The sequence below is a fragment of the Oncorhynchus mykiss genome, chromosome 7 (genome assembly GCF_013265735.2).
Source record: "Oncorhynchus mykiss isolate Arlee chromosome 7, USDA_OmykA_1.1, whole genome shotgun sequence".
Classification (NCBI taxonomy): domain Eukaryota; kingdom Metazoa; phylum Chordata; class Actinopteri; order Salmoniformes; family Salmonidae; genus Oncorhynchus; species Oncorhynchus mykiss.
Window position 1 is genome coordinate 18,201,334 of NC_048571.1, and position 72,022 is coordinate 18,273,355.

A 72,022-nucleotide genomic window follows, 5' to 3' on the forward strand; every position below is an offset into this window, starting at 1 on the left:
TCATTAATACAGCTATACATTATGGGACAAGGCCACTGGTTGACATCAAGTCCCTGTATAATGTATAAGCAAAGGTCAATCCACCATTCAGTTTGAATTATTTTCTCCACTGAAGACTCTCATCGATCATCTTCAAGGTGTCCTCCACCACAAAGTGGCGCCACTCCAGATAACCGTCAACCAAAACATCATCCTTCCCATAACCTGTCCACATCCCCGGAGTCATACTTGTCTGATGAGTCTGTGGGAAAATGGATGACACTCAGTATTATTACTCTGTGCGTTTGTGTGGTACATTGAATTCAGTTGAGCTGCAGTGCACTGCTTCTGTCTTTAAAAAAAAAATGTGTGATAGATTCAGGTTAAAATACTCGATTTATGATTGGTATGGACAACTATGCAGCATCAAAACAGTGGCATGTACTGAACACACACACACACACACACACACACACACACCTGGGTTGATATACACTTGGAAATGTGTAAATGCACATGGATTTCAGTGTTCTCTGGAGAAATGTTTGCTGGTGTTGCGCAATCCTACTTTATCCTACTCTATACACAAACAGCTGTCCCGGGACTACATATTCGATACGAGATCGTTTTCTTGTTTCCTGTTTTCTTTTGAATGTCCTGTTTGAGAAGAAATGTTTCAAAATATCGCAAATTCTACAACTTTTACAAATAGCTTGTCAACTTTGACTATTTTTATTATTAGGCTTACCTGCTCTGATAAAGCCGATCTTGCATCTCTCGTGCTCAGAAGACAAGAAACCAAAACCAGTTGGCTGACGCGCTGTCTGGGAGGAAGTAAATCATGATGTTTCAATGTCAGCTGTTACAGACAACTAACAGACAAACTGACACAAAATGCTTAAAAGCCACAATTCCATTTCGACAGTCTGACCCTGCCACTTTGATTGGTAAAGGCAAAATGGATGCAATGATTGTACAGTATGAGGTTGGATAGTTTTCAACATATTATGTAGTCAACACTGAACGCTCAAACATTATAATGACAACAAAAACAAACAATTTAATTTTGACTACAGCTGTAGCAGAGCACATGCATGACGCACAAATTACATATAGAAAATATTCGGCACCTGTGTGTGTGTGCCACTGCCAATTGACAGGTGAACTTCTCTAGACCAGAGTTTTACCAAACTTGGTCTTGGGGCCCCCCATTACTGCACGTTTTGGGTATTGCCATAGCGATACACTCAAATAACAAACTTGCTATATATGTATTCGTTTTAACTACTATCCACTAGGTGGCACCATGTAGTCGTGAACTAAATATATATATATATATATATATTTTTTAATTCAAAGGCTTCTGGGAGATTTTTTCTCCTGGTTCTTGGTTGCTGTATGCAGCGCGTGCGTTTGTCATCGCTTGGGTGTACTGCACTAAATGAAGGTAACTAACTATATACGTTATGTATCGTGCATTTATTCACAATGAGATCCCGTCTATAATAATGTTATAGCTATTGATGTTTGAGGATGTATCTGTTTTATTTCTGGCGTGTGTCTAACTGCCAGCTGCCTCCATCTTTGGATTGATATCGTTGTTCGCTGCTGATAACTTGCTTGCTATGGCTTCCCTGGAGCTCCTATGCTAGCCAGCTAACGTTAGCTTGTACTTGTTTTGAAATGAGGTGTATTATGACCACAATGCATTTCCCTTTACAGACACTAGCTGCGATCTAAACCACGCTGCAGGAGAAGCACCACCATGGTAAGGTACCACATTGGACCTTTTTGGTTAGCCTAGTTCTGCACATTTCGGTTAGTTTTGCACGTGAACGTTGATGAAACAATGTATGTTGGTTGGATGTTATCAATGAATCATGGTGATAACAATGTCATCCATCCTCTGTTGTCCTGGACAGGAGGACCATGGTAGCATCTACTCCTGGTTTGCCCACCCTGTGTATGGCCACTACTGGCAGCATTACCAGCAGGCTATGAACTGGCACCAGAGACACAGGCAGGCCTACAGAAAAGCCTGGGAGGCTGCCTACAGGCCAGGTTACCCCCAACAGTACCCCACTGCCCCCCAACGCTATGCAGACTGGCATGGGGGAGAGAGTGGGGGGAGGAGGGCAGAGAAGACGGTCGCTGCTAAGGACCATGTGGAAGAGGATTTGGAGGGGGGCACAGATGACGAGGAGGGGGGCGGAGAAAGTGGCTCGGACAGCGAGATCGAATGTGATGTCAGCAACATGGAGATCACAGAGGAGCTGCGCCAGTATTTTGCCCAGACTGAGCGGCACAAGGAGGAGCTCAGTGAGTGTGTGTGTGTCAGTCAGCCAGCCAGTCTCTACTTTTAAAAGTTCCACAATGAGTGTTAATAACTCTATCGTCATATTGCTGTATAAGCAGACAACTTAATGCACCAATACAACTACATTTAATGAATGAATTACATGTCATGAATTATGAAGTATTCTGAGGCTGACTTTAAAAGCCTTGTGTCTTGTGTTCCGCCCCACAGAGAAGCAGCAGCAGCTGGAGGCGGAGCAGCAGGATAATTACGTGTTGGCCGACCAAGACCTGCACAGAATATCCTGGCACAGCAGGTCGCTGCCCCCCTCTGAGCGGCCGGGCGAGCGCCGAGGCGCTGAGATGAAGAAGCTGTACGGGGAAGACGCGGCAAAGATCCAGGGTATGGAGACGGCCATGCAGCTCACCTTCGACAGAAACTGTGACAAGAAACAGCCCAAATACTGGCCCGTCATCCCTCTAAAACTGTAGCTCCACTACGGACGTCCATCTTCTTCCAATGGAGCCCACCGACACAGTTCCAGTCGAGACAACCCCCTGAAACATAGAGCTGAGAAACTGGGTCATGTTCAGTAGGGAGGAAACTGATTGAAACGGAGAGGTACTCCCTGCAACCTGATCACAAGTGCCTAAACATTCCCCTCTCACCATAACATCTTATGTCAACCAACATTTTTTGGGGGAATTTTGTTTCTGTCGTTCTTAGCCAGTTATTTCCGTTCTTCTGGTTTCACAATGAAAAGAAGAAGAGGACAGGTATACACTATTTGCATAAATGTTAAAGCTCCCCAGCAAATTGAGTTTACAGACTCAAAAGTGAATCTCTTTTTCAGGCCACCTGTTCGGTCAACAAGCATGGTTTCATGTCCAGGTAGCCTTCAATCTATGATCCTCTTATTGTTGAGGTAGTTTTTATTTTTTGGGGGGGGGATTTCATTCCTAGTTAATTCAACCCTAAATGAAGAAAGATTGCTGCTAATTTGGTTTCACTAGATTGTTTTGATATCATCTTCAGACGCTGCTTAATAGCCTCCGACTCAATGTTTGTCTGCTTCTTTCTCAACATTCGGATGGGTTGCATCTGCCTCAGCGTGCTCAGGTAGAACAATGTGTTGGTTCCTTCCTGTGTGTCTGTTTCATATCAAAATCGTAAGCTTGTTAATCTAGTTTTGAATAAAGAATGTTTGTGATGAATTGAAACTCTAAATACGTTATCAGATTTGAAATGTCAAATTCTGTGTCAGTGAGGCTAATGATCATTTATGGCCCTGTAAATTGAATCTTGGTACATTGATTTAATGGGGTCTGTGTTCTGTTATATATGAGAATCCAGCCACTGAGTGGATTCTGGCATAGTTGTAGTGATGGTTTTGGCCTGATTTTTTTTAAAATGTAACTTCACCTAACCTTAGTCTTACTGTCACAGGAAACCAGGTGGTCCAACTGCTAGAAAATAGGCCAGCACACAGAACCAGAGTTAGGTCTACACACGCTTGACATTTACATTGGGGTCATGGTGCAACAAACCATTGGTGGCGTTCTGTGTCAGGGTAGGAGTTGCAGAGGTCTTCCGTCACCTGCCATTTCACTCTTAGCCCACTGGCCATGGTTGCCAAGCCAAGAGGTCAAATGTGATATTTTATAGATAATTTCCTCCCGTACCATAAACACTGAATTTACTTCTCTTGTCCCCTTCAAGTTTATTACATTTCACAAAAATACCCCCCCCAAATAAAAATAAATAACATTACTATCCAGGTGAGATCACATCTGGCAGTGATTGGGAGTCCCATTGGGCTGCGCACAATTGGCCCAGCATTGTCCGGTTTTGGCGGGGTAGGTCGTCATTGAAAAAATACTTTGTTCTTAACTGACTTGCCTAGTTAAATAAAGGTTAAGTAAATTAATAAAAATACATCAAGAATGTCATAGTAGAGATCAAAATATGTTGAATGCAATTTTGTTGCAGACATTAGTAAGCTTTTCTATTGACTAAAAAAGGCCCAAGGCCCAGCATCGACGTCACTCACCCTTCCCCAGTCCCTACGGGATGGGGTGCATTGAATTCGGGGAGAGCGTTCGTGCACTGGTGCTCCAGCGCGCGACCTGCTACCCTGCACGAAACAGCTCCCTGCTTGCATAACTTTTTGATACATCGCATCCGCCAAGCACTGAAGTTCTACGAAAGTAACACAATGGGTAGGTGCAATTATTCATACCCAAATACTTTCCTTTTCGTTTCTTCAACTGGAAAAGACATGCCTACACATGTTGTCTTTTTTTTTTTACTTCTTCATGCTTGGGTACGTTTTTAATGTCATAGCAATAGTGTTCAACAGGTTAGAGTGCTCGATTTAGTAGGCGGGGCCTACAAGCACGATCAATTGACTAAGGCGATGTTAAATGGATTTCATTCATGGTGTCAAGTATAAATTCTATCATCTGAACTGCGCTCTCATAGTTCATTTGCCTAATCTAGTCTACAGGCTAATGCTGAGCACGTTCTGTGATTTGACTGATTTTACGCAACAACAATAAAAAATAATAATCCAATAAACTAATAGGTTTACAGAATGTAGTGGCCTACAGTTACTAAATCGTTTTTTATTGTTTTGTATTCTGTATTATATTTGATATTATATCAGCTTTTTCTGTTTACACTAACACATTAAGTGCATGCGGTGACAGATCGTGTCTGTGTGAATCTGGGTGCACGTCCTCGTGTGTCCTGGCCCCTGTTGTAGCCCAAATGGATGGGAAAGAATTCAAGTGATCTGTCTCAGCTGTGGCCTTGGAATAATTCATTGAATACTGTACATTCTCCGCCGTGTATCCATGGAGTCTGATGGCAGACTACTCTCTGCCCCAACAGAGCCTGGGGATATTCTCGTTGCTGTGTGAGCGCTGAGTTATAAATGCAATGAATGAGTTTGACTTGTGACACGGACTGAATAATCAAAAGGGAACTATCGCGCTCTACACTGACTGACTACCCATGAGGATCTCACTTATTTGTCACTGCCCTCTCTGTTGAATGGAACCCAGATAGCTTTGTTTCTAGCCATGTCGTGTCATTGTTTCAGCCTTGGTCTGTTATGGCTGATCGTGACAGATTTGCATGACACTGGCTGTGCTCTCTAGCAACAGCAGCCTTTAACACTCTGACCCAGGGAGGCAGTGACGTTAGCCAACCTCTCCAACAAGACACCATCTCTCTCTCTCCTCTCTCTTTTGCTCTCCTCTCTGGTTGGTTAGGAAGCTGTTGAGTTACTGCTTCATACCCTGAAACTATTCCACAGGTACTGTGGAAATGAGAATGTGTTCTCAGTCAACTTACCTGGTAAAAAAATGGCCATTGTCTATTTAACTAGGCAAGTCATTTAAGAACAAATTCTTATTTACAATGACAGTGGGTTAACTGCCTTGTTCAGGGGCAGAATGACAGATATGTACCTTGTCAGCTCGGGGATTTGATCTAGCAACCTTTCAGTTACTGGCCCAACGCTCTAACCACTAGGCTGCCTGCTGTTGATTGTGAGTTGAGCAGCGAAGAGCCTCTTAAACACACACTTGACGAACACAAGCACATACACACACACACACCCTAGGTGAACTAACGTAGGATATTTGGGTAAACAGAGGACTGGAGCGGAGGTCTTTACTCCTCTCTCTTTCCTCTTTTACTCCACTTCTCACTGTAAAGAAATCTCCATGACTGCCATAGGCTGTCTGGCTACTGTAGCCATGCCTGTGGTAGGAGTCATTTCTGAGACTTTCATGCAACCATTGGTTTCTCTGGTCTCTGAGATGGAAGATGGAGGGATCGTTGAGATGACTTGTTGCCATAGCGACACCTATGTATGCTGGGAGTTTAAAGGCACCATCTCAATCCTGTTACGTGTGATCTGGGGACACTCATGTGCGCGAACATACACACACACATACACAGGCCGAGCATGCCCATTTGTAGCCCTGTCAATCTTTATTTCCATCTACATGGGAACCATAATGATGACGATACTAACCTCCGAGGCCTGTACGTTCTCTCTCCTGCAACAATACTTATTATTGGCCTCTGAGTGATCGCTGTAAAGGATTCCATTGGAGCGACAGGCTAGGTGCAGGTGCAACATTTTAACATTTTCCTGGGTGGTGGGGGTGCGGGTTGTTTTGAAGCAGAGGCCCTGGTCATGTGACCCTGGCTTCCTGGCGAATATATGAAATGGGGAAGGGGGGGGGGGGGGGGGGTACCTGCTGTGGGGATGTGATGTGACATCATGTTGAGCTGCCTGCAGTATCTGGGCCAGAGGGATTATGGGGCTAGTCAGATAAAACAGTGGGGGGCGGGGTAGGAGGGCTGGGTTAAGCATGTCAGCAAAGACAGTGGTGAGATATTGTGAGTTGTTAAGGGAGACCCCACAGTCCCGCCTCAATTTCCATCCTCAGCTCCTTGGCTTTTGAGCTCTCTGACTAGAAGATGTTGTACGAGATAGACGGGAAAGCAAAATGCATTAATGATCTGTTTTATCAAACAGTGGTTGCTTCTCGAGAGGAGAGTTGTGACCTGTCCCCTGAGTTATTCAGACACTTTTATCCCAATGTGTCTCCATTCCTGGGATCTCAGTGTTTGTCTTGAAGTCTCTTGAACCTGCAAACTCCCCTCCCCTCCTTTTATGACTCCCCTACGTATGTAACTCCCCTCACCTCCCTATATGACTCCCCTACGTATGTAACTCCTCTCCCTATATGACTCCCCTACGTATGTAACTCCCCTCCCTATATGACTCCCCTACGTATGTAACTCCCCTCCCTATATGACTCCCCTACGTATGTAACTCCCCTCCCCATATGACTCCCCTACGTATGTAACTCCCCTCCCCCCTATATGACTCCCCTACGTATGTAACTCCCCTCCCTATATGACTCCCCTACGTATGTAACTCCCCTCCCTATATGACTCCCCTACGTATGTAACTCCCCTCCCCCCTATATGACTCCCCTACGTATGTAACTCCCCTCCCCTCCCTATATGACTCCCCTACGTATGTAACTCCCCTCCCCTCCCTATATGACTCCCCTACGTATGTAACTCCCCTCCCCTCCCCATATGACTCCCCTACGTATGTAACTCCCCTCCCTTTCCTATATGACTCCCCTACGTATGTAACTCCTCTCCCTATATGACTCCCCTACGTATGTAACTCCTCTCCCTATATGACTCCCCTACGTATGTAACTCCCCTCCCTATATGACTCCCCTACGTATGTAACTCCCCTCCCCTCCCTATATGACTCCCCTACGTATGTAACTCCCCTCCCCTCCCTATATGACTCCCCTACGTATGTAACTCCCCTCCCCTCCCCATATGACTCCCCTACGTATGTAACTCCCCTCCCTTTCCTATATGACTCCCCTACGTATGTAACTCCTCTCCCTATATGACTCCCCTACGTATGTAACTCCCCTCCCTATATGACTCCCCTACGTATGTAACTCCCCTCCCCTCCCTATATGACTCCCCTACGTATGTAACTCCCCTCCCCTCCCCATATGACTCCCCTACGTATGTAACTCCCCTCCCTTTCCTATATGACTCCCCTACGTATGTAACTCCCCTCCCCCCTATATGACTCCCCTACGTATGTAACTCCCCTCCCCTCCCTATATGACTCCCCTACGTATGTAACTCCCCTCCCCTCCCTATATGACTCCCCTACGTATGTAACTCCCCTCCCCTCCCCTCCCCATATGACTCCCCTACGTATGTAACTCCCCTCCCTTTCCTATATGACTCCCCTACGTATGTAACTCCTCTCCCTATATGACTCCCCTACGTATGTAACTCCCCTCCCTATATGACTCCCCTACGTATGTAACTCCCCTCCCCTCCCTATATGACTCCCCTACGTATGTAACTCCCCTCCCCTCCCCATATGACTCCCCTACGTATGTAACTCCCCTCCCTTTCCTATATGACTCCCCTACGTATGTAACTCCCCTCCCTATATGACTCCCCTACGTATGTAACTCCCCTCCCTTTCCTATATGACTCCCCTACGTATGTAACTCCTCTCCCTATATGACTCCCCTACGTATGTAACTCCCCTCCCTTTCCTATATGACTCCCCTACGTATGTAACTCCTCTCCCTATATGACTCCCCTACGTATGTAACTCCCCTCCCCTCCCTATATGACTCCCCTTCCCTATGTAACTCCCCTCACCCCTATATGACTCCCCTACGTATGTAACTCCCCTCCCTATATGACTCCCCTACGTATGTAACTCCCCTCCCCTCCCTATATGACTCCCCTACGTATGTAACTCCCCTCCCTATATGACTCCCCTACGTATGTAACTCCCCTCCCCTCCCTATATGACTCCCCTACGTATGTAACTCCCCTCCCCTCCCTATATGACTCCCCTACGTATGTAACTCCCCTCCCCCCTATATGACTCCCCTACGTATGTAACTCCCCTCCCCTCCCTATATGACTCCCCTACGTATGTAACTCCTCTCCCTATATGACTCCCCTACGTATGTAACTCCCCTCCCTATATGACTCCCCTACATATGTAACTCCCCTCCCTATATGACTCCCCTTCCCTATGTAACTCCCCTCACATCCCTATATGACTCCCCTACGTATGTAACTCCCCTCCCTATATGACTCCCCTACGTATGTAACTCCCCTCCCCCCTATATGACTCCCCTACATATGTAACTCCCCTCCCTATATGACTCCCCTACGTATGTAACTCCCCTCCCTTTCCTATATGACTCCCCTACGTATGTAACTCCTCTCCCTATATGACTCCCCTACGTATGTAACTCCCCTCCCCATATGACTCCCCTTCCCTATGTAACTCCCCTCCCCTCCCTATGACTCCCCTACGTATGTAACTCCCCTCCCCTCCCTATATGACTCCCCTTCCCCCTATATGACTCCCCTACGTATGTAACTCCCCTCCCTATATGACTCCCCTACGTATGTAACTCCCCTCCCCTCCCTATATGACTCCCCTACGTATGTAACTCCCCTCCCCTCCCTATATGACTCCCCTTCCCTATGTAACTCCCCTCCCCTCCCTATATGACTCCCCTACGTATGTAACTCCCCTCCCTATATGACTCCCCTACATATGTAACTCCCCTCCCCTCCCTATATGACTCCCCTACATATGTAACTCCCCTCCCTATATGACTCCCCTTCCCTATGTAACTCCCCTCACATCCCTATATGACTCCCCTACGTATGTAACTCCCCTCCCTATATGACTCCCCTTCCCTATGTAACTCCCCTCACATCCCTATATGACTCCCCTACGTATGTAACTCCCCTCCCTATATGACTCCCCTTCCCTATGTAACTCCCCTCCCCTCCCTATATGACTCCCCTACATATGTAACTCCCCTCCCCTCCCTATATGACTCCCCTTCCCTATGTAACTCCCCTCCCCCCTATATGACTCCCCTACGTATGTAACTCCCCTCCCTATATGACTCCCCTACGTATGTAACTCCCCTCCCCTCCCTATATGACTCCCCTACGTATGTAACTCCCCTCCCCTCCCTATATGACTCCCCTTCCCTATGTAACTCCCCTCCCCTCCCTATATGACTCCCCTACGTATGTAACTCCCCTCCCTATATGACTCCCCTACGTATGTAACTCCCCTCCCCTCCCTATATGACTCCCCTACGTATGTAACTCCCCTCCCCTCCCTATATGACTCCCCTTCCCTATGTAACTCCCCTCCCCTCCCTATATGACTCCCCTACGTATGTAACTCCCCTCCCTATATGACTCCCCTACATATGTAACTCCCCTCCCCTCCCTATATGACTCCCCTACATATGTAACTCCCCTCCCTATATGACTCCCCTTCCCTATGTAACTCCCCTCACATCCCTATATGACTCCCCTACGTATGTAACTCCCCTCCCTATATGACTCCCCTACGTATGTAACTCCCCTCCCCCCTATATGACTCCCCTACATATGTAACTCCCCTCCCTATATGACTCCCCTTCCCTATGTAACTCCCCTCCCCTCCCTATATGACTCCCCTTCCCTATGTAACTCCCCTCACATCCCTATATGACTCCCCTACGTATGTAACTCCCCTCCCTATATGACTCCCCTACGTATGTAACTCCCCTCCCCTCCCTATATGACTCCCCTACGTATGTAACTCCCCTCCCCTCCCTATATGACTCCCCTTCCCTATGTAACTCCCCTCCCCTCCCTATATGACTCCCCTACGTATGTAACTCCCCTCCCTATATGACTCCCCTACATATGTAACTCCCCTCCCCTCCCTATATGACTCCCCTACATATGTAACTCCCCTCCCTATATGACTCCCCTTCCCTATGTAACTCCCCTCACATCCCTATATGACTCCCCTACGTATGTAACTCCCCTCCCTATATGACTCCCCTACGTATGTAACTCCCCTCCCCCCTATATGACTCCCCTACATATGTAACTCCCCTCCCTATATGACTCCCCTTCCCTATGTAACTCCCCTCCCCTCCCTATATGACTCCCCTTCCCTATGTAACTCCCCTCACATCCCTATATGACTCCCCTACGTATGTAACTCCCCTCCCTATATGACTCCCCTTCCCTATGTAACTCCCCTCCCTATATGACTCCCCTTCCCTATGTAACTCCCCTCCCTATATGACTCCCCTTCCCTATGTAACTCCCCTCCCTATATGACTCCCCTTCCCTATGTAACTCCCCTCACATCCCTATATGACTCCCCTTCCCTATGTAACTCCCCTCACATCCCTATATGACTCCCCTTCCCTATGTAACTCCCCTCACATCCCTATATGTCTAGGGATGGATGCTGGCTCAGCAAATTGTCGGCCCACACCGTATAGTTTAGCCAGAGTTAAGGTGAGGAAACTAGAGTTGCAGGAGTTTTCAGTTAGGCAGCGTCTGAGAGCCAAGTCAGACGCGACCGGCAGAGTTTGCATGGATGTACATGTGTGAGTGGATCTGTATGTGTGTGCTCTAGTTAATCTGTGTGGGGAGTGAGTATGAGCAGATAAGGTTGTCAGCAGGATTGGGAAAGGTGCCGCCAGAACCTACAACTAACTAAATATCAACGGGGGGTTGATATTTAGTTACTAAGGATGAACTCTCTCCAGCATCCACGTTCAGAGTCCCTGATGAGAGGGAGCTAGGCGTCTCCTTAGTGACCGCCAGCGTAGGGGCGGGGCGAGAGCGTGCAGAGAATGGCCTGGTGGGAAAGTGGGTCATCCTGACAGATTACGTCCCGTGTGCCCTGTCCTCTCTGCCCCGTCTAACCAGGGGAGCAGAATTAGGAGTCGCTGCTGTGTTACAGCCCTCCATGTCCCCCTAGTCCCAGCTGTGGTTGACTTAATCAGAACACCCATAGGCACTCTCCCAGCCAACGTTTCCCTTTTACAGGGAGCAAAGTCAATTAAAACAGCCAGGATTAGATGAAGCTTCAGCAGGAGGCTCCTAATGCCCACTCCCAGATAATGTGTATGTGTTTTTATATGTGTGTGTGTCTGTATTAGTTAGCTTTTTTGGTTGCTGGTGTTTGATCAGTCGTCTGTGTATCGATGAAACTCCATCCCCACCCGATAGGCAGTATATAGACACGCATATCATCACTGGACAGGTTGCTGCTATCCCAGGTGAGTAGGATACGAGACTCAGACGACGGTTCAGAGAGGGTTCAGGGGTCAGACAAGGGCAGCCCATTGGTGGAAACGCAGTAGGCTGGAGTAGGGTGACCGAATGGGGGTCATGAGAATCATGGGAACTTGTTCAAGAACATGGGTGTGTCTCAAATTGCACCCTATTCCCAATATACAGTAGTTCACTACTTTTAGAGAACCATTAAATAGGGAATAGGGTGCCATTTGGGATGATGCAGATGCATGCAGAATGCCTCTAGGGGTGGTGTGCTTGGTGTTCTTGGTGCATTGAGAAAATCCTGTTTTCTCTCCTTCTTTTCTCTAATGGATGGAGAGCCCCGCAAGCGGTGGAGGGGAGCAGGTCCTCGGGGGCTTTATATAACTCTGAGAGGGAAGGAGACAGAGACAGCTTGAGGCGTAAACAAAAAAACATGACCAAACATGACCAAACGTGTTCCAAAGCCTCTGTCAGGGTGGCCATCCACTAACTCTGGGGAGAAGGTCTGTAGATGATGCCATAAGTTGACCTGCTGATGACCAAGACAGAACATCCACCCACAGGGCTGATTATATCTAATGCCGTTTATTTTCCAAACTTGACTAGGCGCTCTTTACAGCCATCCGTATTTAGCTCGGGATTTCAAAGATTTGCACTTCGTTGACTTCAGCTGTCGGAGAGAACACAGAAGACGTGTCCTCGGAACCGATCGCATCATTAGATTCATAGATTTCAATCAGCTATGACTGTCGTCATGTTGACATGTCACCATAGCAACAGCGATTGACATCCACCTTGGGCTGACATAATCTCTCTGTTGAGTCGATATTTGAATTGACTCACATGTTGACTTGTAGAAGATCGGACCGATCCATTTTGCCAAGTCAGACACACATTACATATCCTTTAATGGAATTGGTTAAGTTTTGTAAACCGATTTCCAAAATGGAGGTGCTTTGGGAGTGGGACAGAATTAGAGGACATAACTGCAGTGTTGTTTCCAGGGACATCAAAGGGAGGCCAGGCTGTTCCTTTCTCCCCATTAACTCCACATCGGAGGGCATAATGGAGCCGTAATGGCCTCATTACTGGGAGAGTGACGACCCCATTGTGGCTCCAGCGGCTCTAGTTCCTCTCTGTTCCACAGTAATGAGGAAGGAGAGGCGTCCCGGTCCCGCTCCTTAATTCATATTCAGAGGTTTTTTTTTAACTATTATTTTGTGGTCATAGGAAAGTAAGTAGTGATATCCTCTGAGGAATTAAAGGCACGATTCCATTGTTGAGCTCTTTTATAAAGGGAAGCCATGTGGCTGACATCTTTGGTTCAGTGCATTTTCTGGGACATAAAATGAGTCAGCAAAGATTAGTGATCAGGGTGGCCTGATCTAAAGAGAGAGCGACAGAGAGAGTTAGTTATTGGCCTGTCTAGACCGCATTTGTTAGTCCTTAGTGGATAATTCAGTCAGTATACAGGATGCAGTCATATGGCTACAGAGGATTAATATACAGGGATATTAAATCCCTACATTCCCCAATGACCCTCCCAACCACAGACTAACCATAGAAATATAATAACTAGAACAGCTGTTTTTGGTTTGACACTATGGTCAAGGATTCTATGATTGGGGCTGATATCTACTCTACTTGACCAAAGCCCAATGTCTAACTCTGCAGGAGATTTCCAGAGAGGATATACAGTATTGGCTTGACCTGTTATATCTCTTAAATTGGAACAGATTGGATCCGAACCTCAAAGAGTGCGTGTGTGTGTGTGTGTGTGTGTGTGTGTGTGTGTGTGTGTGTGTGTGTGTGTGTGTGTGTATTATGTTTGCAGAAGGAGAGAGTGCCAGGGCCCACTGTATCTCATCTTCTGGACAAGTGCTTAATCTGTGACCCAGCATAAGGGATTATTGGATGTGGGGGGAAATGGACCCTGAGGTTCACCCAGGAGGTTTGCTGTTTGCTCCCCCTCTATGACCATTGAATGGTGTGTGTGTGTGTGGGGGGGGGGGGTGTCTATGTGTGCATGTGTGTGTGACGATATTCAACCTTCAGGAGCTATAGTGTTTAACTGCACTGCCCAGTGCTCAGCTCAGCCTGAGCCTCCATGTGAAGATTTTTCCACCACATATTGGACCCTCAGAGTCTGACTCCTGATGACATTCTGTAAAACACCTGTTTGTGCTCTGAAAGCCCCTTTCCTGGACAGTTGTGTGGCTCTGCTACAACTGACAGTGCACGAGGCTTTGTCCAGCTAGACAGCAAGCATTTGAGCTGCATTAGGCCACGTGCATCAGAATTAATACCTTATTTAAGAGGATTCGGGGCAGATGGCGTCCCTTTGTTTGAGGATGTGTGTGTATTAGAAAACGAGCTGAACAATAGTACACAGAGCAAATGAATTCAAATTAAATATGAATATGTAGTTTTTTCTTTGTAATTTTATTGTCCAGCATTAATTATCTTATATTTTGTTAGGATGGGGAAGTCTGTAACCATCCCCCAAACTGTAGGCCTATACACCAGAACTACAGATCAAATAAAGCCTAGACTATTCTGTATTATATTCTCTCTCTCTCTCAGTATCTCCTTCTCCCTCTCTCCTCATCTCCCTCTCTTCTCACTCTCTCCTGTTCTCCCGCATCTCCCTCTTCTCACTCTCTTCTCCCGCATCTCCTCATCTCCCTCTTCTCCCTCTCTCCTCTTTTCCCACATCTCCCTCTTCTCACTCTCTCCTCTCCTCTTCTCCCACATCTCCCTTTCTCCTCTTCTCCCACATCTCCCTTTCTCGTCTTCTCCCTCTCTCCTCATCTCCCTCTTCTCCCTCTCTCCTCATCTCCATCTTCTCCCTCTCTCCTCATCTCCCTCTTCTCACTCTCTCCTCTTCTCCCACATCTCCCTCTTCTCCCTCTCTCCTCATCTCCCTCTCTTCTCACTCTCTCCTGTTCTCCCGCATCTCCCTCTTCTCCCTCTTCTCCCTCTTCTCCCTCTCTCCTCATCTCCCTCTTCTCACTCTCTCCTCTTCTCCCACATCTCCCTTTCTCCTCTTCTCCAGCATCTCCCTCTTCACCCTCTCTCCTCTTTTCTTGCATCTCCCTCTCTCCTCACCTCCCTCATCTCCCTCTTCTCCCTCTCTCCTCATCTCCCTCATCTCCCTCTTCTTTTCCCTTTCTCCTCTTCTCCCTCTCTCCTCATCTCCCCCTTCTTTTCCCTCTCTCCTCACCTCCCTCTTCTCCCTCTCTCCTATTCTCTACTCTCTGTAGATCACCCACTCTCTCTTTCTAGCCCTCTAGTCACCAGATGGAGAGTGGGCGGTGTGTGTGCGTGTGTTTTTGTGTGATAGCTTCTGTGCGTTAGTGCAAGTGCATATGTGAGCGTTGACGTGTGTGTATTTTTGTGTGTCAGTACTGTGAGTTTGCACATTGGTGCATGTGTGTGCTAACAGATACAGCCTGTGGTGCAGTAACCTATAACCCTGACTTTAGGGGGGTGACCACCTCACTATCTGTATATCTCTCCTTTTTTCTCTATCTTTCTCTTGTTTTCTTTCTCTCACCTGTGTGATATAGCTGTACACTCTTAGAAACAAATGTGCTATATAGAACCTTATATAGAACCTTGAAGGGTTCTTCGGCTGTCCGGAAAACCCTTTGAATAACCCTTTTTGGTTGCAGGTAGAACCCTTTTGGATTCCATTTACAGAGGGCTCTACATGGAACCCAAAGGTTTATACCTGGAATAAAAAAAACGATTTATCATATGGGGACAGCTAAAGAACCCTGTTGGAACCGTTTTTTCCACAAGTGTAGGGATGCTATGTGCCTGGAGGCAGGGGATGGGTCATGTGGTTGAGTTCATTCTATACTATAAAATAGGGTGGGCGCTCAAAAATCTACCGTGATCAACGTTTTTATCCATCGCCGAATTGGGATTGCAAGTGACATACAGCCAAAGCGTTAGCTGGCATCGTTTAGGGACCACTAATCTGTGCAAAATCGGACAAGACCTTTGAATCTTGAAATGGGATTGTAGCCTAGTATATACAGAGGAGCTAAGCTTGCAAGGGAGAGAGGGTGAGGGAGGGAGGGAGGGAGGGAGAGAGAAAGAGAGAGCAAAGTCAGAATCCAAAAGACAGGGAGAAAAAGTATTCAAAGGAAAAGATTCCAAAATGGATGGGACGAAGCCAGTCATGGAGTCTACCACAGAGGAAAACCAAGAGGAGAGGGAAGAAAGCAAAGGTACGGAATGGTCGTAGTTGTGATACGTAGCATTTTTGCGCGTTTCAACCGCACTGTTTGACTACTGCGCGATTTAACCTACTTGCAATGGCTTCGCTTCACGTGACACAAAAGCGCTGTTTTCTCCTCCGGCACCGTGGGGCATCTGTTTTGTTAATTAAGAGCCTTTTGCAAATGACAAAGAATATTAAATAACATTCATGTTTTTTTTGTGTCCCATCGACGTTGATTTTTATTTGGACATGTTTTGCGCGACCAAGATAGAGGGGAGGGCGGAAGGCGCGCTCTCGGTTTTATGGAGCAGAGTTAATGCCAATTTGCTTGGCTTTGCTGCAGCCATGTAGAATCACCATTACCCTGCTTTTCAATAATGTGAAAATTATAAATTTGTCGGGTGGCCCATCAAAGGCGGGGTTGTCTTCTTTGTATTTTTTTTGTCTCAGGTGAGCGTATTGGTGTGGGCTAATGGGCAGGTGCATGGACCACTGCTGTCATCATTGCGAAATAACCGTTTCACAAAGGGATTTTGCCATAGACGTGGTCCTCAATGTGACTGTCATTGTTATCTTTGGTTTATGGAATAGAGAAATTAGGATTTGGGTCTTTTGTTCGAGTATAAGAGAATGGATGCAGCGCAGGGCGCCCGTGTGTTGACGACCCGTGTGTGATGTTGATAAAAAAAAAAAAAAAAAACACATCCCTCTGTGAATAAGGGATCAGCGACACATAAACTGGGGTCCCGATCCACTTGACACATACCGAGCTCGGTCCTCTCGTTTCACATGATAACACTCGTAAAAACGGCAGCTTTTGCCCACCATTGTTCATGGAATGACAAATTATAAATGGTAGCCTTTAGGCAAGACATAATATTGTTTCCGATATATGATGGGTTGTCGTTGCCTTTGTCCATTTACCAAGCAGGGGGTGGGGCCGACTCAATTTGCCCAATGTATAGGAATGTACATAGGGATTACATTTGTTTTTGATATAGGCTATTGGGGCAAAATAACACCCTTGTCATTACCTCTCGGTAATCAGATAACAGGCTGAATTGTCCATCACCTCAATTAGGCTACACTATTTTACGATCACTATTTCAATCAATGTGTTTTATACAGGCTATCCCTTGGCGCTACAGCCTACTAAATCTAACAGCAGCTGGTTATATTACCTCCCTGTGGCTGAGGTCAGGAGTTGAATGCACAAATCTGATCCTAAATCAGTTCTTAGGGGGCAGTGTTATGTAGCAGCTAAAGCTGTGTCCTCAGGGCTGCTCCTTTACCCTGCCACCCCATCCATCCACCCTTCTGTTTCTAGACATTTAACCCTACACTCTTCAGGGAAAGAAGTGTTCCAAAAGCGTTCTTAGGGTGTCCTCATAGGAGAACCCTTTTAGGTTCCAGGTAAAAACCATTTTTGGTTCCAGGTAGAAATGGACTTATTTGGAACCAATTAACCAAAAGGGTTATACCTGGAACCAACAAGGGTTCTTCAAAGGGTTCTCTTATGGGGACAGCCGAAGAACACTTTTAGGTTCTAGATGGCACCTTTTTTTTTCTTCTAAGAGTGTACAACATACACCAAGGCTTTCTCCCCATCCCCCATCCATTCAATGCGTTGTTCAGATGTGGTTACGTTTGAACATGTTTTACATAGAGATTTACATTCAGTAGGGATAAATGCTACATACTGTATGTCATAGGGCTTTCCATAGCCAACAAAAAGCCTACATTGACCTAACCATAATTACTAACACTAACCAAATCCGTGTTTGGGAGTAAGGAACTATACATGTAGATTTTGCAGCAGCTTGGTGGTAGTTGGAACTCAATTCAGATCTTGACAGTGTTTTCAGTAGTTAATTACTGTTTTGCCATGCATATTGCAGTGTAGCTAACTACTGGAACTACACACTACTGTTTTTGCTAAATTAAAATATGGGTGAAGTAGGCTATAGCATCCTTGCTTTTTCAGCATCAGACCTGCCTAATTCTCACTTAAAAGGGTTTTTGTGTGTAATAGGCCACATCACACGTGATGTTAACATCTGACTCCACAGTGGTCTGTTTTTGCATCTTCTAGTCTATGACATTTCAGATTTAGATATTATAATTGATCAAAAAGTAGTTTGGAGGTAGTGAACTACAATTTCAACGTAACTTTAGATAAGTCAACTATGTTTTCCTTAAAGGGTAGCTTTAGTGTCGTTTAACTTCAGTTTGAAGTAGTTGGTAGCTTAGTAAGTTGTATTTTCAGAGTAGCTTCCCCAATACTGTATAACATCTCCTTATGAAGTTCTCCTGTGGTGAATCATCTTACATGACACTTGCGGAACTAACGTTCTACAGGATATGTAGCTTATCTCTACAAAAGAAATGTAACATGATATCCTATGGTTTGGTTAGGGGTATGGCTGTGGATGGCATTCCCAGTGAGGGAAGGGGCTGTGTGGCTGGCAATGTCTTCACGATCTACAGCTGGAGTATATTCTACAACTGTTGACGTTGCACCATAATCCTCAGCATCTCTAAGATGGAAGAGATTTATAGGGACAAGGGCAAGCAGTTGAAGCTCTGCCATGTCATGTAAGAAGCTTGTGTCTTGCATGTTTCAAGTGCCTCGCCTCCATTGGGGATCCAACAACATCAGTTGCACAGTAACAGCTGTAGATTCAGGCAACCAGACAGCCTCGAGGTATCTAACCAAAGCGTTCTTGTAGGCCTAACACCTCAGCTGAGGCATCCGTCACAATTTCTAATGTAATCTGATCAAAGATGTGACCTGACATCCCAGCCCCTTGCAATGGAGTCTATGAAACATATCTGTTTCAGTTGGGCTTAATTGTACTCCAATATAGTAGAGGCTGTGAGAGAGAGTTTAAATTATTATAGGCTACATCCCTACTATCTGGACCTGTGGTGCCTCAGTACAGGGACTCCTCTCTGACCCTTTTGTATAATACAGGATAGTTAGTTATTCTCTCTCTCTCTCTCTCTCTCTCTCTCTCTCTCTCTCTCTCTCTCTCTCTCTCTCTCTCTCTCTCTCTCTCTCTCTCTCTCTCTCTCTCTCTCTCTCTCTCTCTCTCTCTCTCTCTCTCTCTCTCTCTCTCTCTCTCTCTCTCTCTCTCTCTCTCTCTCTCTCTCTCTCTCTCTCTCTCTCTCTCTCTCTCTCTCTCTCTCTCTCTCTCTCTCTCTCTCTCTCTCTCTCTCTCTCTCTCTCTCTCTCTCTCTCTCTCTCTCTCTCTCTCTCTCTCTCCTTTGGCCTTTCCTATTCCCTCCTCTTCCGCTCACTCTCTGCCACCATTTGCCGCTCGGTCAGTTCACCTCCGTCTCTCCCTCCCCCTCTTCTTCTCTTTCTCTCTATGATGTCACACTGACTTAGCCAGGCATACACCTCCTATTCTCCCTGTATCGCACAGGAAAGTAGGGAGGGGGCAGGGGGGTAGTATGTTCTCTCTTACGTAACGCGTCGCTGCGTTGCCATCCACATCTTCAGATCACAACCGTGAGGGATTACATCATCATCACCACGGCGATAGGGCGCAACAGTGGAGAGCTGATGGGTTCTGTATAATATATGAGTCGTAGAGCATTTTTCTCACTACCGTTCAAGCTTAACGCAGGCAGAACACTCGCAGCGCTATGCTCCCTTGTACTAGTCCCTCTACTGTACTGAACCTCTGTGTAAAGATTCTCAATGCAATGTATCCAACTGCAGGATAAGTGGATGCCATCAAATCAAATTATATTGGTCACATACACATGGTTAGCAGATGTTAATGCGAGTGTACGGAATGCCATTGGAATGTAGCACTGTAGGTGGTGTGTGTGTGTGTGAAATTCCCTGGTTACATTGAATGCTGTTACATGCACACAATAATGCAATTTTTGTGGAAAGTCAGATTAATATAATAGTTTGATTTAAACGTTTACATGCTTTGGAAGAAGAATGATTTCCCTAATAATCCTGTTTACATGGATACATCTGAAACCAGACTACCTGATGGGACTGATGGGATAAATGCAGAACATCGACAATCAAAATAAACGTTCTACCACAACGGCCATTTCTTTTTTTTATTTGGACATAGAAAGTTTGTATGTGAAAACTACACTGAACAAAAATATAAACGCAACATGTAAAGTGTTGGTCCCATGTTTCATAGAATAAAAGAGGGGGGCGGGGGTTGTTGATGCTGAGAAGTATTTCTGTCTGTAATATAAAGCCTTTTTGTGGGGGAAAAACTCATTCTGATTGGCTGGGCCTAGCTCTCCAGTGGGTGAGCCTGGCTCCCAAGTGGGTGGGCCTATGCCCACCCCTGGCTGCACACCTGCCCACGTTCCGATTTATATTTTTGTTCAGTATACTTTGAGACGCATACATTCAGTTGTCCCGAACTCACTTCACTCGAGTTAAAGAGAGAGGCTCGCTCGGCTGATGCTAGCATATGCACAGATCAAATACACAACTGGAACGCCGATTTTTAAGTTGTTTCCTAATAATTAGCTAAATTGCTCAGAAAACCATAGCCGTATGCTTACTTCGATTTTGACCTTACCCCAATTAAGATAAGCAGAGGAAGGTGTTTGAATGACTATTGCCTAATCTGCCTACTGCCATAATCAGTTTAATATACAATTATTACTATGCATGTAAAAGTACTGATTGAGACACATTCAATGGTGATGACAGTGTTGAGAGTGGGCCTATGTGAAATATTGTGACCAATGTTGATTATGAGTCTCATTAAGATTATCAATGGAGAACTTCTTAGGTGTCTTTGTTTTCTTGATGAGACTCTGCCTCTATCGGCGTGAGCGGGGCGCGATGTCACAGAGTGTCTAGGGTGGCGTTCTGCTATCTCCATGACAACATACTGTATGTAGCCAAGGAGGTGCTATAAGGGCATGTTCAAGACAAACACTCACCCACACAGTCATTCAGCTCACAGAAGGGTCCGGAAAGGTCCAGCTGAGGCCCTGTGTATATAAAGGTCCCTAACCCTTCAGGCCTGTTTGATGAATGTGGGGGAGGCGGAGGTGGGAATGAGAAGGGGTGAGGGAGGTGTGAGCAGGCTTCCAAGTTCTTCGTGTGTTGGCTTGGTATCTCTCTCATGTCACGGTTGTCATCGGCAGGTCTCTCAGGAAAAAAAGGTGCTATCTAGAAGGGTTCTATCTGGAACCAAAAAGGGTTCTCCTATGAGTGATGCTTTCACTTGGTAGGATTTTCATGCTGCTGGCTATATGTTTTTTTTTCTCTCTCTCGCTCTCTCGCTCTCGTTCTCTCGCTCTCCCTCTCTCTCTCTCCCCATCTTCCCCTTTCTATATTTTTCTCTGTTCATTTATTCTACCCAGTCTCTTCTAATTTCTCTCCTTGTCGCTCTCTCTTTCGTCTCCTATTGCTCTTTCATTCAGCTTGCTACATCCCTTCGTCACCCCCACACTGTCATCTCTCTCTCATCTCCACTATCTTAATTAATCTCCAAGCCCTTCAGCTGTTTCTCTCTTGCTCTCTCTGACACACACACACGCTGTCAGCCTCCACCTGGGGAGTGCGTGTGTGTGTGTGTGTGTGTTCATGCATGCATAATATGTGTATTTTAGTGGGAGTGTATCCACATGCAACTCCTTAGTCTGTGTGAATTAAATGATGTATGTTTTAGTCCTTTGTATGTGTCTGTGTGGATGTTAGTATGTTTATGCTGTGTGTTCATTTTGTCTACAGTATGCTCTATGTGGGTATATGAATAGCACTGAGTGGCAGGTTGGCGCAGCATGCATTGTTCCTATGCAAGCCAGTCTCCCTGGCCCTCTTCCATCGCCTACTGATGCCCAATCTGCTCGCTCTACTCACATCCCATAAACCTCAGTGTGCCCAATTTAACTCTCGTCATCGTTAACGATGACATCAATACATCCAGGATCATAAAGAGAGACAGCTAATGTGATTTTACCCAGCGACTACAAAGATTTGGGAAATGGAGCGAAAGACAAAGAGGATTTGGCGTATTAATGGGAACATTGAATGGAAATCTATTCTATGGAAATGGGCTGCATGATACTATGTGTTATTCCCAAATTGTTAGTAAAACCATTCTCTTTAGACTCTGGTTCACTTGTATCTGTATAGTAGGGAGATAGGCAGTAAATAGACCATAGAGGCGATGAGCTGTGAGCTGCTCTGACAGCTGATGCTTAAAGTTATTGAGGGAGATATGAGTCTCCAGCTTCAGTGATTTAAAACTTATTTAATTTAAATTTAAAAGAAATAAATTTTTGCAATTCGTTCCAGTCATTGGCAGCAGAGAACTGGAAGGAAAGGCGGCCAAAGGAACAATTGGCTTTGGGGGTGACCAGTGAAATATACCTGCTGGAGCGCGTGCTATGGGTGGGTGCTGCTATGGAGACCAGTGAGCTGAGATAAGGCTGGGCTTTACCTAGAAAATACTTAAAGATGACCTGGAGCCAGTGGGTTTGGTGATGAATATGAAGCGAGGGCCAGCCAACGAGCGCATAGAGGTCGCAGTGGTGGGTAGTATATGGGGATTTGGTCATAAAACGGATGGCACTGTGATAGACTACATCCAGTTTGCTGAGTAGAGTGTTGGGGGCTATTTTGTAAATTACATCGCCGAAGTCGAGGATCGGTAGGATAGTCAGTTTTACAAGGGTATGTCCTTGCAGCATGAGTGAAGGAGGCTTTGTTGCGAAATAGGAAGCCGATTCTAGATTTAATTTTGGTTTGGAGATGCTTAATGTGAGTCTGGAAGGAGAGTTTACAGTCTAACCAGACACCTAGGTATTTGTAGTTGTCCACATATTCTAGATTAGAACCATCCAGAGTAGTGATGCTAGTCGGGCGGGAGGGTGCGGGCAGCAATCGGTTGAAGAGCATGCATTTAGTTTTACTAGCATTTTAAAAGCAGTTGGAGGTTAGCAGTTGGAGGTTGTATGGCATTGATGCTCGTTTGGAGGTTTGTTAGCACAGTGAAAGAAGGCCCAGATGTACAGTGCCTTGCGAAAGTATTCGGCCCCCTTGAACTTTGCGACCTTTTGCCACATTTCAGGCTTCAAACATAAAGATATAAAACTGTATTTTTTTGTGAAGAATCAACAACAAGTGGGACACAATCATGAAGTGGAACGACATTTATTGGATATTTCAAACTTTTTTAACAAGTCAAAAACTGAAAAATTGGGCGTGCAAAATTATTCAGCCCCTTTACTTTCAGTGCAGCAAACTCTCTCCAGAAGTTCAATGAGGATCTCTGAATGATCCAATGTTGACCTAAATGACTAATGATGATAAATACAATCCACCTGTGTTTAATCAAGTCTCCGTATAAATGCACCTGCACTGTGATAGTCTCAGAGGTCCGTTAAAAGCGCAGAGAGCATCATGAAGAACAAGGAACACACCAGGAAGGTACGAGATACTGTTGTGAAGAAGTTTAAAGCCGGATTTGGATACAAAAAGATTTCCCAAGCTTTAAACATCCCAAGGAGCGCTGTGCAAGCGATAATATTGAAATGGAAGGAGTATCAGACCACTGCAAATCTACCAAGACCTGGCCGTCCCTCTAAACTTTCAGCTCATACAAGGAGAAGACTGATCAGAGATGCAGCCAAGAGGCCCATGATCACTCTGGATGAACTGCAAAGATCTACAGCTGAGGTGGGAGACTCTGTCCATAGGACAACAATCAGTCGTATATTGCACAAATCTGGCCTTTATGGAAGAATGGCAAGAAGAAAGGCATTTCTTAAAGATATCCATAAAAAGTGTTGTTTAAAGTTTGCCACAAGCCACCTGGGAGACACACCAAACACGTGGAAGAAGGTGCTCTGGTCAGATGAAACCAAAATTGAACTTTTTGGCAACAATGCAAAACGTTATGTTTGGCGTAAAAGCAACACAGCTCATCACCCTGAACACACCATCCCCACTGTCAAACATGGTGGTGGCAGCATCATGATTTGGGCCTGCTTTTCTTCAGCAGGGACAGGGAAGATGGTTAAAATTGATGGGAAGATGGATGGAGCCAAATACAGGACCATTCTGGAAGAAAACCTGATGGAGTCTGCAAAAGACCTGAGACTGGGACGGAGATTTGTCTTCCAACAAGACAATGATCCAAAACATAAAGCAAAATCTACAATGGAATGGTTCAAAAATAAACATATCCAGGTGTTAGAATGGCCAAGTCAAAGTCCAGACCTGAATCCAATCGAGAATCTGTGGAAAGAACTGAAAACTGCTGTTCACAAATGCTCTCCATCCAACCTCACTGAGCTTGAGCTGTTTTGCAAGGAGGAATGGGAAAAAATGTCAGTCTCTCGATGTGCAAAACTGATAGAGACATACCCCAAGCGACTTACAGCTGTAATCGCAGCAAAGGGTGGCGCTACAAAGTATTAACTTAAGGGGGCTGAATAATTTTGCACGCCCAATTGTTCAGTTTTTGATTTGTTAAAAAAGTTTGAAATATCCAATAAATGTTGTTCCACTTCATGATTGTGTCCCACTTGTTGTTGATTCTTCACAAAAAAATACAGTTTTATATCTTTATGTTTGAAGCCTGAAATGTGGCAAAAGGTCGCAAAGTTCAAGGGGGCCGAATACTTTCGCAAGGCACTGTATACAGAATGGTGTCGTCTGCGTAGAGGTGGATCAGAGAATCACCAGCAGCAAGAGCGACATTGATATATACAGAGAAAATAGTCGGCCCAAGAATTGAACCCTGTGGCACCCCCATAGAGACTGCCAGAGGTCCGGACAACAGGCCCTCCGATTTGACACACTGAACTCTATCTGAGAAGTAGTTGGTGAACCAGGCAAGGCAGTTATTTGAGAAGCCAAGGCTATTGAGTCTGCCGATAAGTATGCGGTGATTGACAGAGTCGAAAGCCTTAGCCAGGTTGATGAAGACGGCTGCACAGTACTGTCTTTTATCGATGGCGTTATGATATCGTTTAGGACCTTGAGCGTGGCTGATGTTCACCCATGACCAGCTCGGAAACCAGATTGCATAGTGGAGAAGGTTCAGTGAGATTCGAAATGGTCGGTGATCTGTTTATTAACTTGCCTTTCGAAAGAGAGGTTGAATAGGCTAGTAATAGGGGTTGCAACAATTTTGCCAGATAATTTTAGAAAGAAAGGGTCCAGATTGTCTAGCCCAGCTGATTTGTAGGGATCCAGAGAAGTTGCTGCAGGGGGTGCTGAGATGTTGGCCAGGGTAGGGGTAGCCAGGTGGAAGTGTGGCCAGCCGTGGAAAGATGCTTATTGGAATTATCGATTATTGTAGATTTATTGGTGGTGACAGTGTTTCCTAGCCTCAGTGCAGTGGGCAGCTAGTAGGAGGTGCTCTTATTCTCCATGGACTTTACAGTGTCCCAAATTTTGGGGGAATTAGTGCTACAGGAAGCAAATTTCTGTTTGAAAAAGCTAGCCTTAGCTTTCCTAACTGACTGTGTACATTGGTTTCTGACTTCTCTGAAAAGTTGCATATCGCTGGGGCTATTCGATGCTAATGCAGAACGCCACAGGATGTTTTTGTGCTGGTCAAGGGCAGTCAAGTCTGGGGTGAAACAAGGGCTATATCTGTTCTTAGTTCTACATTTTTTGATTGGGGCATGCTTATTTAAGATGGAGAGGAAAGCACTTTTGAAGAGCAACCAGGCATCCTCTACTGATGGGATGAGGTCAATATACTTCCAGGATACCCGGGCCAGGTTGATTAGAAAGGTCTGCTCACTGAAGTGTTTTAGGGAACATTTGACAGTGATGAGGGGTGGTCGTTTGACCGCGGACCCATTACGCACGCAGGCAATGAGGCAGTGATCGCTGAGATCCTGGTTGAAGACAGCAGAGGTGTATTTAGAGGGCAAGTTTCGGATTTAGGGTTGTACCTGGTAGGTTCCTTGATAATTTGTGTGAGATTGAGGGCATCTAGCTTAGATTGTAGGATGACGGGGTGTTAAGCATGTCCCAGTTTAGGTCACCTAACACTGAAGATAGATGGGGGGCGATCAATTCACATATGGTGTCCAGGGCACAACTGGGGGCTGAGGGGGGTCTATAACAAGTGGCAACGGTGAGATACTTGTTTCTGGAAAGTGGATTTTTTAAAGTAGAAGCTCGAATTGTTTGGGAACAGCCTGCATAGTTCTGTCATACTATCCAGGTCTATCTCTGCAGTAGATTGCAACTCTGCCCCCTTTGGCAGTTCTATCTTGTCAGAAAATGTTATAGTTAGGAATAGAAATTTCAGGACTTTTTGGTTGCCTTCCTAAGCCAGGAGTCAGACATGGCTAGGACATCCGGGTTGGTGGAGTGTGCTAAAGCAGTGAATAAAATAAACTTAGGGAGGAGGCTTCTAATGTTAACATGCATGAAACCAATGCTTTTACGGTTACAGAAGTCAACAAATGAGAGCGCCTGGGGAATGGGAGTGATGCTGGGTGCTACAGGGCCTGGGTTAACCTCTACATCACCAGAGGAACAGAAGCGGAGTAGGATAAGAGTACGGCTAAAGGCTATAAGAACTGGCCGTCTAGTATGTTCGGAACAGAGAGTAAAAGGAACAGTTTTCTGGGCGCAGAAGAATAGATTCAAGGCATAATATACAGACAAGGGTATGGTAGGATGTGAGTACAGTGGAGGTAAGCCTAGGCATTGAGTGGTTATGAGAGAGGTTTTGTCTCTAGAGACACCATTTATACCAGGTGTGGTCACAGCATGTGTGTGTGTGTGTGTGGGGGGGAGGGGAGGGGGGGGGGCATATTGAGCAGGGCTGGAGGCTCTACAGTGAAATAAGACAAGAATTACTAGGCATATTGACATTAGGGAGAGGCATGTGTAACTTGGCGTTGTTGAGCACCGGGACGATGGTGGTTTGATTGAAACATGTGGGTATAACAGACTGGGACAGGCAAAGTTGGTAATATCAGTGAAGACACTTGCTCCAATACGTCTGGCCCTGCGATCTTGTGAATGTTAACCTGTTTAAAATAGATACTCACATCACCTACGGAGAGTGTGATCACACAGTTGTCCGGAACTGCTTGTGCTCTCATGCATGGTTCAGTGTTGCTTGTGTGTGTGTTTACGTGATTCCCCAGCTATCACATAACATTCTGAGAACCATATGCTTCTTAGAGCTTGGTGAGAGCATGGTTGTCCTATGGTTATTTTGCATACAACCTTCCCATAATGTTCTGGGAATGGTGCAGGATACCCAGCTAGCACATAATGTTCTGAGAACCATGTGTTTCTTAGGTGGGAATTTCAGTCTAACGTTTCCTGCAGGTTTCCTCAGGGTTCTATTTAAAGTAACGTTCTCAAATTGTTCCAAGAACGCTAAGAAACAATGTTTTTTAGTGGGACTTTTTGTACTTTAGCATAACTTTTTCTGCAGGTTTCCTCATGGTTCTACTTAAAGCTATGTTCTCAGAACATTAGGAAAACGTTCCATAAAAATCGCAAGAAAATGCTAGTAACGTTCAAAGAATATTATAAAAAAAATATTAACATTCTATTCTCAGCCTCAACAAAACTCTCTCTATCCTCTGTCTTATTAAGTATTTTCAGGTGTGTTGGCCGCACCCACTAATTGGCCACATCTGATCTTAATGAGTGCATGTTTCCTTTGAAATGGGGTCTGTTTGAATAGAATAAAATGAACAGCTTTGAGTTTAAAAAAAATAACATGGCATGCTAGCTCCATCCTGGTGGCGCAGTGGACTAATTCCATGGATAGAGAACAGAAGATCATAAACTCAAATCTCACTGATGCCATGCCACAATAAACAATGAATGTGTTTTCATGATTAATGCCTAAGCAAATTAATTAATAAAACTTTCAGGTAACAATAGTAAAATGTTCTCAACCTCCCTGTAATATACAAATGCATGTTCCCAGAATAGACTGAATGTTCTCAGCTTTACCGGCCAGGAAACGTATGGCTTTGTTCCCAGAATCAATGGGAAACCAAAAATGTACATTCCCACAACTTCCAAGAAACTTAATGTGCAAGCTAGCTATATTGTACATGATGTACACTGTATGTCATGTATATGTGCCTGACTGAATAGAGCTAGTTCTCTGTGTGCATAAGTGTATGATGGGAGTCCCCTGCACAGCTGGCTAGGTTTATCCCAGATTTCCCATACCAGTACACTGGCTGATGGGGGTGGACAGGCAGGCAGGGAGTCAGGCAGGCAGGGAGACAGACAGCTAAAGAGCGAAGGCTACAGTAAGTCCACACGGTTAGGGATCACTGCTGGGGTGAAGGATTGATCAAATTATAGGAGTGTAGTAGACAAGTGCTGAGGGGGGATTTAAAAGCTGTATACTTCATTACACTTAATTATGCGTGAGCAGATACTGACCTTGTTGCCCAGTGTCCTTCATATTAATGCTGGACCAGGGTAAGGACTTGGCTATAGGATGTAGACCAGATTAGTAGGTTCAGAGGGAAAGGTTCTCTGGATATGGCAGAAGTTTGATGGAGGTCACTTTTCACATGTGATCCTCTAACTGTACCGTCCTTATCCGACAGAAATAGCCCGAAACATGCTGTGTCGTTAAAACCGTTGGATTTCACAATATTTATTTGGTCTATATTATTGTGACTGGCAGTTGTAGAATAAGGATATAACCTACATGAGAAACACAGAGTAGCCTAAAATATCCGAACATGCTGAAAGTATTAGTCATCATTTACCAAAATTCTAATCATCTCAAATCATGAACCTGTTTTCTATCTCAAGCCTGTTCACTTTTTAAACAGATGGGGTTTCTCTTTCATCAACGCCTCATTGAAGCGGCCATTTTTCCCCCTGCTGTAGAGAGGAGATGGAGCTCTGTTAGAAATCTTCCCACAATGCAATGCAAGCGGAAGCTGTCCTGTAATGAATACGGAGCTTCTAAACTGGAATAGTCCCTGAGGCAAGAGAACCGACTTTATTAGACGCTAAAACTAGTCAATGTAGAGTTGAAAAATATGTTGTACATTTGCTGTGTTACTGTAACGTCTCATAATATTTAGTCGTGTCATAATGTGACTCATAATTTGGAGGAAAAGCCTTCGGAAAAGTATCAAGTGCAGTAGCTATTTTAAATAGATATGTCCTTTTGCAGGACTTTAGTTTTTTTACCCATCAACGTATGAACATTAAAGTGGCGTTTCCTCTGGCTGGGGATGGCCCATTTTCCAAATGGGATAAAACCAAAACCAATCCCTTGGCTACTGAATAATGGATGTAGGTGTAGTCACACAGCCACAGTTCTCTCTGTCTGTTGTCGCTCTCTAAACGCGGTCACAACAGCTTTAGTGTACTCTCACAGCTGGTCCCATTACGCTCCTTCACCGTCCTTACCTGTTTGATGTTTGCAGATCTGAAGGGTCTGGATAGGTATAAGCATATATTGCTTCCATCTTACAGATCTGAATTGAAGTGCCAAATGAAAGGGGTAGAGAGTGAATTGGGACCGGCTGACAAGAGTGCTCAGACCACTTTTGGACCACGCACATTCTCCTCTACCTGTTCAGTCTCACTTTGCTTGAACCACGGTCAGACCAGGTTGAGGTTGAGAGTCATGTCCCCATCCCTGAACCCTCTACTCTGAACCCCGAGGGGGAGTTCACGTCCTTTTGCTGTGTACGCGTGGGAAGGAAAGCGAGGAGCCGCGGAGGGATGTAGTCAGCTAGCTTCAGGCCCTGCTCAACTGGGTCGTGGGTAACATGCTGCCATGGCAACCACTATTCACTGGCCCCCGGGCCAAAAAATGCTCTTTGCTTACTCTCTCTCTCGTTCTCACTTCATCTTACATGTTCTCTCTCTCTCTCCCATTTGCTTCCTCTCTCTCTCTGTTTTTCTCTCTCCATCTTGCTTTCTCTCTCTCTGCCCCATTCGCTATCTCTCTGATTTTTTTTCTCTCTCTCTCTGGCAGTCTGTCTCTCTCTCTCTCTGGCATCACAAAGCAGTGGGCTGAACTTCTTGACAGCAAAACCACTGTACTGAAAGAGGTTGGTGAGAGAGCCCTTGGAGGGCCTTGCTATTCTCTCGCTGCTGGCAGAAAAATAGGCAAACGAAAGACAGTTTCCTATTTTGCCACTGTAATTCTCCAACTGAGCCTCATAGGCTCATAGGGAGGGGGGGTGGGGGTATATATATGACCAAGGGCTGTTCTTATTCACAACGCAACATGGAGTGCCTGGATACAGCCCTTAGCCGTGGTATATTGGCCATATATCACAAACCCCTGAGGTGTCTTATTACTATTATAAACTGGTTACCAATGTAATAAGAGCAGTAAAAATAAATGTTTTGTTATACCCGGCAGTCAGCCAATCAGCATTCATGCCTCTAACCATCCAGTTTATAATTGTAAATATACCCATAGTATTTCATACTCTGTCATTCTGAATGGGTTTAAGGTTGGTTTTATTATAGTGTCAGATTCCACCCAAACAACATGGGAATCATTGAAGGTGGAGAACTAGACAGCCTTGTGTCTGGTCTGAGGCCTCTGTCTATATGTCTACTGGGCATACAGACATATAGCCTTGTGTCTATATGTCCATATAGCTTTGTGCCAGCTCTACTGGGGCCCTGTAGTTCTCATATTTCACCCCAGAGAGAGCAGGGCAGAGTGAGGGAGATGGACTCGACCTCGCTCTGTCACCTAAATTCTCCTTTAATGAATAGCCCATCGATTTCCGTTCTGCTCCGCCGCGGCCGTCCGCTCATGCCTTTCTGTTTCCCATTAGTGCACTTTAACTGTGATGATAAACGCTCAGCTCAGCTGGCATCGCCACAAGCAGCCTAGCCCTGGATGAGGCCCCTCGTTTAAAGCAGGAAGTGGAGTAGTAGTGGAACATTCCATTTGACAAGGGGGCACAAGACTCAGGGGGGGCCCGACCTGTTTGTCCAATTTCGACAAACCTGCTTTGAGTTCTGGTCGTTTAGCCAGTTTCTCTGCTGAGATGGTAGGGTAGTTAGTGCCCCATTCGCATCCATCCATGCCTTGCCTTGGTACTTCATTAACATTAATGGGATAGAGATCCATTACGCAACACTTTCTCTGTCTTCGTACTATGCAACCGACTAACGCCTCATCTTTGAGTTTCAGCTTCCCCCTCAGCAGCAGCTGCCTGCTAGGTTTAACCCCTTGTGTTTTCTGGATAAGCCAACCTTAGTGCTGTCTGGAAGTATTACTATTAGGCATAGCATGCAGACAAGATTCTGTAGCACTATTATCTCAATGCCTGTAACAAACTGTTCATATCCAGTTGACGTTGTAGTCCATAGTCCTGTGAATCGTCAGTTGGTAGCAACACTAATGAGGGCGACTAAATGCTTTGCTGGATATTATGGGATTCCATTGATGTTGGCATGTGGATGTCATTAACAGTCAACTCTGTCACCCGTCACTATAGAAACGGTCACCCGTCACTATAGAAATAGCCTATAGGCCCCTTCTTTTCAGTGAGAAGTCTGTCCCGACATTCATTTCAGCCTCATAAATTGAATTTAAAAAATAAACTATGGGTACATCCTCCAAAATTGAAAATATGAAATCACAATGGATTTGTTTATTTGGAGGAATAACTGTAAAAGAAAGAGCCATAACACTCCTGAAGAAATTTGCCGGTCTGTAATTAGTGTGAGAGATGCCAATTGGAGCAGGTTGTCATGGAAACAGTGGCACATGTAAGGGAGTGCAAAATCTTCCCAGAGTAACTTCCAACATTTGCAATGCAGAGCTATTTATAATGCGCAGTTACATAAACCTGAACACTTGTCTTCAGTGCAATGGTTTTTTTCTTCTCATTTTTGGTTCCTTCGTTCTCTCTTTTCCCCTCTAACAACACTGCTGTTGCCTCCTTCTCCGAGGAACCAGCAACCATGGCACTGTCAAACCCGCTCCACTGCCTCCCACAATGGTCCTTCATTACAACCCTGCCCGTAACTCTTTGTGAGCTTATCACTGTGCACTGCCAATGCCACGTCAGATTGAATGGTCTTGAAACAAAACAAAAAAGAATAGAAGTCATGGTTACACTGTAGAGTTTTGGTTTTGTAGCTGCCGTAGGCAAAGCATTGTACCGTTGACTCACCATATGACACAGTATCATTCAATATAGCATAACCCTCATAACTCTCTCATCCTGCCTTGGTTGAACTAGTAGTGTCCATTAGATGGTATGACTGGGTGCTGTGCACAGAGGACTGGTCAGTGATCTAATCTAGCAATATGTGAAGTCAAAGGTTAATGATAGAATCTCGTGTTGCTACCACTGGTTAGCATTGGTTCTGTATACGTTCTATGAACATCCAATAGGAGATCTTGGGGAGGATTTGACCTATCGGCAGTTCCACACATCTGGGTGGTATTCATTAGGGCACACCATAGGAAAACGCGTTGCAACGGAAAACGAAAACAAGCTGAAAATGAAAACAAGTTCAGGTAGTCCCTCCCTGTTTGTCTGTTTTCTTCCGTTTGGTGCCTAATGAACACAGCCCAGGTCTGTTTGCCTGTGGCCCAGAAACCACTGCTCTGACAATAAGTAGCAATCATTTATTTAGAATTAGACTGTGCATTATTTATGCCATTGGTTAAAAGGGATTCATTTAGAATTAGACGGTGCATTATTCATGCCATTGGTCAAAAGTGCTTTGTGAATGTTTCTCTATGAAGACAAAGGAAAGGGATTTTTTGGGGGGAGTAGATTGGAAGATAGGAGCTTGTACTACGGAGCACATGTAATATTTAACACTCCTGGGAGCCAGAGCATGCCAATTCTAACTGGTAAAGTTGCAATGATGAAGTGAAAATGGTTCCGATATGGTAAGATGAATGAAGAGAAGACATCTTGTGGCTCTTGGTTGGAGACAGTGACACTACTGTATCTGTCAACTTTACTGTAAATGTGACTTGGTTGGAGACAGTGACACTACTGTATCTGTCAACTTTACTGTAAATGTGACTTGGTTGTTTCTGTCAAAGTATTGTTTACTCCACACAGAATCCCTTTCTCAGTCAAATATGACATGGGGTGCTAAATCGGATCACATTTAGCATTTATGAATTCACTAATTCATGATTAATTAAGCAGTGACGGTTGCTCTCCAGGACAAAACCTACATAGTATAGTTCCAATGTATGCCTACATTATAATGTAGCAAGTTATAGGCTAATGTAGCTCAACAACAAAAAACATTGACCAACTGTGTAGCTAAGCAAGGTGCTCTCTGTCTCCCCCTGCAGGTTGCTTCGAATGCTGCATCAAGTGTCTGGGCGGCGTGCCCTACGCCTCGCTGGTGGCCACCATCCTCTGTTTCTCGGGCGTGGCTCTGTTCTGCGGGTGTGGTCACGTGGCGCTGACCGGCACACTGACCATGCTGGAGAATCACTTCTCTCAGATCACCACTGACCACGCCACCCTCACCATCGTGTAAGTTGTGTATTGTGTGTGTCGGGGGGGTCGGGTGGTAGAGTGTGTGTGTGTGAGAGAAAGGGAACTAATTTTTTCTGTTGTATCTCCTATATGTCTTTACCTATATGTCAACCTTTACAGATTGTTAAGGTATATGTCTTTGAACAAGTCTTATCCAGGTTATTCAATATGAATGTGCCCGTTTTCACATTGTTTACTGTATCCGTCCGAGCAGGATCCAGACCATGCAGTACGTCATCTACGGCATTGCCTCCTTCTTCTTTGTTTATGGGATCATCCTGCTGGCTGAGGGCTTCTACACCACCAGCGCCGTCAAGAAGGAGCTGCAGAGCCAGTTCAAGACCACCGTGTGTGGCCGCTGCATCACAGCCACGGTGAGACATGAATACACACATTGCACTCATGAATACATACACACACACATACAGTCACGTGCATGCATACATGCGCACACACGTACAACCGCACACATGACGTTCATGACGTGCATGCGTTTACACACATACAGCTGTACACACACACCCTGGAGGGTAACTGGCACAGTTTGTACTCTCTAGCCTGATGAGTGTAATCGCTGCAGATGTTCAGTAACATCAGCCTTTAAGGCTGCTATGAGGACGGTTGTATCCTCCTGAGTGTCGTCAAGCTAACGTCGGATGAAACGTTTTTATCTTCCCACCCTTCTAACCAGAATTGTGTCATGTATCAGGGACATGTGGATGACGATATGGTGATGAAGATGATGACGAGCTTGGTTATAAATATCCTCTGTCATTAGGTCGTACTGATGGATACTTATACATAGTACAGTGTTATGTTAGGCATAGCAGTAGATTTCAATATCAAGGTTGATGATGATCAAGACAACGAGGAGGATGATGAGGATGATGATGATGATAACTGACGATGATGATCAAATTGCATTGGTCACGTACACATTTTTAGCAGATGTTATTGCGGGTGTTGTGAAATGCTTATATGATGATGATGACGACGACAACGATGGGGATTACGACGAGGGTGATTATGTCACTAGCTCCTCTCCCTCTTCATCAGTTTGTGTTCCTTACGTATATCCTGGGCCTGGCCTTCCTGGGGATCTTTGGCTTCTCAGCCATTCCCGTCTTCCTCTTCTACAACATGTGGACTACCTGTGCTGCCATGAAGTCCCCCATGGCCAACATCACCGATCCTGACTCCATCTGTGTGGACGTCAGGCAGTACGGTGAGTGTCACTAAGTAACACACACACTGGTCCGTGTAGTAACATTTCAACCTGGTTGGAGTATGGAGTTCTGCCTATAGCATCCAGCAGAACACGCCCATGTATAGATTTGTCACATCCCGATATAGCCCTGCATAAGGGCCTAATGTGTGACATACATCCACTTGGCAGTGGTAGGATGTATCCTATTAACATTATGCCTTCGCTACGGGTGCTGATAACACTTAGCCTTTACATGTCAATATCTATAGGGTGTTTAAGTCATTTACGGCATCGATATCTATGACATGTTTATAACTATTACCATCACCCTGAAGCAGTGCGCCATCACCATCTGTCCACTTAAATGGCAGATGTTATAAACAGTTAACATTTACTATCACATGAGGTCAACTCAACTGTTTTTTCCAACAAATGTTGTACAAGTGAAGTGATTGACCACTGCGCTGAATAGGGCCTGTCTGTTGGTCCTAACTGATATATCTTGTTCCTGATTGTCTAGGTATTATTCCATGGAATGCGACACCCGGAAAAGCCTGCGGATCTACACTAGGAGACATCTGTAGCACCAGCGAGGTAAGAACGGCAACCCCCTCCTCCTCCTGTAAATCTTTATGCACATCAAATGAACCTTCATGAACCTCATATAATTGGAATATCATATAAACCTTCCTATTCACTACTTTTTTGGGGGAAAAAAACAAACATGTTTTATACATTTGTCAAAAGCGCAAAAATAGAACATTCTTCATCACTGTATTGCAATTATACAGAGGCTGATTGTGGAAAGGACATATTTTATGAGTGTCAATCAAAGTATCATCACTAACCAGAGATTGGTCTCCATGTTTTCCAGTTCTACCTGTCTTTCCACCTGTACATTGTTGCGTGTGCTGGGGCAGGCGCCACCCTCATTGCATTGGTAAGCTTTGGATGCCCTATATCCCAAATTCCCCATGTTTGAATAATTTGCATGCGTTGCCATGGTACACTGATCTGAATCCCTCCTCCACGCTTCATGGTTCTGACTCAGTTTTCATGAGGGTGTAAGTCTGCCCTATAGCTTCTGGCTGGACACACACTGACATAGCCAGGAGCTCTTTCATCTGGCCTAACACACATTTACTTTGTGGCCAATTAAGAGGAATGCCTCACAAGACTCTGACCATACAGTATTTTGTACCAGAGATGATAGAACAAGAACTGCATGTCTTCATAGGTGGAGCTAATGATTTGTACATACATTTTTTTTGCAAATAATTCAGTTGTTTTATCCCATCGGTGTGGTTGTCATTATGTGATGGCTAGTTGAACTCAGTAATGGGGTCATGAGGCCATGCTCTCCACTGAGGCAACAGGGCTTAATAAGGTCTTTCAGCTACTCTACCAAACTTGGATTGCTCATTAGTGCGTGTGAGAAGATTCAGCACATAGACGGCCATCTGAAATTGTGTGCGCTGTGGCAGTCTAACTTTGTTTGTAGATGTAGATCCATGCAATATGAAGGTACAGTACTGCACAATCTAGCCAGATGCCACCCCAAGAACAGCACTGACCACCCAAAGGCCTCCTGGTCATTGACTTTGTTTCTCACCCCAGTCTGTCTTCTCATCTCTCCCTCCCAGCTGATCTACATGATGGCCACCACGTATAACTACGCTGTTCTCAAGTTTATGAGCCACGGCAACCGCCACTCCACAAAGTTCTCCGAGCCGTATTAGAGAGCGCGAGAATGAGAGAAATGATTGAAAGTGAGAGAGCAAAAAAAAAGAAAGATAGTTAAAAAAAAGGAAGGAAGAAAGAAAGAAAGATGAAGAGAAAGAAAGAGCGAGATGGTGGGGAGGAGAGTATGTACTGCAGCATGTAGAGAAAATGTGTGCGACTGTCAACGTAATACAGATAGATCTATGTGCCTTTGCGTCCAAGCCTATTGCCACACACGCCTTTTGAACCACACTGAGGGACTAGTGAGTGCATGATTAGCAAACATGGCTGAGGTCCCTCACATTCTCTCTCCAGACAGGATATGTGCCTAGAAGTACTGATCCAGTACAGTATGAGTACAGCACCATGTGGGACCACCAGTCAAGGCGATGGCTAGGCTGACCCGTTCATTCAAGTAGAGCAGGCACAGAGCATTGAGGACGGATAGATTAGCAATACAAAAGGGACAACGCCAGTGTAAGAAGAAGGGAATATTTGTGTTGCTGTATCTAGCTTCAGATTACTACAATATTCTGTAGTTATTCCAATCGAAGGATATAGTTTTCTTTTCAATGAGACTTCAATATCTTTCCCCCAAATTCCAACTGTCTAGCTTGAAGTTAGTCTTTTTTAGCCTGTTTAGGCTAGTCTCTTTTTGTGATATTTGTTATGAAAGACGTTGTGCCTTTTTAGTTTATGCTAAATAAACATAAAATGTGAAGGAAAACCAAGACCATTGTCTTCTCTTTTTAGGATAGTGACTGTTTGGATAAAATTAATCCCCACTGACTTGTTTTTTTGTCATTTAGTAATACTAACCTAGCCAACCTAACCAAAAAATACTGACATTGTACAGAAGCAATGCTAATATGTCTCATTTGACATCTGGTAGACTGGTCAACATGATATGTGTCTTCTACTTATATAGTTCGCTTTGGCTAACTAACCCTCTCACTGGCCACCACCCTGTGCACTTTCCCTCACTCCCACCCTCCCTCCCTATTTCTGTTCTCCCTTCCTCTCTTCTCTCTGTTTCCCCCCTCCCCACACAGATCCACTATCTGATGATCCTGTCGGCAAACTGGGCCTACCTGAGGAGCTCCTGCAACCAGAACGAGTACCAGGACATCAAGACAAAGGACGACGACGTGGAGGAAGGTGGCTCCAAGGAGGGTCTCAACTCCTCTTACTCATAAGAACCGGCCAACCACCCCTTCACACACTTCCTCAAACCTAACCTCCAACCCCCTTCTGGGTAAAACCAACACCTGGGTCTCCTTCACTATGGGCGGTGTTCTGACTTGAGATATGTTCACTCAACTCAAATTTTCACACTTTGGCTACGTTTACACAGGGAGCACAAATCTGTTATTTTTTCCCACTAATTGGTCCTATGACCAATCATATCTTTTCACATCAACTCTTTTTCAGAGCTTATCTGATTGGTCAAAATACCAATTAGTGAACAAAATAGAATTGGAATTGGATATAATAGATAATAGAATCAGAATTGGACTGAATTGGATCAGAATTGGACTGCCTGTGTAAATGAAATGCAGCCCATGTCTTCCATTAACATCAATGGACAAGTTGAGTCAAGTCTGAGTTGAGCACACTTTTCTCAAATCTGAATCATGTCCTTTGTCCAAACAGGAGCAAACGAACAGGTATATGAGAAGTTCCTATTGGATGAGCTCAGGTTAGGTGGTACCTCTTCCCGTTTGCTCTCGATTGGACCGTTACTGAGCGCAACCCTGCTGCCATAGCCTAACTGCTCTGAGTCAATCACAGCCCAGCACTAACACAGCGAATAACCGCCTCACAACAAGGTCACTGTCTGCACAACTCCTGAGGAAGCGTGCCACAAAATGTCCTGTTTCTTTGGTGTTTTATATATATGAATATATTGTGCGAATGTGTATGTATGAATGTTTTTTTTTTTTTTTATACTACTGGTCTTCTCTTATTTCTGGTATTTTTCTCCTTTGGTTATCTTATCGCAACCCTGTTTTACCTGATTTAGTTTTTTGCTTTTTTTATGGTAATGCTTGTATCAAAAATATAAAGAAGTAAAGTAGACTTCCAAAACCCATGTAAACATTACATACACAGCATCTCAGGGTGCCTCTCATAGAATATAGTCCTACTATTACGTTAACTTTCCCAATCCTTTGTTGACACCCAGCAATTTCTGTTAAGTAATTCTTCATTTTGGCCTGAGGAGAAAAACGTGTGCTGTACCCTAACCGGATTGGACACATTCACTAATGTGACTGTTGGCCTAAAGCAGCAGTTCTGTCAGCAGCTGTCTGCAGTGTTAACACATTACCTTGACCCGCAAGGGAAACATCTAGCCTGGTCCCAGATCTGTTTGTGCTGTCTTGCCAACTCCTATGGTCATTGTCGTGTTATTATGACCATAGGAATTGGCAAGACAGCACAGACTGATCTTGGACCAGGCTAGTGAACCTCCACCTAGCCCTCTGTATGGCAGTTTTTCTCTGGAAACGGCATTGCTTCTAAACCCACAGGACTAACCAACACTCAAGGTCAGATTGCCTTGTTCTGTTTGTAAGTGATACATTATACATACCTCAGGTACTAAACCAAAATAAAAACTCCACTAGCCTGGTCCCAGATCTGTTTGTGCTTTATAGCTCCTATGTTTGGCATGCTAATGACCATAGGAGTTGGCAAGACAGCGCAAATAGCTCTGGGACCAGGCTAACACTTCACTGATTAAGCACACACTTGTTACATGGCAATGCCACAGCTGAAGTGAACATAACAAAAGGCCCAATGTTTGTTCATTGTGTTCATTGTACACAACTGTGAAGGGTGGATTTCTTTCTCCTCCCGGTTTTTGGAATCATACATTCACTTTCCTCAAGACAAGTAAACCCTTAAAGGGGTGAAGTTCACCTGTAAATATACGGACCGCCCCAAAGGGAGTTCCATTGACTGACATCTCCTGAATGTGGAGAGCACGGTCAATGTTTTACCATGCTATTTTACCTTTGATTATCAATATGTAAATGTTTCCTTTTGGAGTATATGTTTAGCATCCAATGACTTGTTCGGCATTAAATATAATAGTAATGTGACATCTTTTAAAACGGTATGTTGTGAGAAGGAAGCAAATACAGTCATGATAGCGGTGGTGCTTGTATTGTATACATTTTGAAATGTGAAGAAAAAAAATGTACAAAATGGTTTTCAATGTTTTTTTTTATCAGTTTTAGGCAGCTGAATCTTTCCCTGGGCTAAAGTAATGAATAACTTGTCTTTGACATTATTTGTAATTATTTTACATTGGCAAGCCAAATGAAAGTGACTCATCTGTCATACTTTTAGGCCTGTTATATGAACAGATGCCGTTTGGATGTTTACAATATAACAAGTCATGAATCTTCTTTTCCCCCGCCCCAGATATCATTTGATTATCATGACCTATTCTATAATAATGATCACTGAGTAGTTCAAGTGCTTCGGACTATAAGTTATCTGCATTTTAGTCTAAATTGAGTTAGTGACACAGCCTTGTTCTGTTCAATGTTCTCTACCTACATTCAGTATACTCTAAATAACATGAATTGGGGTAAGTTCAAACTAATTCAAAAGAATACAAGATAAAAAAAATGGCTGACCCCATTCAAACCAACGAGGGCTCGAAGCTGTAAAGCCAATTATCTCTGAATCATCTTTTTGCAAGTAGAACCTTATAGTCCCAAGTTATCTTCCTCACACCAGTGAAACGATGATTTATTTAACTTTCATATGAAAAGGCATGTCGGTATTGTCCACGTGTGCAAACGTCTAAATACTGAAAAAAGGACTATATTCCCATGTGTGTTATGTTTGATATAATACAGTGTGCTTTGCCACCAGGTTGATGTAGGCAAGGGCATGTGCCGTTTCATATAAGATGCGTGTCAGTCAGGGTGTGTTGTCGTTTCCTCGTTATTGCATGAAGGCGACATGACTGTGTCTTTGCAGTTTTTCAGGTGATGTGTAGTCAATTGTACTGACAACTATGGTAGGCAGCGTTTGCCCCCACTCAACTCTTTTTTTAAAAGATATCCATTGTACCTTGATGACATTGTAGACCCTGTAGTTGTTTCATTGTTTTTCTTTTTAAAGTTTTAAATAGTTATATGACTCCTGTATAGTGATGATTTTTGTAACCTTCTCTAGTAAAACCGATATTTTATCGTGAAAGAGCTGCTTTCTGTCGCTTTCTTACAAGTTTGGACTTCCTGTTAAACACACACAATGGGATGAATGACATATATGCTTTGAACAGTTCAGTTGCCAAACATTGTAGAATGTTGCAGATAGAAATGCCATTTATATAGCTGATGTGATTCCTTATTCTATGTATCAGAGAGGCATGTTTGTTCTACATAGCCTATTTCTATCTGAACATTCCAAAATGTTGTGCCCCAGTGCTCAACCTCAACCACAGTGATGGGACAACCTTGGGGTGTTGTCTTTGTAGAGTTTTGTGAGATGCTGAGTCCACCTGGTGGAAAAATTTAGCATTGTTCCGTTTCTAAAATGGTAGTCCAAAGCTATTGGTTAAAACCAAGGAAAGCACCGCGGTGAAGTTTCCCCTAGGTACAGATCTAGGATCCACTCCCCCTCCCCAAATCATAAATGTAACCATTAGTGGGGGAAATACATACCTGACCCAAGATCTGCATCTAGGGGCAACTTTCCACTACACCCCAAGAAGGGGGTCCGCACAAATTAGGATAGCAGTGTATTTGGCCTACAGTTGACCGACAGTACAGTGGTCAGTGGAAGACCAAACACACTCCACAGATGGAGCACATTACTTCAACATAGGTTAAAAAATGGCCAACTTTTTATTTCAACACACACACAAACATTTTAAGACTATTGATAGTGTTTCAGGGTGGTTCATGTTTTAATGCAAGACACTGGAACAGGACAATTTTTGTTCTTGAGCGGATGGTCAGGGGGCCAGAAAAGAAATTATTTTTAGACTGCAAATTGACCAAAGTCCAAAGATCGAATATTTGACGAAACCCTACATTTCAAACCTTGCTTACATTTGTATACGATTACATGCATCTTTCTATAATGCGTGGGAATACTTTGGAAGACTTACAAAATAAAAATCACTTGGAGCTGATTTGCCAGTGTTTTTACAGTCTTACATGCAACAATAAAACAATAACTATACATATATTATACACAGTATCGGTCAAAAGTTTGGAGACACCTACTCGTTCAAGGTTTTTTCATTATTTTTACTATTTTCTACATCCTAGAATAATAGTGAAGACACCAAACTTTGAAATATCACATGGAATCATGTAAACAAAGTGTTAAACAAATCCAAATATATTTTAGATTGTTCAAAGAAGCCACTCTTTGCCTCTGACAGCTTTGCACACGCTTGGCATTCTCTCAACCAGCTTCATGAGGTAGTCACACGGAATGCAATTCAATTAAGAATTAAGACTTGTGAAAAGTTAATTTGTGGAATTTCTTTCCTTAATACATTTGAGCCAGTCAGTTGTGTTTTGACAAGGTAGGGATGGTATACAGAAGATAACCCTATTTAGTAAAAGACCCAGTCCATATTGTGGAACGAACAGATCAAATAAGCAGAGAAACAACAGTCCATCATTACTTTAAGACATGAAGGTCAGTCAATCTGTAAAATTTAAAGAACTTTGAAAGTTTCTTCAAGTGCAGTCGCAAAAACCATCAAGCACTGGCTCTCATGAGGACCGCCACAGGAAAGGAAGACCCAGAGTTACTTCTGCTGCAGAGGATAAGTTCATTAGAGTTACCAGCCTCAGAAATTACAGCCCAAATGCTTCACAAAGTTCAAATAACAGACATCTCAACATCAACTGTTCAGAGGAGATGGTGTGAATCAGGCCTTCATGGTCAAATTGCTGCAAAGAAACCACTACTAAAGGACAATCAGAAGAGACTTGCATGGGCCAAGAAACATGAGCAATGGACATTAGAACGGTGGAAATATGTCTGATGAGTCCAAATTTTAGATTTTTGGTTCCAACCACTGTGTCTTTGTGAGACGCAGAGTAGGTGAACGGATGATCTAGTTGGACTACAGAGTGAAGGAAAAGCAGCCAACATGTGCTCAGCATATGTGGGAACTCCTTCAAAACTGTTGGAAAGGTGGTTGAGAGAATTCCAAGTGTCCAAAGTTGTCATCGAGGCAAAGGGTGCCTACTTTGAAGAACCTCAAATATATTTTGATTTATTAAACACTTTTTTTGGTTACTGCATGATTCCATATGTGTTATTTCATCGTTTTGATGTCTTCACTATTATTCTACAATGTAGATAATAAAGAGAAACCCTTGAATGAGTAGGTGTCTCCAAACCTTTGACTGGTACTGTATATGCTCAGAAAACTTGGTGTGCCGTGGGCTACCAATTGGGGAACCCTGCTGTAGAAATTACTGGTTCGCATTTGAATACTGGTAACATCACTGTTATTGGGGGTCTTTTGACAAATAACCAACAATATTTTTTTTACATAAAAACAAAAGTATAATAGGCCTACAGTTTTTAGTGTGTCATGGTTGGTCTTGTTTTACAGCAAAACATAGAAACAACTGGTATGCATTTACGACTGGTTTCTTTGGGGCTATAGTACACAGAACTAATGATGGCACAAGTCAGCTTATAGCCTACTATAATAAATTGTGGCGCATTGGCCCGGGATTTGCTGCTCAATTCCTAAATGGTTAGTCCAGGTCCAGGCAACATAACATTAAAAAGCCTAATTTCCAAACTCTCCGAAAACAGTTAGGCTAGCTAATGCACTTACGTCCTGAGGCATCAGGTGCACTAGTTCACGTAGTGAGTGACTGTAAATACATTTAAATAAATTAAAGCTAATGTTTTTGTAGCTAAAAGACCAATCTACATGCTTCATTCAGTGCTCTGACATTCCTAACGAACACACATTAACATGGCTATAAAAAGGCTTTTGACAGTTTATCTGGAAATTGGATGAGATTAAACATGTTAAAGCTATTTTGGTCATTATGAAGGCTGGACATACGTTGGTCTCTATAGAGCACGCAATCCAGCCAATGAACGGCTTCGAATTCACACAGCCAAAATTTGCATGGCTGGGTTGAGTGGGTTTAAAATCTAAAATCAGCCCATCAAGTGAGAATAATCAGAGAAATGGGTTTGACTGAAATTTTCTTTCCATTTGTACAATGATGTAGACTGGACAGAACCCTCTGGTTTTCCCCCCAACACATACTGTAGTTCAGTCAGTCTGTGTACTGACTACCACCACTAACGTTAATACAAAATACGATTATTTTAAACAATCAACAATATTAATATACATTTGGCACATTCAGCCCATTTAATAGATGGGATGACAATGTAGTATTTCCCATGTGGCTCAATTGGTAGAGCAGGGCGCTTGCAACAGCAGTGTTGTGAATTTGATTCCCACGGGGGACCAGTATGAAAAAGTACATAAAATGTAAGCACTCACTACTGTAAGTTGCTCTGGATAAGGGTGTCTGCTATGACTAAAAATGTAAATATTTAGTCATTACTCGATTGCTGGAGGACAAGCGCAGAACAAAGTAATCTCTTGATCATAGTAGTCACTGATAAAACACACTCGCCAGCGCAAAGGAATGTCAAATAGCAGGCCCAACTATGAGCACTCCAGTGTATGATAAAAATTATATAGCCTAAGTGGGTTGGGTGTGTATAATGCCATGAACAGGCTGTGTGTATGCGTGCACATGCAGTCGGGTAAACCAAGGGAGGAGCACAGAGCAGAACAAAAGCATTAACCACAGTTAAAAAGGAGAACTTGAACCAAGTGGCCGTTGGTATCATCAGAACTCACAAGTTACGGCCAGAGTTGGGCAGCAGAAGTTCAAATACAATGATCTCTTTGAAGGCTGTCTCTTTGAAGGCCCAGTGCAGTCAAAATTCTAATTTTCCTGTGTTTCATACCATATTGTATAAACAGCTGATGAAACAAACACTGTAAAATTGTGAAAAAATTTGATCAGTTTATTTCCTGATAGTTGGTGGTTGAAAATACAATCTACACAGGACATTATAATCAGCAGGTTTGCATGGATGGGAGTTTCAGCTTTCAATGGTGACATCACTGTTCGGTAGACTGGTTAATATACCAATAACAAAAACTGTTCCAAACCTCTTCCAATAAACAGCTAGTTTTCCCAGTCTTAGCAAAATTCTTGCTTGAGAAATATTTTTTTTGCATTTCAAATTGAAAAACAGCTGCATTGGGCCTTTAAGAGTCAAATAAAGGTAATCAACCCTACATCTCCTCAGCAGCAGGAGGCGCCAGAGCGCGGCTTCCTGTGCAGGTCCACTGTGTCCGTCGGGATGAGGTGCTCCCCCCGTTCCTCCTGCGCCAGCACCCTCCTCACCGCCTCCTCAAACGCGGCCGCCACGTTGGTCGAGTCCTTGGCGCTCGTCTCAAAGTACGGGTGGCCGCCGTTGTCGCGGCACCACTGGCGGGCGTCCTCGCCCGAAACCTGCCTCTCTGGCACATCCAACTTATTACCCAGGATCACGAATGGGAACTTCTCAGGTTCCTTGACATCAGCGTAGTAGGCAAACTCCTTCTTCCAGTTGTTGAGATTGTGGAAGCTCTGGTTGTCATCCACGCTGAAGGTTAGGAGACAACAGTCGGAGCCACGGTAGAAAGGTGTCCGGAGTGAGCGGAAGCGCTCCTGGCCCGCCGTGTCCCAGATTTGGAGCGTCACGGTGCGCCCGTCCACCTCCAGCTCCTTGTTTAGGAACTCCACGCCAATGGTGTGGAAGAGATGCGTGTCAAACTTGTTGGTGACGTAGCGGTTCATGAGGGAGGACTTGCCCACGCCTCCGTCCCCAAGGAGGATCACCTTGAGCAGGGACGACTTGGCTGTCATGGCTGGGCCTGGGCTGAAGGGTTGGTGGAGTAGCTGGCTTGGGGGGGGGGGGGGGGGGGGGGGGGTCTGGGAAGCGCTGCTGTTACCTGACAAATAGATGACATAGTCATTCAGTTTAATCAATCAACTGATTGATTGCTCTGTTAACAGTCAGAAAATAAAATAACATGTGACACAGATTAACAACCTCATCTGTAGTCAGCTAAAGTCAAATCAGTCACAATGTTATACAGTCTAGTAGTTGATATCTTAACCAATGAAGACGTAACATTTTCCTGCCAACATTAACTGTTGTAGGAGTTGTAATATTCTCAGCATGTGTCACATGGACAATGATCAGGTGACCATCTCTTAGAGAATCACATGAGCAAAGCTGTGGCCACAGGCCACACACCACAAGAACGTTTTGTCTGCATAATGCTTGGCTTCAGAGCAGACATGATGCATTAAACACGTGGGGTGAGTTTGGCCGACTGTACAGTACAGCAGACCTAGGCCTAAAACTTAGCTTAGTCTACTACAATACAGCAGCACAGTAGAGTATAGAAAGCATTGTGTAAGGACACAAGAAGAGACAGTGACAGTAATACATTCTTAACACGTCATTTCTTACCGTTATGTATCAGGGCAAACCATAGCCTAATTCAGCACCTGTTAGAAAAAACAGAAGGTATGATGTCAGACTAATACCATGACGATGATGAACTACATGAACATGTCAAAGGATTCCATGGCGTGCATTTAATGAGGACTTTAAGTTCCTGTACTTTGAGTGAATGTCGTTCATTTCAACTCTATTAGTCTGACGGATGTCTGGTATGGGTATTAAAATTCCAGGTTGTTGTAGGCCTTGGTTGTTAATACAGTAACACACTGAAGGGTTAAGCAATGACTAACATTGCAGGCTGCTGAGAAAGTAAAGACGAATGTTATCCTTTAACAAACAAAGACCCCAATTAGTCCAAGAGACCAAGTGGGTCAACCCACTTGCAATTCTATTAATTATATTTCAAGTTTCTTTTTAAAAAGAGAAGAAATAGAAAATCCGATCATCCAATTCCTAACATCTGTGAGACCTGATGAAGCCCTTTTCCAGAGTGACGATTTTAACGGGGCTCCAACTGTTATCTGGTTGGTGATGAAGGGGTTAGAATGAGTAGAGAAATCTGAGCTTATCACCACCTCAGTGGCTATCCATCACATAATCGATCAATGCCTTGTCTCTGATTGAGGTAGTGTTCAGCAGCCACAAATACTGTGACAAACAATGTGCCGTTAAATTGAAATGACTTGCACCACTGACCTTTAGTCAATGGAGTTAACTACTTAAGAAATCTTCTCTAGCCCTCTATCCATTTCCATAATGATATAATAACATCCAAAAGGGTAGTGAAATGGGCTAATCAGCCCAAATAGGTCAGAGACATAGGTAACAGACGCACATCTTGTTAGTCAAATTGGTTAAAGACTCTTGCCTATTGTTAGCTGCCTCAGCCAACTACAGTGAAATTAATGTGCTGGAATATATCTGGACAAGGGAGGACACTGACTGACTGCACCTTTGTTATGCTGCCTTTCTGCAGCTGTGGTTCACTGAAAAACACAGAGAGAGAGAGAGAGTCATGTGCCCATATCAGCACTGGCTCTCACCAGTCACAAGATTTAAAGGGGAAGTAGGCCTCCTGTTCAGGTTCGAATTAAATAAAAAAAATGTTTGAGCATTATCAGCATTGTAATCAATGGTATTTTTTGTAACCTTTATGTAACTATGGTAATGCTCTATCTATTCAACAAAGAGCCCTATTCAAATATCCTACCATAGATTTGTAGAACAAGACACTCTGGTCCTATCCCCAGCATAACTTCCATCACTAGCCAACAGAGAACTTGGTTGGATAGAACATGCGCAGAAGCTTGGAATGTTTGTGCTTTGTTTGATGACACACTTAGATAAAAGTGAAGACATCCATCCCTAGGATGATCTGAAAAGGGACGTAGGCTATAGCTCTGTGACGGTATAGGCTATTGGAAACAAACTTGCTTTGGTAGTAGGCTGATTAGCAGGTACACAACAAGACTGTCATATGGAGTAAGTATAGCGGACTCCCACGGTCTAAATAACAAACAAACATTAGGAATAAAGACTGCTAATGAATATACGCGTTCAAAAACAACTGGGAACTCGGACATCCTTGACTTCAATGCGTTCAAGACAACTAGGCAAAAACGAGCTCTGACTGGAGAACAAAATCGTTTGAACGGTCATCCAACTCGGAATTACAATTCGGAGACTTGGGCATCTTTCTTAGAGCTCCGACATTCCGACCTGAAGATCACTGACTGATTTGACCTCGTTCTTTTTTCAGTTCCCAGTTGTCTCGAACTGCTCGCTTGCCATGAACCACGTAGTCTGTGAGATCATGCGCGAAGCCTAAACATCAGCTGGCTTCATGTAGCTGGCTAGGCTAACTGGTAAACAAATAGAATTTCCATTAAATGTGAAAGTCTGAAATATCTAGCTACGAAAAGTATCAATTGGTTGCAACTGTACCTTGATGTTTATAATGTACGTCGGCGTCGCCATACCGCTCCATCCCTTTGCAAAATCCTTACGAGCGGCCGAGGTTTCCCGGTGACTTGGCGCTACTGGGCAGGACTGCTCGAGCGCTACTGACGCTCATATGACCGATCGTTTGTCACGCCTACTGTGGGCTAAATGGATAAAGGAAGCTATTAATGTGTGTGTAATGGTGCTTTCACTACTGAAAAAGTATAGCAGAAAATTGACATTCTAAACACTGATGCGTCATGGCATTTGAATGTGGCCATTGCAATTCCCATACAAAACATCTCTGGCAATATTGTAATGACGTCCCTGTAACGTTCTATACAATGGCCGCTTTCCTCTGCCCAGGAGTTGCATACACATGTCAGATCTTACAATGCAATGGATAGTTTTTTAATTACAACATATGTTATAGCAATATTTTAGTCGATGACACAGTCAATCACTCAAACACTGCACTTTGTCAAGGATAGCCAAGCCCCGTTGTGCCAAGAATACGGTTTACAAAGCACAACCACAAAGTCATAATTGGCCACAAAAGTCTAAATATTAATTTAGGTTAAGCATAACGTTAGCGGTGTAGTTAAGGTTAGGGTTTGGTTTAAAATCAGATTTTAAGAGGATAAATTGTAGTATGGGGTAAGTTGAGCCCCGGGAGAAGGTAAGTTAAGCCGCATACAAATGTTTAAAACCATGTCTATATTTATTTCCCAAACACAATTCAACAGAATCACAATAACTTTGTATCCTTTCATAATTTTAAGCATATTTTAACACAGGCTTAACACCTAACAAACAACAATTATTATTATTATTTTACACTTTTACCAGACCAGGCCCTGTTGTTATCTCATATGCCAGCGATAATGCCTTGCATTACGCCTGGGAACAAAACACTTCAATTTACTCAACTTGCCATTGGCTCAACTTACCCCAAGGCAAACATTTGACTATTTTAGCCCACACAGCTACAATAATGCAATTTCATACTAGGTTTAGGACCTCATATTGACCACAACTGATGTATAGAACAATCTTAAAATGATCTACTTTGGTTTAGATACAATAATCATGAAACCTCTAACACAAATTCCTATAACTTGGTGAAAATCTGTTTTTTGCAAATAACTTGCCTGCCACTTTTTCCAAGTTTCTTCCTTAACAGACTCCATGAAAGGATGGCCTCTCCCTAAATATTTGGTAAAAATATAAATTTTGTGTATGGTTTGCCTAGAAACAAGGGTGGCTCAACTTACCCCTTTTCAACCAACTTACCCCACTCTCCCCTACATTTCATTATGCTGTACCTCAATGTACAGTATCAGCAATAGTATGCTCTTTGAAAGATATGAGAATGTGGACTTTCCACTTGATAACGTTTATCTATTGTAATATTATCAGTGTGGGAGTGGGCAGAAAAGCCTGCACACACAATGTATTAAACAGTGTGAATGTGAATGATTGTAAAGGTGTGTCTATGTTTGTAAGTATCACCATGTGCATTACACACATACTGCCTGAGCATGCATGTGTGTGTCTCTCAAAGAAAGTCACCAGACAATGATTGAAAAGTTAAAGGCTATAAACAGGGAGACTATCAATAAGATAGGGAACTGCATGGACTTTGGAAAAGACACTCCTTGAAAATACACATGACATACTGATAGTGAAACACAAACTTAATTCAGTTGATAAAACAGAATGTTATCTCCAATGACTCCGATACAGATATCTCTAATGTACAGACGCATTACAAAAACACTGATGAGAACAAGTCATATACAATAATTCCTACTGTTCAATGGCCATTTCAATGAAATATATACCCATTTAATATAACTTTAACATTCATTAATATAACGGGTATATTAATTGATGGAAATTGATGTAAAAATGTATCACTAGCACTTTAAACAATGCCACTTTATGTTTATATACCCTACATTACTCATCTCATATGTATATACTGTACTCTATATCATCTACTGCATCTTGCCTATGCCGTTCTGTAGTAGTTGTGGAATTGTTAGGTTAGATTACTCGTTGGTTATTACTGCATTGTCGGAACTAGAAGCACAAGCATTTCGCTACACTCGCATTAACATCTGCTAACCATGTGTATGTGACAAATACATTTTTATTTTATTTGATTATTTAACAATATAACCATTTATTATAATCTTATGTAAAACAAAATACTGCTACCATTCCATATATTCCCGAACCACTATCACTGCCTACAGAGAATAGCTAATTTAGCCAACTTTGTCCAACTAGCATGGATCTTTTTGGAATTCTAAGACTTCACTGTCATCACAATGATGGGATCCTGAGTCATTAGCACTGGCTGTGGGCTAGAAAGTGAGGGATCATGGGAGATCAGCAAACCTCCGGCCGGAGGGCGGTTTATCTCAAAATTGACTTTTCGTAGCAGGTTAGGAGAATTTACGCAGCAGGTTAGGATAATTCAGTTTAGGTCAGGAAAAGGGTTAGCTAAAGTAAAAATCAACTTTTGACATAAACTGTATCCCTTCTAGACATGACCCTGCCAGAGCTGTATCTTGGGCTGATTAATGGGTCACATGCTCCTTGTGCTGCTCACAGGGTCACGTGGCCACAGGAAGGCCACATGGGTCTTAATCTGCAGCTCAACAGAAATGTCAACATCTTCTGTTCTCACACACAGAAAGACCCCATGCTAAACACACAGTACATATTAATGCCAGATTGAGAAATAAATAGTAAAAGAAAGAGAACCACATTTGTATTACAGTATGTAGTGCAGCAAGTTTAATGACAATGTATTGCATAATCATGTGGTAAAATGTACCTTTATTTCTGTGATTAAAACATGACATTATTCAGTTTGATAGGGTAAAGCCATTTCAACAGAATCTCAACAAAAACAAAGCAGGCATTTTACATGTAGTGTGGTGAGGATGGCCTATCAGAGGCACACCCAGCCGCTGTGGTACCACTGCTCCCCACACCTGCTACAGGTCACAAAGGTCATGGCATCCTGGTCTGCGGTGGCCTGGCGGACCCACGCCGGCAGAAACAGAGTGCTCCGGGACACCTGCGTCACTCTGCAGTCCGACCCCTCGCACCGCCTGCACCGCAGCTTCTGGGTGGGCGTCCCCTCCACCCCCTGGGGTAGCTGCCTCTCACTCACCCCCCGCGATGAGTACTCCTCCCTCAGCCGCTGGAGCTCCTCGTTGGCCATCTCCTCCAAAGACATCCCGGCGAAGACTTCCGGCCCCAGGCTGCCGCCCAGGAGACCACACCGAAGGTGGCCGTTTTTGGGGTTCCTTAGGTTGGCGACCTTACTCCTGATGCAGGCCTTGTATTTGGCCTGGTTTGCACGGTGCAGCGCGTGGATGTGCACCTCTATGACGCGGGCCAGATCTGCAGTCTTCCCCTCTGCTTCCTTGGAAGTTTCTGGATCGAGGGCACCATGGAGAAGCTGGATGCACTTTGTCCTCAAACCCGAATCAGAGGAATCCTTACAGAGGGGAGGGGTATCCAGGGAAGTGGTGGCAGGAGGTTCTGACTGCTTTGAGAGGGTGGGCAAAATTGACCCCGAAGACAAATCACCAGCTGCCTGCCACAGTGACAACCCTTCTCCCTTAGCTCTCCCACACTTGGTCCCATTTTTGAGTGTTCTGTCCTCTGACCCAGTATGGAAAACCACACCCAACTCCACTGGTTTACTAGCATCACCAGCAGCTAGGCCACCTCTGCCTGCCAGACACGCTTTATCAGCCAGCATACTCTCTCCAATGACAGTGAATTCTTCTTCACTTCCATTCTCCTTTGAGATATGATAGGGGTGACTGTAGAGTTTCTTCCATTTTGACAACAGGTGCTTGGCTGTTTTTTTCACTGAATTGTCTGAGCAGGTTTTGAGGAGTCTGTAAAGGACCCTGACAATGTCTGTGCCTTGCAGCTGCTCACAAGTCACACAGGCATTAACAAGGGCGGTGAGGAGAGGCATAATGTTGCCATAGTTACCTGCCCTGTTAAATTTGTCCATTTGAAGAGCATGATGAGTGATCTGTTTTGTGTCCATGGTGGTCATATTCTTAGAGACTGGCGGGAGAAAGACATTGATATGTAAATGCCATTTAGGCTACATCTTTTGTAGGGTCATGATATTGTCATCCGAAACCCTTGGGTCTACAAACATTTATGCAGTTAATACATCTTTTTATGCAATGCTTTGAAGTGTGGCAGACACATTTGAACAGAATTTTGAAACCAGATTCTAAAATGCAGCTAATGCACTTCAGGGCGGGCTACACTAAAATGTATGTTGGGAAACGGAAGCTTTGATGCAATATGTTAGCTAAATTCTATCACACCAAATATAATTTAAAAGCACTAAACGTTATTCATACCCCTTTTCGGTTCGAAAATTACAGCGCAGCCTACAACTCGAATCGAATTGCAGTTCTTAAGCCGTCAGCCGCCATATTTGTTTTGTTTTGCGGGGTCCAACTGTCTCTTGTTGCAACATTGTAGCACAGAGGAAGAGGCGACGCGAGAGGATTTACTCCGCCCAAAATCTGTCTACGAAAATAATACGTGAGGTGAGACATTTTTGTATGGAGGTCAATGAGAGTGTTGAATTTGCGAAAACAAAATAATTAATATATAATTTGCTACGTGAATCTTAATTGAGTGAACATAAGTTTCGTAATTGTTATTTTGTTACGAATGTATTGATATAAGTGGACGCACATGGAATTTCGGCAAAAAAACAACGATTTTATTTTTGGAGTTTTGCCTGGTCACACGCGTGTATCTGCCCTCTCATTGGCTAGAATGGTCCCACCTGATCGTGACTCCTCCTGCCTGCTACCAAGTCTGAGGAACATTTCCATTGTTAGAGCGTTCACTAGACTATCTTGTCAATATTTTCTTTGATTGTAATAATGTCCATGTGACATTTTGCCATGTACGTTTACATTTCCATTATATAAAATATATTGTAGGCTAGGTGGAAAAATGTATTAGGTAGAAAATAAATAATAATAATTAATATTATATAAATAAAGCCATATCTACCCACATCACATTGTTTTAAAGTATTATTTTGAGGTCACACCTTGGTCAGCCATAATAGTGTTTGTTGCTTTGTTGTGGAGTTGTTCATGGACAGTAGATGACATGTTGGAGCATGCGCTGAAGCAATAGTGCTAAAACCAGTTACTTTTTCTGCAATGCAGCCAATGGATGAAAGCTAAGTAAAGGAAGTTTACAAGCAAAAGGAGGCAAGTCTGTCAGTTGTGAAATGGAATAACTTCATGTTATGTAATAAAGTTAGCAAGTTGAGGGAGAACTGTGGAAATGGGCACATGCCATTTGGGTTGTGAAATTGTGGCTAGCAAGTTTGCCGCCAAGCAAATGGTAGAATGGCTAAAGTAGAATAGGCATGAGGATCGGTGTTAGATGAATAGGATTTGAGCTATACTCTGTTTGGTATGACATAAAGAAGGAAGGTAAATGTTTGTGTGACATCGTACAGGTTTAAGTAAACCTGTAGAATGTCACACCTTAGTAAGGCCTACTGCTCTAACTATAGACCTACCCGTATTTGTCTGCCAATACAAATGCAACACAAACATTTATCTTGTTAAGTTATCCAGGATAAAGTTTAACACACTGACTGTGTGAATGTGGCATATATTATATTATTCAAATGTTATAATTTTTATTTTATTTATTTTATTTAACCTTTATTATTGCATGGGCAGTGTGTTTAATGGTATAACTTACCTGGTCTATATTACATAAGCAGCTGTGCACAATGCATTTAGTCCGTTAACAGAGAATGGGTTGCATGTAAACACTGACTTCAAAAAAATGTAAAAGAACAAAAACGAAAATAGTATAATAAATCAATAAAAGTAACAAAAACACACTGACTTCAACATTTTACATTGTTTTGCCATGACATCGTCGTTTGCATTGAAGAAAAATATATTTTTTATATTCATGCAGTTATGCTCTATAGCAGCGATTCCCAAACTCGGTCCTGGGGCCCTCCCTGGGTGCACGTTTTGGTTTTGGCCATAGCACTACACAGTTAATTCAAATATTAAAAGCTTGATGATGAGTTGGTTATTTGAATCAACTGTGTAGTGCTAGGGCAAAACCAAAAGGTGCCCCAAGGGGGTGCCCCAGGACCAAATTTGGGAATCCCTGCTCTAGCGCTACACCCATTGGCCATAGAAGGTAAGCAGACTAAAGGTATTGGGAACATGTCATTGGTATAGTGAGCTCTTGTGTTGTGGGGATTTAGCTCTATTTTTAATTTGATGAATACAAGGTGACCTTTTCAATAAACTAAGGGAGAGTTTCACCTTTTCTCTGAAAGCCTACTTGCAGGTGATAGTTACAATACTCATAATCTTCTCACAAAATCTTGCCACTCCTATATGTTTAGGCCTTTTGTACTGTTTACAGCAGGTAGACAGGTATACAGAGGTTGTGTATGAATATATATTTTTTAAATACAAAGGATCAGTGGGGAATAAAACGTAATTCTCAGAAAACTTTAAAACTCACCCTTATCATGCTACAATATGGGGAAGGAGATGGGTGGAGTCAGGATGGTCTGTTGATTAGTCAAGGGGAAAACCAGCTGTAGGTCTACCACAACAATGACTGGCCCCAGTGTGCTGATCTAACTGCAACCAGGAATGACAGGACTTCCTAAAAACTCGCACCAGGCTCCTTTGGATCTTATTGAATGATTTGCTTGGCCCGCTGCCGCAGTCCGTCCTCCCTGTACTCGGTGCGTTCCTTGTACATGGGAATGGAATTTTACCAGATCGTAGTGATGATGATGACGCTCAGATGTGTTATGGCCACAAGGAGGCGCTCTCTGCCTTCTGATTTCATCAGATAGACGTGATGGCGTAATCTGCTTTGTCACGTTGTCTCCTCCTCCATCGCACACAACCACATCCAATGTCTCTGCTTGACACCTCATAAGGAGGGAACTTGTTTTAAAGTATGAAGATTCTCATACAGAATGAGCAGGTAGAAAAGGAATGTGGCCAGTCCCCAAGACCCCAAGCCCCCATCCCTTACACCCAAATATTACCATTGCCTGCATCAAGGTACCTCCCATAAATGTTTCATTTCCCCCTGCTGCCATCTTGCTAAGTACTCTTACAGTAGTCATACTTTTTTTTTTAAATGCCACTTATTCTGAAAAGGATGTATGTTATTTGTTAATCAAATTTAGTGAAAGGATTGCGTCTATGATGAATGTGTCACGATGTCTGTTAAGCCAGTTCACATTAGACTCACTTACAGCAGTGCTATAACTGCATCATCTCTGCATCAGTCTGTTAGGAGAGACTGGAGAGATGGATTCAGTCAGTATTGCAGTCAACACAGTGTACCGGAAGGGAGAGGGAGGCTGACTATCCCGGCCAACACACACGCGCACAAACGCACGCACAGTGACCTTGAGAGCAGACAGACAACAGGGATGGGGAGGGGGTGGGTTAGTGTGTGTGACATATTTAGTTATCCCACGGGATTCACTATTGCTCGCCTAGCCTGAACTCTACGCATCTGTGTGTTTACTAACAAAGAGTCTCACGAGACATGAGTACATCACCTCAGGATACTATTGGACCGTCTATCTGTTACTGTATGTTTGACCCCCCGCCCCCAAACTCCCATGCCTCAGTATATGAGACTCCACAAACAGCCAGCGAGACTAAACTATGGACTGTTATGTCTGAGCTGGGGTGACGTTTCAGTTAGTCTGATAAGAGACATTATTGTTTTTAATCTAGAAGTATCTGAGAAAGAGATGTCTCCTGTCCTACTTTGTTGTTGTTAAATCAAATCAAATTCCATTGGTCACATACACATGGTTAGCAGATGTTAATGTGAGTGTAGCGAAATAATTGTGCTTCTAGTTCAGACCGTGCAGTAACTGGTACAGTGTGTTGTGTTTTATTTATTTATTACTACTGTGTCTGCTTTCCGCTTGTATTAAGCTGCATTGAGGCTCTTACAGCCCTCAAACTCAACTCTGGAACTCAAAGCCAGTTCCACTGCATTGTTTCATTGTTCCCCTCTAATCAGGGACTGATTTGTACCTGTGACACCAGGTGTGTGCAATTCATTACCAGGTAGAACAGAAAACCAGCAGGCTCTGGACCTCGTAGTGTAAGAGTTGAGTACCCCTGCTCTACAGCATGTTCCATATTTCAGATGACGATATCAAAACAGTCCATGGGAAATCTGGGTGAAAGTATGACTAATTTCAAGTGTGCTGCACACTTGATTAACATATTCCATTACTCTCTTGACTGAATGCACATATACAGGTGCTTACTGCCTTTCCATTGTCAAGTGAATGGGAATGATTGCACTTACTAGCGAAAGTACTTATCTCTGCCACTCTCACATTGTTTGAATTACGTATTTTGATCCCTCCTGCTCACCGTAGGCCTCGGATCACAGTAAGGTATTTTCTGGGAAGGAAAAATTGATGATGTTTCTGCTCAGCCACTGCTGTGGTTTTTAACACATGTCCACCGGATTGGCTGTACAGTGTATTTACGATTTGCCACTGTGGTGACTCATCACATTGTTTTCCCATGAACTCACATCGGAGAGATGATTGGTCTCACGGGAAGCCACAGCCCACAAGGGTCCTTGTAGTCACAATCGCCCACGTCATCCCACAATGCCTAGAGATATCTATGTACATATAAGTCCAAAAGGGCCTGCAAATTAAGTTGGTAATGACTCCAATGCCTGAGGGCTTGGATAATACTTTTCTCGTCAATCATCTTGAAAAAACGTATACTTAAAAATTGGAAATCAACCAAATCCTTCATCGTTAATAAAATGGAAAGGTCAAATGCTTTATTATCTAAATGTTGAAAGTGCGTGGGCGTTAGAGAGAAACAAAATGGCACCGTTTCAGACCATGTGGCAGAGGTTGATGTGGGTGCTGGAGATGGGGGGTTTGTGTGTCAGTAGGTGTGATGTCGTTGATGTTCGTATGCGTCTGTTTGCTGTTGTTTGCGTGTGTTTGTTTTATATTGTTTGAAGAAATGTATAAAATATCGTACAAAAAAAAGGTAATGCCTCCAATGCCTGACCCTGCTCGTCATATGATGTATCTGGAGGTTTACGGTTGATTCATGGTCACTGTGATGTGGTATGAATGAAATGCTTTAGTGGCGGAATCTGACTGGTACTGTGTGTATTGTGTTCACCAACACTATCAGGCATATGTTTATTTGGCATACTCCAACCGTAGTGAGACCACAGGCATCCTTATTGTTTCAACAGACACACAGTCTACTGTTGCTGCAAATTGCATCAATACTTTTCCCACACTCAATCGCTTACATTCATTACATTTTAGTCATATAGCAGACACTCTTATAGGAGCAATTAGGGCTAAGTGCCTTGCTCAAGGACACATCAACATATTTGTTTCACCTAGTAGACTCTGGGATTCGAATCAGCGACCTTTCGGTTACTGGTCCAACGCTCTAAACCGTTATTCTTACTACACAACCTTCACTTCTCCTAACTTGAAGAGAACAGGAAGTCTAGCCTCATATGTATTCCAAGGGAAGGGTGTGACATAGAAGGAACTTTATCAGTTGTGGTAACACATTTACTTATTTAACTGTGTGTACACAGGTGTGATGGATAACCATGGTCTGATAAGAAGTCTGACTGTGGCACTTTGTTTTGTAAGGTCACACCCTGTGTGTCATAAACTATTCCACTATAAGTAACATGGTTGTTGTATTACGGTTTGAATTGGCCCGTTACTCTAGTCACTTTAGAATGCAAGCACATTTTATAGTCATGATATGTATAGGTAGGGGGTGTGTTTTTTTGGACTTCAAATACTTTTTGTGGGCAGTGTACTTGAACATATTAGAATTTGCACACATAAAGGTGTTACAAAATTAATATTCTGCAGGAGCTCTTGGATAATATTATATTTGCATTCGATGCATGAAGCTGTTTCTGACGACTGTAGAATATACCGATTGAAAAGTAGCTGTCTGTATACACAGTACCTCTCAAAAGTTTGGACACACCTACTCATTCAAGGGATTTTCTTTATTTTTACTATTTGTTTTACATTGTTGAGTAATAGTGAAGACATCAAAACTATGAAATAACACATATGGAATCATGTAGTAACCAAAAACAAATCCAAATATATTTTTATTTTAGATTGTTTAAAGTAGCCACCCTTTGCTTTGATGACAGCTTTGCACACACTTGCCATTCTTTCAACCAGCTTCATGAGGTAGTCACCTGGAATGCATTTCAATTAACAGGTGTGCCTTGTTAAAAGTTAATTTGTGGAATTTCTTTCCTTCTTAATGCATTTGAGCCAATCAGTTGTGTTGTGACAAAGGGAGGGTTGGTATACAGAAGATAGCCCTATTTGGTAAAAGACCAAGTTCAAATTATGGCAAGAACAGCTCAAATAAGCAAAGAGAAACAACAGTCCACCATTACTTCAAGACATGAAGGTCAGTCAATTCGGAAAATGTCAAGAACTTTGAACGTTTCCTCAAGTGCAGTCGCAAAAACTACCAAGTGCAGGCCTCCTGGGTGCTGTACTGCAGCGCCAGCTGTGCCACCAGAGACTCTGGGTTCGCGCCCAGGCTCTGTCGTAACCGGCCGCGACCGCACAATTGGCCTAGCGTTGCCCGGTTAGGGAGGGTTTGGCCGGTAGGAAAATCCTTGTCTCATCACGCTCCAGCGACTCCTGTGGCAGGCCGGGCGCAGTGTGTTTCCAGGTGCACTGTGTTTCCTCCGACACATTGGTGAGGCTGGCTTCTGGGTTGGATGGCGCTGTGTTAAGAAGCAGTGTGGCTTGGTTGTGTATCGGAGGACTTTGTGTATTGCATGACTTTCAACCTTCGTCTCTCCCGAACCCGTATGGGAGTTGTAGCAATAAGACAAGATAGTAGCTCCTAAACAATTGGATACCACGAAATTGGGGAGAAAAAGGGGTAAAAAAACCCAATTACTTAAAAAACTATCAAGCGCTAAGATGAAACTGGCTCTCATGAGGACCGCCTCTGGAAGACCCAGAGTTCCCTCTGCTGCAGAGGTTAAGTTAATTAGTTACCAGCCTCAGAAATTGCAACCTAAATAAATGCTTCACAGAGTTCAGCGTTCATCTCAACATCAACTGTTCAGAGGAGACTGCGTGAACCTTCATGGTCGAATTGCTGCAAAGAAACCACTATTAAAGGACACCAATAAGAAGAAGAGACTTGTTTGGGCCAAGAAACACAAGCAATTAGACAGGTGGGAAAACTGTCCTTTGATCTGTCCAAATGTGACATTTTTAGTGTCTTCGTGATTTGCAGAGTAGGTGAACGGATGACCTCCGCATGTGTGGTTCCCACCATGAAGCATGGAGGAGAAGGTGTGGGTGCTTTGCTGGTGACACTGTCTGTGATTTATTTAGAATTCAAGGCACAGCATGGCTACTGCATCGATTTGCCATCCCATCTGTTTTGCACTTACTGGGACTATCTTGTGTTTTTTCAACAGGACAATGACCCAACACACCTCCAGGCTGTGTAAGGACTATTTGACCATGAAGGAGAGTGATGTAGTGCTGCATCAGATGACCAGGCCTCCACAATCACCCAATCTTAATCCAATTGAGATGGTTTGGGATAAGTTAGACCGCAGAGTGAAGGAAAAGCAGCCAACAAGTGCTCAGCATATGTGGGAACTCTTTCAAGACTGTTGGAAAAGCATTCCAGGTGAAGCTATTTGAAAGAATGCCAAGAGTGTGCAAAGCTGTCATCAAAGCAAAGGGTGGCTACTTTGAAGAATCTAAAATATATTTGGATTTGTTTTTGGTTGCTACATGATTCCATATGTGTTATTCCATAGTTTTGATCTCTTCACTATTATTCTCCAATGTAAAATAGTAAAAATAAAGAAAACCCCTTGAATGAGTAGGTGTGTCCAAACTTTTGACTGGAACTGTATATATATTACTTTTTCCAAGAGGACAGGACAAAGACTGAATGAACCCCCCCCCCCCCCCCCCCCCCCCCCCCCCCACCCCTTGTCTTTTATGGTAATGATTTACATTGCCTAATTTCGCATAAAAACCAGATATCCCACAGTGAGGATTCTTTGGTCTGTGGTGTGTGTAGGACGCTACTCAACTGCCCCCTCCCTCCATCTCTCAGCACCCCCAGCCCTCCCTCCTCCACTCTTCCTCCCCTGCAGATTTCCCAACTGTGCATTCCTTGGGCCCCTGTTATACTCCCAGCGCCCCTCCTCTCCCCCTCTCCTCCCCTCTCCTCCTCCCCTCTCCCCCTCCACAGGCGGATCCATGCATGATAGACAAACATGCAAGAAGAAGAAAGGAAAAAACAGTAGACAGTCACGTGACTTAACAGGGCGGGCACAGTGAAATAAGAGAAGAAAGATAGTGAATAGGGAGGGGGTAAAAGAGTGTTTTGAAAAACAAGGGGAGTTAGTATAAAGGGAGAGAAAAGGGAGAATGAGAGAGAGGGAGAAACAGAAGGTGAGGAGAGTGCGTTCAGTTGGACTGGTTCTTCAGTTTTTGATGTAGTTTCTTGGGTCAATCGTCAATTGGGCTATAGTATGTGTGTAGTAGGGAAGAGCTTTGTTTTGTGCGTATGTCACGGGGAAGTTGTTTGGCTTGTCTTCAATGCAACTCCATCCGCACACACACCTCCTAGCCACTCTATGAGCACATTATATTCCTGCTTGCTCATGTGGCAAAGGCATAAACAAAGAGGAGAGCCTTCTCACTCTCTCTTCCCTCAGTGTCTTGAGGAAAGACCCTCAAAGATGTTCCACTCCTGCACCAGGCCTACCAAACACAGCTGCTGTGTGTGTGTGTGTGTGTGTGTGTGTGTGTGTGTGTGTGTGTGTGTGTGTGTGTGTGTGTGTGTGTGTGTGTGTGTGTGGTAAGGGGAGTTTAGCCCTCTGGGGTTATAAAACAACTCAGGAGGACATCCAAAGACACTTCACGTCTCACCCTCTACAACCAGTAACCCCTTCAAGCTCTTTCACAAATATATAGATACTTAACCTCTGACCCAGTGTTAAGGCCATCTGTCTCCAAAAAGGACTAGTAAACAGAAAGAACACGTGTTCAACTTAGACAATCAGACATGTTGTTGGGGTTGGGTTTTGAGTAGATGGGACAATGGGTTGGATGTACAGTATTGGTAGGATGTAGGCCCACTGTACCAATCCTCACTTCCCTTGCATATCTATGGACCGAGATCAGTGTCTGGAACTGTAAACACCAGAGCCAGTTATGAAGTTTTGTCTGATCTCTGATCTCTCTGTTCACTCCCCTCATTGGCACAACCATCAGTTGTTTGTCACTTTGCTAATTTCAGGGAATCGCGTAGAAGTGACAAGTTTCATTTAGAGAAGCCTCTCTCACTCACTTCCCTGTGAACATTTCACATGCAACCTCACCTCATTGCCAAACAGGAACTGAGATGAGCAAATGAGAAATCAACATCTCATGTTTAAGGAGAAGTGTTAATGCAGGTCTATAGTAGCCTGCATATAAACTAGTTAGACGAGGCAGATCATATGAGCAGGGCCTGATTAATGCAGGGGCCAGAGCCCCAGGTCCAAGCCCGTGGGGCAGAGAAAAATGGAAATGTATGTATGTACAGTTGAAGTCGGAAGTTTACATACACCTTAGCCAAATACATTTAAACTCAGTTTTTCACAATTCCTGACATTTAATCCTAGTAAAAATTCCCTGTCTTAGGTCAGTTAGGATCACCATTTATTTTAAGAATGTGAAATGTCAGAATAATAGTGGAGAGAATGATTTATTTAATCTTCTATTTCTTTCATCACATTCCCAGTGGGTCAGAAGTTTACATACACTCAATTAGTACTTGGTAGCACTGCCTTTAAATTGTTTAACTTGGGTCAAACGTTTCGGGTAGCCTTCCACAAGCTTCCCACAATAAGTTGGTTCAATTTTGGCTCATTCCTCCTGACAGAGCTGGTGTAACTGAGTCAGATTTGTAGGCCTCCTTGCTCGCACACACTTTTTTAGTTCTGCCCACAAATTTTCTATAGGATTCTTATCAGGGCTTTGTGATGGCCACTCCAATACCTTGACTTTGTTGTCCTTAAGCCATTTTGCCACAACTTTGGAAGTATGCTTGGGGTCAATGTCCATTTGGAAGACTCAATTGCAACCAAGCTTTGACTTCCTGACTGATGTCTTGAGATGTTGCTTCAATTTCAATTTTCCTGCCTCATGATGCCATCTATTTTGTGAAGTGCACCAGTCCCTCCTGCAGCAACGCACCCCCGCAACATGATGCTGCCACCCCCATGCTTCACGTTTGGGATGATGTTCTTCGGCTTGCAAGCCTCCCCCTTTTCCTCCAAACATAGCAATGGTCATTATGGCCAAACAGTTCTATTTTTGTTTCGTCAGACCAGAGGACTTTTCTCCAAAAAAGTATGATCTTTGTCCCCGTGTGCAGTTACAAACCGTAGTCTGGCTTTTTTTATGGCGGTTTTGGAGAGGTGGCTGCTGAGCGGCCTTTAAGGTTATGTCGATATAGCAGGACTCGTTTTACTGTGGATATCGATACTTTTCTACATGTTTCCTCCAGCATCTTCACATTTGCACTTTTTGCACCAAAGTACGTTCATCTCTAGGAGACAGAACGTGTCTCCATCCTGAGTGGTATGATGGCTGCGTGGTCCCATGGTGTTTATACTATTGTGTCATGACGTTGGCCTGGGGGATAGGTTTATGACAGTCATAAATACTTCTTCCCCCCCTTTTCCTCTCTCTACCCTACTGAGGTTACATTTGCAAAACACTTGGTTAACATAGAGATTCTGGGAACATCAGTAGGTGGGGGGAAATTAATTATATTCTGGTAATCCGAACAATTTAACATATGCGGTGGTACTTATATGAATATGATGTCAGTTCGGTTGTCATCTGAGACATTCTCATCAATAATAAGATGACATAAACTCTACAGTGGAAAGTCTACACATCAGAGTTATCGGATTCACATGGAATTGTTGTTCAATTTAAATGTTTGAATATTAAATTATTTGTGATGGGATGAAATGTGATTTTAGCTTCTAAAATTAGAGATTTGGATTTTCATAAGATAGGGCTGCTCAATCAGTGGCCCGCCCTGTGAAGGGACATGGGCTATAAAACTTTTCAAACACGCCCTCCTCTCCCTTCCTATATAAGCCCTTGACGACAACATAACTTCCTGTTCCGATGATGTGAGGACGACAGTCCTACGTCAGAATGGTTCAGATAATAACTACAGAACGAAGCCAACATCAGCATGAGCTTTGGTTGAGAATGGTATGAACTTTGAACTCTTATTCACTATAGAAGTGATACCTCCTAGCCGTTGAGTTAGCAACAGCTGCTGCAAACAAGGGTTAGGAAGGAACAGAGAGTATCCCGTCTATCACACAACGACGTTACTACAACTTATCCAATTGACCACCAGAGACATTCTTCAAAGGACAAAGGACTTGGTTTGGCAACACGGCCTTCCATCTACCACCAACCTACTGCAGCACAGCTCAGAGTAAATATTTATTGCATTTTCCTTTTCCAAATGGGCGGTAAATTAGAATGCATAAGATACGGTATTTACGATAGCCCAGCTTCTTCCCTTTGTTCCTCAGTCTTCCCGCTCTTTTACTCCAACCCAGCCCTTTTCTTTTGTGTAACCAGCTGTCATATCTGTTCCGCCCGCTAGGGATGTTTCCCTTTATGACGTAATTTGTAATCAAGTTATGATTAATTGTGTGTATGTGTAATTCTGTGTGATTAGTTAGGTATTTAGTAAATAAATAATTAAACCCAATTTTGTGTTGCTGATTCAACTTGTTAGCCAGGGTTCGTGCAGATTAAATCATTTACAACTTTCAGATGAGACTGAATTAAGATGACGATTGATATTGACTGCTGTTGATGTAAAATATTACTAGGTCTTTAAGAGTTTATTCGGAAGATAACAGCTCCATAAATATTATTTAGTGGTGCCCGACTCTCTAGTTAATTACATTTACATGATTAGCTCAATCAGGTCATATTAATTACGGAGAAATTATTTTATAGAATAGCATGTCATATCAATTAATCCGGCATAGCCAAAGACACAACAATTGTTTGTACAGATGAATGTGGTACCTTCAGGCGTTTGAAAATTGCTCCCAAGGATGAACCAGACTTGTGGAAGTCTACACATTTTTTTCTGAGGTCTTGGCTGATTTATTTTGATTTTCCCATGATGCCAAGCAAAGAGGCACTGAGTTTGAAGGTAGGCCTTAAAAAGCATCCACAGGTGCACCTCCAATTGACTCAAATGTTGTCAATTAGCCTATCAGAATCTTCTAAAGCCATGACATCATTTTCTGGAATTTTCCAAGCTGTTTAAAGGCACAGTCAACTTAGTGTATGTAAACTTCTCACCCACTGGAACTGTGATACAGTGAATTATAAGTGAAATAATCTGTCTGTAAACAATTGTTGGAAAAAGTACTTGTGTCATGCACAAAGTAGATGTCCTAACCGACTTGCCAAAACTATAGTTTGTTAACAAGAAATGTGTGGAGTAGATGAAAACAAGTTTTTATTACTCCAACCTAAGTGTATGTAAACTTCCGACTTCAACTGTATATATATATATATATATATATATACAGTGGGGCAAAAAAGTATTTAGTCAGCCACCAATTGTGCAAGTTCTCCCACTTAAAAAGATGAGAGAGGCCTGTCATTTTCATCATAGGTACACTTCAACTATGACAGACAAAATGAGAAAGAAAAATCCAGAAAATCACATTGTAGGATTTTTTAATGAATTTATTTGCAAATAATAGTGGAAAATATGTATTTGGTCAATAACAAAAGTTTATCTCAATACTTTGTTATATACCCTTTGTTGGCAATGACAGAGGTCAAACGTTTTCTGTAAGTCTTCACAAGGATTTCACACACTGTTGCTTGTATTTTGGCCCATTCCTCCATACAGATCTCCTCTAGAGCAGTGATGTTTTGGGGCTGTTGCTGGGCAACACAGACTTTCAACTCCCTCCAAAGATTGTCTATGGGGTTGAGATCTGGAGACTGGCTAGGCCACTCCAGGACCTTGAAATGCTTCTTACGAAGCCACTCCTTTGTTGCCCGGGCGGTGTGTTTGGGATCATTGTCATGCTGAAAGACCCAGCCACGTTTCATCTTCAATGCCCTTGCTGATGGAAGGAGGTTTTCACTCAAAATCTCACGATACATGGCCCCATTCATTCTTTCCTTTACACGGATCAGTCGTCCTGGTCCCTATGCAGAAAAACAGCCCCAAAGCATGATGTTTCCACCCCCATGCTTCACAGTAGGTATGGTGTTCTTTGGATGCAACTCAGCATTCTTTGTCCTCCAAACACGACGAGTTGAGTTTTTACCAAAACGTTATATTTTGGTTTCATCTGACCATATGACATTCTCCAAAAATCTTCTTCTGGGTCATCCAAATGCTCTCTAGCAAACTTCAGACGGGCCTGGACATGTACTGGCTTAAGCAGGGGGACACGTCTGGCACTGCAGGAGTTGAGTCCCTGGCAGCGTAGTGTGTTACTGATGGTAGGCTTTGTTACTTTGGTCCCAGCTCTCTGCAGTTCATTCACTAGGTCCCCCCGTGTGGTTCTGGGATTTTTGCTCACCGTTCTTGTGATAATTTTGACCCCACGGGGTGAGATCTTGCGTGGAGCCCCAGATCGAGGGAGATTATCAGTGGTCTTGTATGTCTTCCATTTCCTAATAATTGCTCCCACAGTTGATTTCTTCAAACCAATCTGCTTACCTATTGCAGATTCAGTCTTCCCAGCCTGGTGCAGGTCTACAATTTTGTTTCTGGTGTCCTTTGACAGCTCTTTGGTCTTGGCCATAGTGTAGTTTGGAGTGTGACTGTTTGAAGTTGTGGACAGGTGTCTTTTTTACTGATAACAAGTTCAAACAGGTGCCATTAATACAGGTAAGGAGTGGAGGACAGAGGAGCCTCTTAAAGAAGAAGTTACAGGTCTGTGAGAGCCAGTAATATTGCTTGTTTGTAGGTGACAAAAATACTTATTTTCCACCATAATTTGCAAATAAATTCATAAAAAAATCCTACAATGTGATTTTTGGGATTTTTTTTCCTCGTTTTGTCTGTCATAGTTGAAGTGTACCTATGATGAAAATTACAGGCCTCTCTCATCTTTTTAAGTGGGAGAACTTGCACAATTGGCGGCTGACTAAATACTTTTCTGCCCCACTGTGTATATTAATGCAACCACCAACCACAGGAGCATGTTGCAGTTTTAAAGCAAGTTTGCTGACATTCTACACATTTTGCAATGGGGCAGAGAGTAATTTTAAAGCCAATTATCTGCAATTCTACACATTTTACCACGACTTCTGACATGTTAATGATATCTGAGTTTTTTTTGAGCGAGTGTGGCTAATAAAATCAATGTGGGCCTCCTGGAGGTAAAATCAATCAAATCAAACCATGCCATGCGGTTGGTATTCAGCCATGATTACTACATGATTACTACTAAGTTTAGATAGCTGGCTAGACTAACTTACCAATCAAAAAATTGTTAGCTGACCAGGCTAATTGAGTGACTGTCAGTGACTGACATAACAAAAGAAAAACTGCTGATGCACAACCAAATTTAGAAGTAGTATCTGTCTAAATATCCAACGACAGACACACATTGTACAAGACTAGTTGAAGGGCCCCTTTTCCCCAAACCCAGTCAACACTCTCCATTTTCCTAATGAAAACTCTGCCCAAAATAAAAACATGTCTATTTCTTGTTGACGTTCTTTACTCACACAATGAAAGCTAGTGAAACAGAGCAGCTGGCTGCACAGTTGAAAAGGGAAAAAACTGAACATTTTTTCTCTGAGCAGTGCAAAGGTTCACTATCTCCCTGGCCAGTATAACAGAGTTACATTATACAGAACATGTAAAAATGCAGGACAGAGGTACAAAAAGGAGGGGAAGAGAGAAAGAAATTATAATGTCATCCATTTCATAGTACGTGGCTGGGGTCATATCTCATAGTCAGCGGGGTAAACATAGTGAACACACACACACACACACACACACACACACACACACACACACACACACACACACACACACACACAGCTTCATATTTCAGCATATGTGGCAAGCCCAGGCCATATTTAGCATAATGGCGGAGAGGAAGGAAGGAAGCTCCAGAGAGCCAAAATTCCACAGCAGGTTTTTATCAAACGAAGACGAACTTAGCATTAGTTAGCGTAGCATTAGTAGCCTATCAACCCAAGCCTGACCAAGGGGCATCTGCCCAGCCTAGGACTTAAAGGATTTAAGAATAACATACCCTGCGTTATCAGGATCTGGCATCTTAAAAAGCACAAGAATTACAGTGTGTTTTATGTCATAACATGGCTTCAGGTTAGGTCACTGCATACCTAAGAAAGATTCTTGACCTCAGTTAACTCGGAGCCGTCAACTAGATTAATAGCGACAGCTTTGAAGTTGTGTCTTTACTGGCAGACTGACCTAAGGGATAGGAGGGGGTAGGATGGTTTAAGGCAGAGGGGCACAACTTAAGTGCGCGAGTGCCAAAGTCCCGCTGGGTTTGGTTTCCCTCTGTTTCTTAATTGACCAATTAATGGCCCTGCTTAGCCAGAGAGCGCACACACCTGCTTTTCTAGGCCTGTTTTAACAGACTGTGGCTGTGTCTCGAGGACAAGAGTTTTGTACCGAAGTTTTAAGAGAGTGAAAATAAAAGCGATATGGTACAAGGTACAATAGGACACACACACACACACTACACACTACTCCGCTGAGCTAGTCTGACACTATTCCCTGTGCGAACCCAAATTCTGGCAGTGCAATACACCAGCCAGCCTTTCTTCACATGACCATGTGAGAGAATCAGCCCGTCTGCACAGGACACACGAGAAACACTCCACTGTCTCCGTCTGCCATTTCCTCCTCTATTACCTTGCTGACTTGTCTGAGGGAGGGTTCTAACTTTGAAGCTGCACTAAGGGTTTATTAAATAGTGTTCATCACATGACTACTGGGTCCAGGCCTCAGAATATTGCAATCCTGCGATCCACTCTAACACAGCAAAACACCACCCTTTAACCTAACTCAAACTATAGTCCATTTGCTGACAATCATCAAACAGGAAACATGAAGGACACATCTCTGTGTACCCTGTGGTCAGTCCATCTGAAGTGTTCACCCAGTATGACCCCCTAGCTCACACTTCCTGTAGCTCTACCGCCTGCTGTGACACAAGGGGTTCTGGGTAGTAGAGGACCCATGATGTTCATCACCGCGACAGGAGGCACAAGGGGTTCTGGGTAGTAGAGGACCCGTGGCGTTCATCGTCGCGAAAGGAGGTCATTGCTCCTACTTCCTCTGCAGTGGTGAATGCAGAAGTGGACAAGGGTCAGCCATGAGGGCTAGTGTTTTCAGTTCTCCCTCCATTCCTCCTCTTCTTCCTCCTCCTTCTCCCTTTGTGTTTATTTTTCAGTCGTGTGCACGGAGAGGAGTTTGTGAATAAAGATAGGCTACTGCATAAAAGTGACTAGGATTGGTTGCACCTTCGTTAATATAACATGTTCATGGAATGCAAGAGAACATTTGTGATGGCCACAGTACACCATTTCAGTAATATTGTACCAGAGACCATCATCATTAACAGGTTAAACCCATCCAATCCTTTCAGGTATGAAATGCTGCCTCATGGTTTCAGTAAAATGCTCTCCCTCTAATCCAAACATGTTTTGGGGAAGCATGCTCTGCTGCTTGCGACTGCACTACAAAATAACAGCTGCTGTGGCACACTTCGCACCAAGATTTTTCTCTAAGCTAGTATAGAGTGGGGTCACGTGTCTAAACATTAAACCAATCACTGTAGGTTTAAACAATGAAGTCAGAGCTAAAGAATGTGGGCTGTCCTTAGTATTCTGAAAGTCAACAAACGGATCTGTACAACCTGTCCATTTTAGGGACAGTGGGCTACCATTGCGGTGTCCTCAAGAGTAGTGCACTATATAGGGAATAGGGTGCCATTTGTGACTCAGCCTACTTGTAACGATGTCAGCAGAGGTTTTATCTCTGGGGCTGTGGGTTACAACACTGTTGATATGGTATACAGTGCATTATAGTAGGATTGTTGTTTGTTTGTACAATGACAAGAGAGTTTCCTCACTGTTTAGATCAACCTAATTTCATCCATGTTGCTTTGACCTAACCTGTCTTATCAGATCTGTGAAGAGGAGGGAGGGAAGAAGGAAGGAGACAAGGTTTTGGCATGAAATGCAGGCTCAGACCCCTCCCGTGATCTCTTTTCCTTGGTTTCTAATATTAGTGCCTAATGGAATAATATCTATCCATCTCGCTCACTTGCTTTCTCTTCTCTCTCTCTCTCTCTCTCTCTCTCTCTCTCACTCTCCTTTCTTCTCCTCCCCGCTCACTGAAACACAGCGCTGGCTCTTGTACCCAGCCAGAAGGATCTGTTATCATCTTCACTGAGTACTGGGAGATAAGGAGCTGAATTGAGACATTTCTGTGCAGATAAAAGGTCATGTTCTTTCACATCCTAATATGGCTGTGTGTGTGCTAACACTCCAAATAACTAGACAGGGGAAGAGAGAGTAGAGAGAGGGGGGAAGAGAGAGAGTTAATCTTTTAAATTTCACCTCTATTTAACCAGGTAGGCTAGTTGAGAACAAGTTCTCATTTACAACTGCGACCTGGGCAAGATAAAGCAAAGCAGTGTAACACAAACAACAACACAGAGTTACACATGGAATAAACAAACATACAGTCAATAGCACAATAGAAAAAGTATATATACAGTGTGTGCAAATGAGGTAAGATAAGGGAGGTAAGGCAATAAATAGGCCATAGTGGCGAAATAATTACAATTGAGCAATTAAACAGGTGTGCAGAAGATTAATGTTGGAGTTGATTGTTGGAGTGTTGGAGTTGGAAAGAGCAAAGCTCCAGCTAGCATATAACGTTCTGAGAACCATATGTTTCTTAGAGCTTGGTTGTCCTATAGTTATTTTGCATACACCCTTCCCATGACGTTTACTACAGGTTTCCTCATGGTTCTAAGAAATGTTAAGAAACAACATTCTTCTGTGTGAATTTCAGTCCTTCAGCATAACGTTTTCTACAGGTGCCCTCGTGATTCTATTTAAACTCGTGTTCTCAGAACAATCGGAGAACATTAAGAAACAACGTTCTTCTGTGGGAATTCCAGTACTTAAGTATAACGTTTCCTGCTTGTTGTTCTGTTTAAAGGCATGTTCTTCGAACATTAAGAAAACACGAGTAGCGTTCAAAACACTTTATAAGAATGTTATTCAAAAACATACATTCCATTCTTAGCATCAACAAAACTCCCTGTAAGGTTCTGCTTTTCTTTTTCTTAGTCAACCTTGTGTTCTTTTTCTTTGTGTTCTTGAACGTAGCCCTGTTTCTTTGTGTTCTGGAATATATTCCTGTCTTTCATTTTTGTTCATTGATTTCACCTGTTTGTTTCTCACCTGATCTCATCAGCTCCCTATTTAGTTCAGTTCTTTCTGTTTGTATGGTTGTGAGGTATTGTTTGTTTTTGACTTCCTACCTGTGTTTGACCATTGCCTGCCTGCGACCACAATTCCTGCCTTCTGTGAAGGCCTAATAAACATCTGTGCGTGAATCTACACCTTTTTCTCCCTGAGTATTCATTACACTCTCTCTATCCTCTATCTTGTGTTCAGGTTTGTTGATGTTTATGAGTGCTTGTTTCCTTTGATATAGAGTCTGTTTAAATAGGCAAACATGAACATGATTGTATGTATATAAAAAATAACATGTTTGCTAGCTCCATCCTGGTGGCGCAGTGGACTGATTAGAGAACAGAATATCAAAGATTTGAGTCTCACAGACAACATGCTACAATAAAAAAATGAATGTGTTTGCATGATTAATGCCTAATCGATATTGAATTTCTATCTGTGCTTGGAGTTCAAAACAGTTAACCCAAATTATGCTAGCAGTGTTATTAAAGGTCAAATAACCTATAATTTCTCAGGAAAACGTTCAGTGAACCATAGAAAAATGTTCTCAGAACCTACATGCAACCTAAATATGTACGCTCCCAGAACAGGTGACATTTTCACTTCCGTTCTCAGAACGTTTAGAAAAACATTTTAATGGTCAGGAAACTCATGGCTTAATTCCCACATCTTTCAAGGAACCAAATGTGCTACATGGGGTGAGAGAGGAAAAGAGCAAGAGAAAAGAGAGACAAAAAGTCAGAAGTGAGAAGAGAGAGAGAGAGATTGGAGCCCATGTGATGAATGTGTTCCACTCAGGCCTCCCAGAGGAAAAGGCCCATTTGAACGCCTACCCCCGAAAACAAGGGAACGAGCCTGTGGCCTCAGATGGCACTACAAAGAGTGATGAAAGAACACTGAAAGAGTGTTGAAAAGTGACATTTTTCACTGTGTTCATGCTCCATTATGTTGGAAAAACAAACTGTCTGCATCAATTTTCAATCGGTCAAATTCGCTATGCCTCCCCCTGACTCTTTCTCATTCTCTCTCTCTCTCTTTCACTTACACACACACACACACACACACACACACACACACACACACACACACACACACACACACACACACACACACACACACACACACACACACACACACACAGAGAGAGAGAGAGAGTCATGATGAGCAGAAATGTCCTCAGTTCATTTGAATGACACGGCAGCTGTCCCT

The 72,022-nt window shown here is 43.4% G+C and overlaps 4 protein-coding genes across 6 annotated transcripts; 2 read left to right on the top strand and 2 right to left on the bottom strand.

The window, feature by feature from the left end:
- Positions 1 to 1,317: 1,317 nt before the first annotated feature.
- On the top strand, positions 1,318 to 3,500 carry LOC110527430 (gem-associated protein 8). Its single transcript, XM_021608692.2, has 4 exons — positions 1,318 to 1,426; positions 1,702 to 1,747; positions 1,902 to 2,298; positions 2,507 to 3,500. Exons 2-4 carry the CDS (start codon positions 1,745 to 1,747, stop codon positions 2,764 to 2,766), a joined length of 660 nt encoding a protein of 219 aa, XP_021464367.1. The 5' UTR covers positions 1,318 to 1,426; positions 1,702 to 1,744; the 3' UTR covers positions 2,767 to 3,500.
- A 467-nt stretch (positions 3,501 to 3,967) lies between these two features.
- On the top strand, positions 3,968 to 40,830 carry LOC110527431 (neuronal membrane glycoprotein M6-b). 3 transcript variants are annotated; one of them, XM_021608696.2, is made up of 7 exons: positions 3,968 to 4,494; positions 33,494 to 33,680; positions 33,898 to 34,057; positions 34,740 to 34,908; positions 35,411 to 35,484; positions 35,765 to 35,830; positions 37,665 to 40,830. In XM_021608696.2, the coding sequence occupies exons 1-7, from the start codon at positions 4,491 to 4,493 to the stop codon at positions 37,806 to 37,808; spliced, it is 804 nt and encodes a 267-aa protein (XP_021464371.1). In that variant the 5' UTR covers positions 3,968 to 4,490; the 3' UTR covers positions 37,809 to 40,830. The 3 variants fall into 3 exon arrangements, with proteins under 3 accessions (XP_021464371.1, XP_021464370.1, XP_021464369.1); XM_021608695.2 differs by lacking the exons at positions 3,968 to 4,494; positions 37,665 to 40,830 and adding exons at positions 15,795 to 16,215; positions 36,534 to 37,611; XM_021608694.2 differs by lacking the exon at positions 3,968 to 4,494 and adding an exon at positions 15,798 to 16,215.
- A 3,823-nt stretch (positions 40,831 to 44,653) lies between these two features.
- LOC110527433 (ras-related protein Rab-9A) lies at positions 44,654 to 54,928 on the bottom strand. The gene is made up of 4 exons (XM_021608698.2): positions 54,703 to 54,928; positions 48,118 to 48,278; positions 46,180 to 46,217; positions 44,654 to 45,652 (listed from the first exon to the last, which is right to left on the bottom strand). Exon 4 carries the CDS (start codon positions 45,564 to 45,566, stop codon positions 44,961 to 44,963), a length of 606 nt encoding a protein of 201 aa, XP_021464373.1. The 5' UTR covers positions 45,567 to 45,652; positions 46,180 to 46,217; positions 48,118 to 48,278; positions 54,703 to 54,928; the 3' UTR covers positions 44,654 to 44,960.
- LOC110527432 (transcription elongation factor A N-terminal and central domain-containing protein) lies at positions 50,904 to 52,677 on the bottom strand. Its single transcript, XM_021608697.2, has 2 exons — positions 52,530 to 52,677; positions 50,904 to 52,221 (listed from the first exon to the last, which is right to left on the bottom strand). The coding sequence occupies exon 2, from the start codon at positions 52,208 to 52,210 to the stop codon at positions 51,080 to 51,082; it is 1,131 nt and encodes a 376-aa protein (XP_021464372.1). The 5' UTR covers positions 52,211 to 52,221; positions 52,530 to 52,677; the 3' UTR covers positions 50,904 to 51,079.
- Positions 54,929 to 72,022: the final 17,094 nt, after the last annotated feature.

Excerpts from the sequence above, each read along its gene's own strand:
- LOC110527430 (XM_021608692.2), top strand. Across the intron at positions 2,299-2,506 it reads GCGGCACAAGGAGGAGCTCA|AGAAGCAGCAGCAGCTGGAG; the intron begins GTGAGTGTGTGT and ends TCCGCCCCACAG.
- LOC110527431 (XM_021608694.2), top strand. The coding sequence starts at position 16,146 with ATGGATGGGACGAAGCCAGTCATGGAGTCTACCACAGAGGAAAACCAA. Across the intron at positions 16,216-33,493 it reads GGAGAGGGAAGAAAGCAAAG|GTTGCTTCGAATGCTGCATC; the intron begins GTACGGAATGGT and ends CTCCCCCTGCAG. Across the intron at positions 35,831-37,664 it reads GCGCCACCCTCATTGCATTG|ATCCACTATCTGATGATCCT; the intron begins GTAAGCTTTGGA and ends CTCCCCACACAG.
- LOC110527433 (XM_021608698.2), bottom strand. The coding sequence starts at position 45,566 with ATGACAGCCAAGTCGTCCCTGCTCAAGGTGATCCTCCTTGGGGACGGA.
- LOC110527432 (XM_021608697.2), bottom strand. The coding sequence starts at position 52,210 with ATGACCACCATGGACACAAAACAGATCACTCATCATGCTCTTCAAATG.